The sequence below is a fragment of the Salarias fasciatus genome, chromosome 5 (assembly GCF_902148845.1).
Source record: "Salarias fasciatus chromosome 5, fSalaFa1.1, whole genome shotgun sequence".
NCBI lineage: Eukaryota > Metazoa > Chordata > Actinopteri > Blenniiformes > Blenniidae > Salarias > Salarias fasciatus.
In genome coordinates, this window is record NC_043749.1 from 28,123,444 (window position 1) to 28,195,532 (window position 72,089).

Below are 72,089 nucleotides of genomic sequence, written 5' to 3' on the forward strand. Positions count from 1 at the left end.
CTGATAAACATTAGACTTTCATATATGTTAGATTCATTACACACAACTGAAGTAGTTCAAGCCTTTTATTGTTTTAATATTGATGATTTTGGCCAAAAAGTAAAGAAAAACCAACAATCTCTATCTCAAAAAATTAGCATATTCCATCCGACCAATAAAAGAAAAGTGTTTTTAATACAAAAAAAGTCAGCCTTCAAATAATTATGCTCACTTATTCACTCAATACTTGGTTGGGAATCCTTTTGCAGACATGATGCTTCAGTGCGGCGTGGCATGGAGGCAACCAGCCTGTGGCTCTGCTGAGGGGTTCTGGAGGCCCAGGATGCTTCGATAGCGGCCTGAAGCTCATCCACAGTGGGGGGTCTGCTGACTCTCTACTTCCTCTTCACAATATCCCACAGATTCTCTCTGGGGTTCAGGTCAGGAGAGTTGGCAGGCCAATGGAGCACAGCAGTACCATGGTCAGTAAACCACTGACCAGTGGCTTTGGCTCTGTGAGCAGGTGCCAGGTCCTGCTGAAACATGAAATCTTCATCTCCATAAAGCTTTTCAGCAGATGCAGCATGAAGTGCTCCAGAATCTCCTGCTAGCTAGCTGCATTGACCCTGCCCTTGATAAAACACAGTGGACCCCCAGCAGCAGCTGACATGGCCCCCAGACCATCATGACTGTGGGGACTTGACTCTGGACTTCAGGCATTTTGGCATTTCTTTCTCCCCAGTCTTCCTCCAGACTCTGGCACCTTGATTTGTGAATGACATGAAAAATTTGTTTTCATCCTAAAAAAGTCCTTTGGACCACTGAGCAACAGTCCAGTCTGCTTCTCTGTAGTCCAGGTCAGGAGCTTCTGCTGCTGGTTCTGGTTCAGAAGTGTCTTGACCTGGGGAATGCGGCACCTGCAGCCCATTTCCTGCACACGCCTGTGCACGGTGGCTCTGGATGTTTCTCCTCCAGACTCAGTCCACTGCTTCAGGTCCCCCAACGTCTGAATCGGCCCTTCTCCACAGTCTTCCTCAGGGTCCGTCACCTCTTCTAGCTGTGCAGCGTTTTCTGCCACACTTCTTCCTTCCCACAGACTTCCCACTGAGCTGCCTTGATACCCACTCTGGGAACAGCCTGTTGGCTCAGAAATGTCTTTCTGTGTCTTCCCCTCTGGCTTGAGGGTGTCAGTGATGTCCTTCTGGACAGCAGTCAGGTCGGCAGTCTGACCCAGGATTGAGGTTTTGAGTAATGAACCAGGCTGGGAGTTTTTAAAGGCCTCAGGAATCTTTTGCAGGTGTTTAGAGTGAACTGGTTGATTCAGATGATCAGATGATGACCCTTGTTGGGGCCAAATGTCCCCACAAGGATAGCAAAACGTGGAACGACGTGCCTTGTGGGGACCTTTTTCCGGTCCTAAGTAGGAGAAACAGTGTTTTCTTGACCATGTTGTTGTTACTGAAAAAAGTAAAAGTGCAAAAACATTTCTTTAGGGTTAGACTTTGTTGTGGTGTGGGTTAGGGTTAGGGTAAGGGTCAGGGTTAGTGGCTAGACATGAATGGGAGTCAATGGACGGTCCCCACAAGGATAGAAATACAAGACTGTGTGTGTGTGTGTGTGTGTGTGTGTGTGTGTGTGTGTGTGTGTGTGTGTGTGTGTGTGTGTGTGTGTGTGTGTGTGTGTGTGTGTGTGTGAGAGCGTGCGTGTGCGTGTGTGTGCGTGCGCGTGTAGTTGCTGTGTCAGGCTTTGACTGCTAATTTCCAGTTTGGGGGGTGCTGTTTCAGTGTAAGTCTGTGGATATTTTGCTGTTTGAGTTTTCTGGTTCTGTTATGTTTTGTCTTATTTTGAGAAGCAGCAGCGTGAACGCTCAGTAAGGTTAGTGTTTTGGGTTTCTTGGTTCTTCAGTTGTTTTGTTTTGACAGCAGCTTTTGCCCACCTGGTTTGTGCCATTTTTCTTTAAGTACACAATAAATGTTTTGTTTCTTTATCCATGTTGCGTCCCTTTTCCCTACGAGCCGGGTCGTAACACTAATTCTTTGAGAAGGACCTGTACAGTGTCAATGGGACTTACAGACAACAAAAAAGGGTTTGATTTTAATGTGGTGAGGTTTGGATTACAATAAATTCATTTTTTTTTAAAGTGAAAAAGACAAAAAAAACTCTGCTGCAATGAACCTTTAATTTTAGTGCTGTAGAGTGATGACAAACGGGAAGTACCTCTCGGTTCTATGTGACCCTGAAGGCATCACTCCAGATGTGTGTGTGTGGATGAGGCTCCACCACATGTTCACTGTCTGACGGCCTCCATCGGTGAAGAACTGGAGCTGAACAACAGCTGGACTCACCGACCAGCAGCTGGATGTAGAACATTTGCCTTTCAGGCTGCAGACGAGGAAAACCACAGCTGTAGTTTCCGCTGTCGGCCACCCTGGTGTTGGTGATGAGGATGGAGGCGTTGCCCTGCTTCAGCTCTGCGGGGAAATGTGACACCCGACCTCTGAACTGCTGGTCTTGACCCGAGCGGCCGTGGCTGTACTGAGGGCCGGCGTCGTAGAGGAAGACCTCCTTGTGACGGTCCTTCTTCCAGTCGAACAGCAGCGCCTCCAGGTCGGTGTTGCTGAGAGAACAGGGTAGAACCACATCGCTGCCCTCTTTAACAGACACTCTGAAGAGCTCCGGTCCTGGAGGAGAAACACCAGAACACATCTGATCACTTCCTGCTGCTCAGAGGAGGACAGGAAGGAGCTGCAGCAGGTGGTGGAGGAGATGGAGAACATCTCTAACAGAGACTTTTACACTGAATACAGGAAAAGATAGAGATGGAGTTTAAAGGATCAAAAACAGCCTGAACATCAGCAGTTCTCTCTAACGGTCTGGAAGGAAAAACACACTTTAAAACATCAACAAACAACTTCAATTATAATAAATATGGTCTGAAAATCTTATTATGTAACCTACATTAACATATTTTAATTATTATTAAAATATTCTTGTATTTCAGGACAAATAATTTTGTTTTGAAATTGTTTGTCTTTTTATCAACCAAAGTTTCACAGTTATAAAGCTCTAAAATGTTAACTGTGGTTTCAAGCCAAAACTATACAAATATATAAGCAGTGGTCAAAATTTTCAGCAAGTTTTCAGCTGTAAGGATGGAATTATGATTTAACAGTGAACGGAAATATTACTATTTTCCACCCCGGAAAAAACAAAAGGTTTCAAGTATTTATTACAGTAATTTTATGCATGTTTCTTCTACTCAGTTGGAGAAGTTCATCAAAATATTGTAACAATTTAATGTACTATTCATTATGATAGCTAGAGATTTGTGAACACAGAAAATAGGGTGTATGTTTGAATTTTTTTTTGAACATTTTACTTTTTTTGTTTTCTGATTAAAATGTCTTTCAAGCTGATTTTAAGAGATCAAAAAATGCTCTCTTACATCTCAGTTCCTCACATATACACACGATGAAACAAGAGATTAAGAACAGGAATGATCATGAGGATGAACTGTAGCTGTTTTCCTCTTCCTCTGCAGTAGTCTCCACCACAGGTCCTCATCCTTGTTCTTGTTCCTCATCATCAGTTTGAGCTTTTTTAAAAACAGTCTCCTGCTTGGACATAGTTTCAGTTCTGGACTCAGTTTCCTCCAGACCGTCTCTCCACTGAGGAGCTCATCATCCTCCTGCTGGTTTCATCACTCCTGGTCGAGGTTTCCTCTCTGATCAGCTTGAATCCTCACTGTGGTTCAGAGACAGGTAACAGCAGTGACTCCAGGTTTGTGAGGATGTGTGGAGAAAAAGAAGCTCCAACACTTCAGTGGTGCCTCCCTGAAGCGTCACTAAATTATACTGGAATAAACATTTGATCTTTTTTTTTATTTTATTGACGCATTTTCAAAATGACTTTTACCTCTTGGATAAAAAAAGGCTTAAAAAAAGACAGTAATTAAAAACGTGGAAAAAAACCAAATTATGTTTAGAAAAAAGTATTTCTATTTGATTCTAAAATGTCAAATTGTCTGAAAAATGCTGAAAAAGAAGTTCAAACCGCTGACATCAGGTACAAGAACATCTGAAAATAGAATTAAAACTTCAAAAATGCAACAGAAGATCATCTTTGCACGTGTGTGAAAACTATAAATAAAACTCTAGAGGCTGTGTTCACCTCATTTTAAAGGTTTATCGTGTTTTGTGGTGGAAACTCAAAGAAATGTCGCTTTAGGTCCTAAAAAGTTTCAGACCTCTGGACTGTCAGTGAGTGTATGAGTGGACAGGAAAGTGTTTCCACTTTCAGACACTAGATGGCGCCATAACATAAAGAATGAAGCTGAAGCTGCTCTGGGAGATGAACCGGTACCATGCCCTGAACGCATCACCAGCTACAGTCATCCCAGTGAGAAACTGGAAAAAACTAATTTAACAGTAAATACAGTTAATATGGATAAAATGAAACCAGCTTAACAAACTGAAGTTGAAATCTGTCAGATTTATTTAAAGTTTAACAGATTTAAACAACATGAGGTTCAGAACAGTTTAACATATCAAAATGAACATTTTGAGATTTTTTCATGCTGTAAACATTATTTCTCACATCAGCTGCAAATCATTTACATTCTTCATCAGAAAAACATCAAGTCTGAGGAAATCATCTAATAAACTGCAGCTATGAGGATCTTTAACCTTTAACCTCTCCTGGAAAAGATGTAAAAACAGTTTGAAGATCAATCTGAACTCAAACAAAACATTCACACTTTTTCTTTAATATTCTGTATTTTTGGAATTTTATGTTTGGTCACAAAAATCAGCAGTGTAAACATTGTGATGATTAATATTTTAGTTTTAATAATAATGCAACATCAAGGTCTAGAAGCTCAGATATGATATCTAATGATCACACCAATGGATTAAACCTCCAGTAAAAGCACTGAGCTCTATATTATTTTGTGTTTTTATATTTTCTGATGCCTCTCTTTCACTATTTCACAGTTTGATTCATCAGGCTTTTCATGTTCATTACTCTCTCTTCTCTGTCAGTCCTGCAGACGTGAAATAAATAATAAATATGGTTATAATTTAATCCACCTGAGCATGAAAATGTCTGAAATGTGTTTAAATTACTGAACAGTCATTTGAATCTATAGTTATTCAAATTCTGTTCATCCAGTCAGATGAAATTTTGATTACATTTTTAACCTGAGTGGACAGAAACCCTTCCTCACACTCCTCCTGGATGATCAATATTGTGAGTCTCCTGGTGAAACTCTCCTGTTTAACAGTTAATTCCTGGATTATAATGACGGAAAACATGCAGGTTTCAGCTTCAGCTGGAGGATTATAGGAACAAGAAACCGAAAATAAGGAGTGATTACAGTCATTGTATGTGTATATTTTATCATTATGAAGGTTTTTTCACTCTTTAAGGCTCTTTATCACTCTGTGTGTGTGTGTGCGTGCGTGCGTGCGTGCGTGTGTGTGTGTGTGTGTGTGTGTGTGTGTGTGTGTGTGTGTGTGTGTGTCACTCAGTTAAAGCTTCTTTCAGCTGCTGATCAGGGAGCTGCAGTGAATTCAGAGAGTGGCTCACTGCTGTGTGTGAACCTGCAGGAAGAAGAAACAAGATTCACTCATTACTCCACCACCAGGGGGCGCTCAGGTATCACAGGTTGAGAAACTTAGTTTATTACATGAATTAAACATTTCTCATTTCAGGGGTCACTCACAGTTTAATTTCAGTTTAACTAGAACTGATTAATAAAACGACAGCATCAAAACCTAAAAATAACATTAATGTCTAAATGTTGCCTTTGTTTCTGGGGGGAAAAGTTTTTAAATGTTTATGTTTCATTGTCTTACATTTTTCATAAAATAAAAGTCCAAAGTGAAATCCTGCTCAGTCAGGACAGTGTGAGAATCAAAAGAGCATGTTTCCATTGTGAGCTCAGTATTTTTGCAGTTTTTAGCTTCTATTGTTTTATGAAACTCAATAAGAGAAATAATTTCCCACGGATGATAAAGTGTACCCAAAAACAAAAACCATTGAACAGTTGATCTATCATACCACAGAATCAATATGCTTGTCAATAAAATTAAGTTTTCTATATTTCCCATTTTTTGTTTAATTATAATATTGATACTCTCTGTTTCAATTGCATTTTCTTGTCTCAGACTGACAAAGATCCTCAATATGTTCTGTTTTAATTTTTTTTTTTTTTTTTTTTTTTGCTTTTATTGGTTTCATGTTCAGTTTTTCTGATTAAAACAATTATTTAATGAACAAACAAGTGAATAAAGAGACTTCAAACTTGGTTTAAATCAGGGATGAAAACACAAAATATCACATTTTAAATCAGAAGACAAAACAGATGTTTTATTGAACAACATGTGAGAATTAGAGCTGAATATATGTAAATTAAACATACTGAATCAAACTACATTAAAATTTCTCCCTTAAAATAAATGCAGTTTTTACAATATTTAAAGAACAAAGGCAGTTAATATTAGGTTGATATGTGACAAACTGATTTTCCTTCAGTTTGCCCAGGGCCCGGCCGGGCTCAGCCCGAAGGGACGACGTGGGCCTGACCTCCGGTGGGCTCACCACCCACCGAGGGAACCGTAGGGGCCGGGTGCAGTGTGGATTGGGTGGCAGCCGACGGCAGGGTGCCCGGCGACCCGATCCCCGGACACAGAGTCTGGCTCTAGGGACATGGAATGTCACCTCGTTGGCGGGGAAGGAGCCCGAGCTTGTGAGGGAGGTTGAGAGGTACCGGCTAGATATAGTCGGGCTCACCTCCACACATAGCCTGGGCTCTGGAACCCAACCTCTCGAGAAGGGCTGGACTCTCCACTTCTCTGGCGTTGCCCGCGGTGAGAGGCGGCGGGCTGGTGTGGGTTTGCTTGTAGCCCCACAGCTCAGCCGCCATGTGTTGGAGTTCACCCCAGTGAACGAGAGGGTTGCATCCCTGCGCCTTCGGGTCGGGGATAGGTGCCTCACTGTTGTCTCGGCTTACGGGCCGAACAGCAGTGCAGAGTACCCAGCCTTCTTGGAGTCCCTGGGAGGGGTGCTGGACAGTGCTCCGACTGGGGACTCCATTGTTCTACTGGGGGACTTCAACACCCACGTGGGGAGCGACAGTGAGACCTGGAAGGGGGTGATTGGATCGCACGGCCTCCCCGATCTGAACCCGAGTGGTGTTCTGTTATTGGACTTCTGTGCTAGTCACAGTTTGTCCATAACGAACACCATGTTCGAGCACAGGGGTGTCCATAAGTGCACTTGGCACCAGGACACCCTAGGTCGGAGGTCGATGATCGACTTTGTTGTCGTGTCATCTGACCTCCGGCCGCGTGTTTTGGACACTCGGGTGAAGAGAGGGGCAGAGCTGTCGACCGATCACCACCTGGTGGTGAGTTGGATTCGCTGGCGGAGGAGGAAACCGGACAGACTTGGCAGACCCAAACGTGTTGTGAGGGTCTGCTGGGAACGTCTGGCGGAACCCTCTGTCAGCATGGCTTTCAACTCCCACCTCCGGGAGAGCTTCTCTCATGTCTCGAGGGAGGCTGGGGACATTGAGTCCGAGTGGACCATGTTCTCCACCTCAATTGTCGAAGCAGCAGCTCGGAGCTGTGGTCGTAAGGTCTCCGGTGCCTGTCGTGGCGGCAACCCCCGAACCCGGTGGTGGACACCGGAAGTAAGGGCTGCCGTCAAGCTGAAGAAGGAGTCCTATCGAGCCTTGCTGGCTCATGGGACTCCAGAAGCAGCTGATGGGTACCGGCAGGCCAAGCGAACTGCAGCCCGAGCGGTTGTGGAGGCAAAAACTCGGGTCTGGGAGGAGTTCGGGGAGGCCATGGAGGAGGACTATCGGTCGGCCTCGAAGAAATTCTGGCAAACCGTCCGGCGCCTCAGGAGGGGAAAGCAGGTCTCCGCCAACACTGTTTACAGTGGAGGTGGGGAGCTGCTGACCTCAACTGGGGATATTGTTGGACGGTGGAAGGAATACTTTGAGGACCTCCTCAATCCCGTCGCCACGTCTTCCGTGGAGGAAGCAGAGGCTGAGGTCTCAGAGGTGGACTCGTCCATCACCCAAGCTGAAGTCACTGAGGTGGTTGGCAAGCTCCTCGGTGGCAAGGCACCGGGGGTGGACGAGATTCGGCCTGAGTACCTTAAGTCTCTGGATGTGCAGGGACTGTCTTGGTTGACACGTCTCTGCAACATCGCGTGGCTGTCAGGGACGGTGCCTCTGGATTGACAGACCGGGGTGGTGGTCCCCCTGTTTAAAAAGGGGGACCGGAGGGTGTGCTCCAACTATAGGGGGATTACACTCCTCAGCCTCCCCGGGAAAGTCTATTCCAGGGTACTGGAGAGGAGGATCCGACCGATAGTCGAACCTCGGATCCAGGAGGAACAATGCGGTTTTCGTCCTGGTCGTGGAACAGTGGACCAGCTCTATACCCTCCATAGGGTGCTCGAGGGTTCGGGGGAGTTTGCCCAACCAGTCCATATGTGTTTTGTGGATTTGGAGAAGGCATTCGACCATGTCCCTCGTGTGTCTTGTGGGGGGTGCTCCGGGAATACGGAGTCCGGGGCCCCTTGTTAAGGGCCGTCCGGTCTTTGTATGACCGGAGTAGGAGTCTGGTCCGCATTGCCGGCAGTAAGTCGGACCTGCTCCCAGTGCATGTTGGACTCCGGCAGGGCTGCCCTTTGTCACCGGTTCTGTTCATAATCTTCATGGACAGAATTTCTAGGTGCAGCCAGGGGTCGGAGGAGGTCCGGTTCAGGGACCACAGGATTTCATCTCTGCTTTTGCAGATGATGTTGTCCTGTTGGCTTCATCGAACCCGGACCTACAGCATGCACTGGGGCGGTTCACAGCCGAGTGTGAAGCGGCAGGGATGAGGATTAGCACCTCCAAATCCGAGGCCATGGTCCTCGACCGGAGGAAGGTGGCTTGCCCCCTCCAGGTTGGTGGAGAGACCCTAGCCCAAGTGGAGGAGTTCAAGTATCTTGGGGTCTTGTTCACGAGTGGGGGACGGATGGAGCGTGAGATTGACAGGCGGATCGGTGCAGCGGCTGCAGTGATGCAGTCATTGTATCGGTCCGTCGTGGTGAAGAAGGAGCTGAGCCGAAAGGCGAAGCTCTCGATTTACCGGTCAATCTACGTTCCCACCCTCACCTATGGTCATGAGCTTTGGGTCATGACCGAAAGGACAAGATCTCGGATACAAGCGGCCGAAATGAGCTTCCTCCGTAGGGTGGCTGGGCGCTCCCTTAGAGATAGGGTGAGGAGCTCAGTCACCAGGGAGGAGCTCGGAGTAGAGCCGCTACTCCTCCACATCGAGAGGAACCAGCTGAGGTGGCTCGGACATCTGTTTAGGATGCCTCCTGAACGCCTCCCTGGGGAGGTGTTCCGGGCATGTCCCACTGGGAGGAGACCCCGGGGAAGACCCAGGACACGCTGGACAGACTATGTCTCTCGGCTGGCCTGGGAACGCCTTGGGATCCTCCCAGAGGAGCTGGAGGAAGTGTCTGGGGACAGGGAAGTCTGGGCATCCCTGCTGAGACTGCTGCCCCCGCGACCCGGCCCCGGATAAGCGGTAGAAAATGGATGGATGGATGGATGGATGATTTTCCTTCATTTAATCTTGATTTGTTTTCGTAAATGATCTCAGGGCCTCAAAAACAGCAGAAAGAGGCCTCATGTGGGCCGAGAGCCACCAGTTGATCATGTTTGTTGTTGACGGAAATAATCCGTTGTGCTTTCAGCTCATTACTGACAAATAAAGAAAAATAAACTTACCTCTGTTACATTTGATGTAGCCTGTGTGGAGAAGAACTGCAATAACAACAAGAACAAGAACAAGAAGAGCTCCCAGAACTGCAGCAACAATCCAACCGACGGGAAACTCTGGAACTGAAGACAAAAAAGTTTATTAAACACTAAAACATCTCATCAGAAACTGTGTGAACAGAGTTTTATTAAGATGGATTAGAAATACTGCAAAGTTTTTAAAAAGTGTCTAACCCTGAATAAACAAAGAACCATAATGATATTTTACACTTTAAAATCTTTTATAAATACAATTAGATTTGTTTAAAAGTATCAAAATGTTGATAATTTCCAAATTTAAAGCTTCAAAATGTTTCAGTCGTCTCTGGATTTCTGTAAAATCCCATTCCCAGTTATTCTGATGATCTAAATGTTTCAGTTTCCTGATGTTTTCTGTGACTGACCTTAATTTAAGTCTGATGGTTTTTAGGAAACGTGGAGTTTTAATGAGGGTTAAAGAGTTTATATGTAAAGAGAATGAAGAGGAGAGATGCGAGTGTTTAATGTCTGAAACTCTCTTTGAGCTTTAAACCCATCAGGAGACGTTCTGGATTCTTCTGTGCAGGTTCTTCTCTGGAGATCTGAACTCATCTTCTGTTCCTGTTAATTTATCATAAAAACTAAGTAGTTTAATGTCTGACTGGATGAAATGATTCAATCAGTAAAACCGCAGAAAGTTTTTACTGTCATGAATAAAACAATAACAGACTTTTCATTTAAATACAGTAAAAACCAGATTCAACACAAAGAGAATGAATTAAAATAAACTCAGTAAATAACATTCAACATTAAATAGTTAAATCAGTTGTGATTATTCAGAAAAGTTTAAACAATGTTCATATCAGAGCTGAAAAATGATTAAATTCAGGTTATCTCAGGAGAGACGGTTCTGAAGACTCAGTTCTAAAACACACATTTTAAAGAAAACTGTATTTATTACGAAAAAAATTTCTGTATATTAAACTCCTCTTATTCACAGTTAACTCCACAAAGGAGGAGCAGAGCTGAATGATGAAAGGTTCTTTTTTCATTTAGATATTTATTCTGTAATCTAAATAAACTTTTAATTCCTTTTAGTTTTCTTCACAGCGACCATGAAGAACACAGAGACTGTTGAGGAACTCAGAGAAGATTTCAGCTGTTTGACAACATGAACTCACATCTTTAACATCAAATCCACCACAGGGCAAAAATATATAGAAAATATTAAAATTAATTCTTCATGTAGAAAAAATGATTTCGTAATTACGTATCTTCAACATTGATCAGAGAGACATGAAGTTAAAAAACATCAGAATTCATCTGAATTGAACCAAAAGAGCTGATCTGACTGCAGGTCTGAGATTTAGAACTTCAACTATTTACAGTCAAACAACCAAAAGTTTAGAGGATGAAAATAATTAGAAACTGAAATGTGTGAAAGAAAAAGAAGAAAAAATCTAAATCCTGGAAACTCTTTAAAGACTTTTTAAAGCTAAACTTTTCCAAAAACAGGACTTTCAGTTCTTCATTCCTGAGGAGAAATACTGACTTAATGAAAACTCTGAAATCTGAATTCCAGTGTGAATCAGTTCAGTTAGTTTCTTCACACACACACTGAACACACACACACACACACACACACACACTGAGAGCCTCGAGGGGCTGAAGCGGAGCCGTGCGCTCACCGCTGATGTGCACGTAGATGTGAGCCTGGCTGCGGTGCTGGATGTGCTCCTGCGAGGCTTCACAGCGGTAGCGGTCGCTCCGGGTCACCGTGGCCTGCAGGACGGTGTCGTAGCTTCCTCCTCGCTCCGTCACCTCAGCGTCTTCAGAGGGAACCTCGTTTCCGGCCGCGTCCTTCCAGACCACGGCGGGCCGAGGAGACGCTCCCCGGACCACGCACTGCAGCAGAGCCCAGGATTTAGTCTCCTTCAGGATGGTGACGGACGGCTCTGAAGCTGCTCCTGAGAACCAACATGGACACGACTCAAACTACACTTTTAGAGACAAGAACATGTTAGAAACTGTAAAATGGAACAAAATCTGAATTTATAGTTTAAAAACTTCTCTAAATGGGAAATATTTCAGATTAAAACCTTCATTATTAATTTGTTTTCACATTTAAAGGAAGAAAACATGAAAAATCTGAATTACAGTCAACAAGGAAATCTGTTCATAAACCAGAAGAAGAGTTTATTTTCCCAGTATGCCTCACCAGTTTGTAGTTAAGTTTTTCCATAGAAATCACAATAATAAAGAATGAGAGAAGTTTGATTAAAAAAAAGATTTTCTAAGAACTGAATATAAATGTAATAAAGACATGAAAATGATGAATTCAGTGTAACAGGGATGGCAGCTGCAAGATTTCACAGGAAGATTTTTCTACTTCTCACACAACAAAAAGCTCATTTTGAATATTTCCACTTTCTGTAAATCTCAGTACAAACATTCAGCTTCTTTCTAGTTTTCATTTGAGCAGAAAAACCTTGATGAGGCTTCAGACGACTCCGTGGCTCCGATAAAGGCTGGAAGATTTTAAATGAACTGAAGTGAATCAGAAGGAAAAGATCAACCAGAAGAAATCTGAGGCAGAACTGACTGAAAGAAACTGAGATTTTATATCTTAGTAACATTTTAAAAGGGTGCAGTGTGTTTCTACGTGTCATACAGAACATTTCACAGAAATCCTCACTGATTTAAAGAGAAAAACCCTTGATGTGGTTAAAAAGAGACATTTTTGTGTTTGAGTCAATTTTGAATTGGTTGAAATCATTTGTTTAAACATTTAATGTGTTATATTTCTTAAAAAACAAAACTTTTTTGCACCACCTTCACTGTTTTCATGAATTACAGCAGAATGAAAAAATAAATAACTGATAACTCCAGCTGTTAAATATCAGCTATTTTCAGATTAAACACATTTCAAATTTGAACTAAAATATAATCTCTGGGATGCGTTCATATCTGGAATCCAATCACAAAATTTAGATGAAATCAAAGTGAGAAATCCTCCATCTGACATGTAAAAATAAGTTTGAAACAGTGAAACAGGATTTTTCAGTCAGTGATTCAAACAGTTCATAGGAAGATCTGGAAGGTCTCAGATTAGGATTCCACTGTCATTTAAACCTTTATCTCTCAGAAAGTAGCCAGAAGAAGAATAACACATGTTTTCAATCAAATATAAAGCAGAGATTCTACATTTTACTGTTATTTTCATGTATAATGATAAAATCTATCAGGATGATAAAGTTACCAGGATATCAAGAGGTGAGTTGGAGCAGGGAGGTCAAACAGGAGAAGAAAAACATTTTCCAGCTGATAAAGATTCTGAACACACTGTGTTTCAGTGGATTATTAACAACATAAATATCATCACGTGTGTTCTAAACATGATATTCAAAGATCTTTAATATTACTGTGTTCATCAAGATAAAAACTGAGTTTCCTCCATGAACACTATGGAGCTCAGGAACCATCAACATTCTGAGAATCAATGATTCAGAAAAGATTTTTACATTTTAATTAGGTCCAGCAGAAAGTCTGTGGTCACTACCAGAGGGACAAACTGTGAGCCTGAACCTCCACCTGAAGGTCTGATGGGAATTACTGCTGATAATTTAAAGATTAGACTCTTTTTTTTTTGTCAAGTTCAAGCAACTGCACTTGGAGGATTTTTAAATTAATTTAAATTTAGTGATATAATGTTTTGGCATCTGGTTCACATCATTAGATATTCTTTAAAGTGAAACAGTTTTTATTTGTCGAACTAATCAGACTTAGAAAATTTCAGAGCTTACTGAGAATAAAACATTAAATGTGGAACAGTTCATTTCTTATTGGATTTTTGAGAAGTATTATTCTGTTAAAGTATTTTCTGAAAATTCTTCTTATACTTTGTGCTATTATCATCAGAGTCAGTGTCTTTTTTTCTTAAATGAAACCTTTCTGGAAATGTTTATAAGATAGAAACTGTTCAAAGATAATATGTTAGTATTCTCTTTCTTCAAAACCAGCAGTTATTGTTGTTTTCCTGACAGATGAAAAGCAGCTCCAGATTGCTATAATGACTTTATAAAGCTGCTGCTCTGTCACTGTGTGTGGATCTGCTCTCCTTTATTAACTCTCCACAGCTAACTAGCTATCTGAATGTTCAGACTGTTCATCACAGTGGGATTTGCAGCTCAACATCTTTAAGATGGTACCATGGAAAGTGTTTGCACAGCACTGAAGTCCTTTAACTCCCACATTAAACAGGTCTGCAGGACCTCCTTCTTTCACCTGTGTAATATTTCTAAAGTTAGGAACATGTTGACTGAAAATGATGATGAGAAATTAATCCATGCCTTTGTTCCCTCCAGAGTAGACTACTGTAATTCCCTGTTATCAGGGGGCCAACAACGGGCTAAAAAGTCTTCAATTGTTCAAAATGCTGCAGCAAGAGTTCTCACAAGAACTGGCAGGCGAGATCATATCACCCCAATATTAGCTTCTCTTCACTGGCTTCTAGAATAGAATTTAAAATCCTCCTCTTAACCTATAAAGCCCTGAACAACCAGGAACCATCATATCTTAAACAGCTATTAGTCCCATACTGTCCCAGGAGAACGCTTCGTTCTCAGAGTGCTGGTCTGCTGGAGGTTCCTAGGTTCTCTAAAAGTGGAACAGGAGGTAGAGCCTTTAGCTATCAGGCTCCTGTTATGTGGAACCAGCTCCCAGTGTCTGTAAGGGAAGCTGACACAGTCTCTGCTTTCAAGGTTAGGCTGAAGACCTTTCTATTTAGTAAAGCTTACAGTTAGAGCCTGGAGCATCAGGCCTCCTTGGACCGTTTTCTTGGTGAAGCTGCTGTATGTTAAGACTGCTGGTCATTAACCATTGTCTCGCTCCCAGTCTATAAACTCCCTCCCTCCTGTAGTCGTCCCCCCAAGACCCAAGGTTCTTCATCTGAGGCCTCCTGTCCTGATCTACCTGCAGCGAGTGGAGCAACACTGAGTTGATTCAGGGAATCAATCTGTCTGTCCTCTCCTTTTCTCTCTTTCTATCCCCTCACCCCAGACAGAACAGCAGAAAGCCGCCACCTCTGAGCCTGATTTTGCAGGTTTCTTCCTTTTAAAAGGGAGTTTTTCCTTTCCACAGCTGCTTATGCTTGCTCATGTGGATCTCTTGGGTTTTCTCTGTAAGAGAGCCTACAAATGACTGTGTTGCATTTGGTGTGATATAAATAAAGCTGATGTCAATTGAATTTAATTGCAATGGATCAGAAGATAAAGGCAGGAATGAAGAGGATCATGTTAACAGAAATCCTCAACAGGTAGAATCTCACCACTCAAATGTTCGTATGTCTCAGTGTAAACCTGGTGGTTGAATTCCTCCTGTGTGGCGACACAGCGATAGCGGCCGGTCTTTGTTACTGTGGTTTGAAGGATGATGTAGAAGCGACCGTCTCTTTCTGTGATTTCTGGATCTTTAGAAGGAAGAAGGTTTCCATCTGCATCCTGCCAGACGACTGAAGGTTGAGGAAACGCTCCTCTGACGGCACACTGGAGCAAAGCCCAGTCCTTAGTCTGGTCAAGTGTAACAACAGAAGGTTCTGGAGCTGCACCTGGAATCACAGAAGAAAGAAGTGATCTTCATTTAGGCACCAACAGAACAAAATAATTAATCAATTTACATGAAAGAAAATTCTAATTCTAACTTATAACAGCTCACTTGTGGCATCCTAATGTGTCTGTAAATATTTCGGCAATAAAAAATGATTAGCATTATCATTATTATTTTCATTATCATTGCACTTCTCCACCCTGAGGATTGGGGAGCAGAGCTCACTCTGGACAGGGAGCCAGAAAACCACAGGTCCATCCAACAGAGAGAGTTGTTCAAAACCACAAACAAATAAGGCCTCAAGCCTGCAACATTCTCAGCGTAAGGCGTTCTTTTCCCTTTTCCTTGATTCTCTCTTTTGATTGTAAAACAACACCAGAAGGTCATTATTGTTAAAAAAAAGTAATGTTTACAGATTGTTTTATTCACTAATAGTATCAATTACATTATGGAGCAATCTGCTTTATCTTCCCTGCATGAAGAAGTTAGAAGAAGTGGGCAATTACAGCAATTTTGAGCTAAATTAATCTCAGTAATATCAAAAACACAATCACAGTCAATATGAAAAACTACTGAAATTTCTTGGTTACAGCAAAAATATATATTTCTATTTGAGATTATGCTTCATAATCGATCCAAATCTGGGACATAATAATGACCAAAAGTCATACTGGATCATCTGTAGCACCTCAGTCCGGACTCACCTGGGATTTTCTCCTCTCTTCTGTCTTTTAACCTTCTAAAACTCGGAGGTTGGATGCGACCTGAACCGAGCAGTGAAGCTGAAACACTGATCTCAGATCTGTTTACTGAGAGGCTGAAAGCTTCAGCAGATTCTTCTCATAGCTCATTTGAAAGCTGAAAAGTTTGTCTTTTCAACAGATTCACGGATTTAAAGTCGGAGATTTGGGCAATAAAGTGGCAGCGTTTTACTTCAGACGAGAAAATACTTTGCAGCTAACAAGATAACTCTTCACATCTTCGATTGAAAGAATTTATGAATCGAAATATTAATATTTATGAGCAGTTCGTGGCTCATTTGAAAGAGGAAAAGTCCGACAGTCAGACTAAGCTGTGTCACATTATATAAACATTAAATTACCGTGATTATAACTCAGTTCTTCTTCAACCGTGGAGATTTTTTGTCGTCTTAAAACTTTCAAACTTTGAAGTGTAGATCCATTTAAAGAGTGACAAAAGTTTGGACCAATGACGTTCAAGTTATCAGCCAATCAGTGAACGACCCCAAACTTACTGAACCAATCAGCATCCTTCTACTATTCAGAAGGCGGGACTTAACAGACCTTTTAGTCCAACAGCCAATCAGAAGAGAGAATCTTCATGGAAGCAACAAGTGAGTTTTATTGACAGGTGGTTTCATCCAATCAGAAGTGAGCATCATGAAACCTGCAGGCTGAGTTTCTGTGAAGTTCCTTCATGAAAATAAAGAAGGTTAAATGAGATAAACTACAGAGGGATGCAGACACAACAGAAAAAAACTAATTTTATTGGAAAAATAAATATAATTGAATCATTAGAAATACCTAAATAAGTATGCAAATATTTGGAACAAACTTTAACAGAAAAGTTGGACATTCAGAATTGTTTTCATGAAAATTATCAGGATTTATTGTGATAAATGCTTAAGTTTGAAGAAGTTTTTCAAAGTTTTCCAGTGATGTGATGGAGATACTTTGTACTGATGTTTCTGAAATATCTCTAAGCTGCTTCCTTTTACACATCAAACATTTAGCACAGAAACTGATCATAACTCAAAGAGAAATCCTACAAATTGAGAAAAATAGCTCATGTTTTGGCTGTTTTATTATATTCAAAATCCACTATAAAAACAATATAACAACTAACTTCATATTGTTTTCTGTTTAAACCCCACAGCAGATGTTATCTTTCAGTTCCATGAAAAATAGAAATATATTAGATCACATTTGATTGTGTTATTTTATCATAAATGTGTTTAATATTTATGTGTTCTCTATGACCGTGATAAAATAAACAGTTTAAAATAAGCAGGTGTGAAACAACAGAGCACATCAAGAAAATGAACTTGAAGAGGTTAAAATTGGATCTAGAAGACAAAAAGAAAACACATTTAGCAGAGTTACTGTAATATTTTCAACTTGATATACAGTCAAGATAAAAGTAGAGACATAAGAGAAAATTTATTAAAATTAAGGTAAGGTACTTTATTGGTCATTATACAGTGAATGTACAACGAAATTTTGTTCTCTGCATTTAACCCATCCATCGATGCCACTGAAGCATTCCGTATGGAGCAGTGGGCAGCTGCGGGGAGCGCCCGGGGACCCATCTCCAGATGTGGAGTCAGGCTAATGGTCAGAATCACCTGACTGGAGGATTGACCTATGGTGCATGTTATCAGTTGACGGGGGAAACCGGAGATCCCGGAGGAAACCCATCCAGACACGGGGAGGAACATGCAAACTCCACACAGAAAGGCCCTCACGGTCCAGGGATTGAACCTGGGACCTTCTTGCTGTGAGGCAAGAGCGCTAACCACTCAACCACCATGCTTTAAACATAAAGCCACAGTAATGCAATGTAGCAGCATTAGATGGATTAATGATTGTGTATAGCTTTTATATAAAGTGTTGAATAATTAAATGGACATGTTAGTTGACAACACAGCTACAAAAAGATTTGGAATAAATTCTGAGGAGAGTCAGATTTAAAAAAAACAATCAAATTTTTTTTAAAGTGAAAAATAACTCAGCTGCAACGAACCTGCTTTAATCTAATGCTGCAGAGTGACGACAACACTCTCATTACACTCACAGTAACTCTCAGTCCAGTGTGACCTGAACGCATAACTCCAGATGTATGTGTGTGTGTGTGTGTGTGTGTGTGTGTGTGTGTGTGTGTGTGTGTGTGTGTGTGTGTGTGTGTGTGTGTGTGTGTGTGTGTGGATGACTCTCTTCCACATGTTCACCGACTGTCTGACAGCCTCCATCAGTGGAGAAACTGAGCTGAACAACAGCTGGACTCACCGACCAGCAGCTGGATGTAGAATATTTGCCTTTCAGGCTGCAGACGAGGAAAACCACAGCTGTAGTTTCCGCTGTCGGCCACCCTGGTGTTGGTGATGAGGATGGAGGCGTTACCGTGCTTCAGCTCTGTGGGGAAATGTGACACCCGACCTCTGAACTGCTGGTCTTGACCCGAGCGGCCGTGGCTGTACTGAGGGCCGGCGTCGTAGAGGAAGACCTCCTTGTGACGGTCCTTCTTCCAGTCGAACAGCAGCGCCTCCAGGTCAGTGTTGCTGAGAGAACAGGGTAGAACCACATCGCTGCCCTCTTTAACAGACACTCTGAAGAGCTCCGGTCCTGGAGGAGAAACACCAGAACACATCTGTTCACTTCCTGCTGCTCAGAGGAGGACAGGAAGCAGCTGCAGCAGGTGGTGGAGGAGATGGAGAACATCTCTAACAGAGACTTTTACACTTAATACAGGAAAAGATAGAGATGGAGTTTTAAGGATCAAAAACAGCCTCAACATCAGCTGTTCTGACCGATGATCCTGTTAGGAGAAACACTTTAAAACATCATCAAACAGCTTCAATTAAGTTAAGCTGTGTATAACACCAAAACAAATATGGCATCAAGACATTTGAACTGAAGAAATAGGGTACACGTGATTCATTTTTAACATTTCATTTTTTTTCATGATTGGTTTTATCTTATTAAAATGTATTTTAGGAGATCATAAAATGTTATACTACACCTCAGTTCCTCACATATACACACAATGAAACAACAGAATAAGAACAGGAATGAGAATGAGGATGAACTGTAACTGTTTTCCTCTTCCTCTGCAGTGTTACAATGACTCGACATTCTGCAGTGTGTGTGTGTGTGTGTGTGTGTGTGTGTGTGTGTGTGTGTGTGTGTGTGTGGTGTGTGTGTGTGTGTGTGTGTGTGTGTGTGGTGTGTGTGTGTGTGTTTTCTTACCTCTGTCAGCTGCAGAGCTTGTTCCAGACCATGTCAGCGGCAGCAGAAGCAGAAGAAGCTTCATGGTTGTTCAGATTCTCCATCAGCTTCTCATCTGTTTCATCACTGACAGAGCAGAAGCTTCGTCCCGCCTCCTGCTCCGCTCTGCTCTGCTCTGATTGGCTTCTGCTGCTGTCTGTCACTACTGGACTTTCTTGAAGAAGAAACAGAAAATGGATTCAGACCTGCCCGAGTGATGCTATGACATTAATTATGTAATCATTCTAATAATAATATCTACATGTGGCGATCAAATGGTTTTTTCCCTTTGAGTCTTTTTAATGCCATTATTTCCATGAATTGGTTAAATAATCTTTAAATCACGCTATAAATTATAAAGTTGTGTATATATACTATTGTGACCTTTCATGATTAAATATTGTTGCCTTAAAACTGATACATTGTTGCAAACTCCTCAGCCAGGACAGTTATAAACAACGTCATCATCTAATTTGCATAGCTGATCATTTGCATACCTAGGTCAAATTAGATGATGACGTCATTTTAAACCCATACATTGTTGCCAAATCCTCAGCCAGGAAAGTTCGAAATGACGTCATCATCCAGAAAGAAGGAACCCTGTTGGTGTAAAGCAGGGGTGAAAGTAAGATAAGATTCTTGCAGGAACTGTGCAACTCAAAAAAATGTTTTAGTTTGTGCGCAAAGCCTGCAGACATCGTACAAGACAGATATTGATAAATCCTGCTCTTCTTTGACATCCTTGAAAGCATAATGCTTTTTTGATTGTTTGAATGTTGTTTAGAATGTTTAAATATAATACATATTGTGACGGCGGCAGTGACCTCTTCACGATGGAGACAATCGACAAGGACTGCTACTCTTCAGCTCATTCAAAGCTTTTATTGTTGTAACAACTAATATACACTGGGAACATGTCACTCAGACCATACAATGCTGGCACAGAGGCCAGATCACTCTCACACCGACCCTTCTCACTGTTGGTCCAACATAAGTAAATGAAACTTAACAAGAAAAACACCGGAAAAAACGGCATCAACTCATAGAAAAAACAATAACTTAACACACATTCAACAAAACGAAGTACATTTTAAACACATTTCAACACAAAATACATCTTGAAAACGGCCCCGAACAATCCCCTCCCATGATGCCTTGCGGCACCAAACAGTATGGCGGCCCCCAGTGGCGCCTGCCGCCGCAACAATATATATATAATATATGCCGCCGCAACAATATATATATAATATATGATTATTATATGTTGTTTTAGTTAGATGGTTTTTTAAATTTTTCTTTGCATTTTTGACCTGTCCTGGTTGTCTCTTGAGACGGGGACGGGGGAGTGTCCTTACATCACCTAGGCAACAAGCCATCCAATGAAAAGAACGCATTGAGTTTACCTCACTTCCACCTGTGCTTGTTTGCGGAAGGAGTGATGCTGCTCGCATGACAGAGAGATGGAGAATATTTTACGACGCGTGAACCCTCACAATTTGTTACTTGTGGATTTATGTTTTGTTTATTTTGCAAAAATGACGACCCTGTTGTCTGCAAAAACCACACAACAGTGGACATTGGATTAACGTTACGCTACAACGAGTGACTGCCGCTACAAGCTGCAACCTGTCACGGTAAGCGAGGACTCCACTGCTGGTCAGGCACATTAACCTTGTTCAACACGTCACAGAAGATGTAGTCTGGAGATGAGTTTTATGTATTTATCAATTTTACACTTATTTCGGTAAAATTTGCTTGAAAAAAGAAAGGGCTCGCTTTATATGCATGAGTGAAAGTTGCTTTTCAGAGGCGTTCCGGGGCGTTCCAGTAGAAGAGGCCAGGATATTTCTTACCGGCACGGCGTTCCGGTGCGTTCCAGCTTACTTTCACCTATGAAGTGAGTCACGTGCTGCTGTCTGTCACGACCAGACTGCCTTGAAAAAGAAACCGAAAACAGCATGCTCCCTCCTGCTGAGTGTTACTACATTAATTATGTAATAATGCCCCTAATTTAACAATTCATTGATAATCATGTGTATCGATAAAGTTTTTTGTTTTTGAGCTTTTCATGTATATTACCATGAGTTGGTTAAATATCTCTAAATGACAATATTCTGGTCTCTAGAAGAGATGCAAGCCGCCAATATCAAGACAAGGAAACTCCTCAAAAAATGCACGGAGGGTTCCACAATCAGGTAAGGTAAGGTAAGGTACTTTATTTGTCATTATACAGTGAATGTACAACGAAACTCTTCCTCTGCATTTAACCCATCCTTCGATGCCATTGAAGCATTCCATAAGGATAAGTCCAGCACCCTGAGGCTGGGCACGAAGTGGAGTGAGGGAGGCGCTGGTGAGTATCAAAGCCACCATCCAGGAGGAAACATCACCCCTCCAAGAATACATCCAGAAAATGGCCCCAATGACAACCTGCTCAGTGAAAGAGAGATTAAAAAAAGAAAATCATCACAATGATACACAATCATACACCGCTGTTGAGTCCTTTACACACCCATATATAACTCCACCACAGGTCTTCATCCTTGTTCCTCATCATTAATTTGAGAAAACACAGTCTCCTGCTTGGACATAGTTTCAGTTCTGGACTCAGTTTCCTCCAGACCGTCTCCCCACTGAGGAGCTCATCCTCCTCATGCTGGTGGTTTCATCACTCCTGGTTGAGGTTTCCTCTCTGATCAGCTTGAATCCTCACTGTGGTTCAGAGACAGGTAACAGCAGTGACTCCAGGTTTGTGAGGATGTGTGGAGAAAAAGAAGCTCCAACACTTCAGTGGTGCCTCCTGAAGCTTCACTAAATTACGTATACTGGAATAAACATTTAATCTGTTTCTTATTTTATTGACACGCCAGAGATGATCTATTCTGTTCTTCTAAAATTTCAAATTGCCTGAAAAATGCTGGAAAAGAAGGTGACATCATGTACAAGAAAATCTGAAAATGGAATTAAAACTTCATAAATTAAACTGAAGATCATCTTTGCATGTGTTTGAAAACTATAAATAAAACTCTAGAAGCTGTGTTCACCTCATTTTAAAGGTTTATCGTGTTTTGTGGTTCAAGGTGAATTTGTTTTGGTGGAAACTCAGAATGTCTGTTTGCTCTTTAAAAGTTTCAGACCTTGACTGTCAGTGAGTGTGAGCGTGGACAGAAAAGTGTTTATACTTTCAGACACTAGATGGCGCCACAACATAAAGAATGAAGCTGAAGCTGCTCTGGGAGATGGACAAGTAGACCATAATGCACCTGAACGCATCATCAGCTACTGTCATCCCAGTGAGAAAATGGAAAACACATTTAACAGTAAATACAGTTAATATGGATAAAATGAAACCAGATTAACAACCTGCTGTTGAAATCTGTCAGGTTTATTTCAAGTTTAACAGATTTAAACAACATGAGGTTCAGAACAGTTTAACATATCAAAGTGAACATTTTGAGATTTTTCACTGTAAACATTATTTCTCACATCAGCTGCAAATCATTTACATTCTTCATCAGAAAAAACATCAAGTCTGAGAAAATCATCTAATAAACTGCAGCTATGAGGATCTTTAACCTTTAAACTTTCCTGGAAAAGATGTAAAAACAGTTTGAAGATCAATATGAACTCAATTAAACTAAAAAACAACACTCACACTTTTTCTTTATATTCTGTATTTTTTTTTTATTTTATTATTAGTCACAAAAATCAGCAGTGTAAACATGTAATGTTTCAATTGATATTTTGGCTTTAATAATAATGCAACATGAAGGTTGAGAAGCTCAGATGTTATTTCTAATGATCATTTAAATGGATTGAATCTTCAGTAAAAACACTGGGATCTTCATTATTGTGTTTTTAAAAAATGTGTTATGCCTCTCCTCCTCCTCACTTCCTGTTCAGTTTGATTCATCACATCTCTCATGATCTTTTCTGTCTCTCCTCTGTCCGTCCTGCAAAGATGATATAAATAATAAATATGGTTATAATTTAATCCACCTGAGCATGAAAATGTCTGAACTGTCTCTAAATTACTGAACAATCTGTGATATTGTTGTTGTTTGAATCTGTAATTATTCAGTTTCTGGTCATCAAGTCAGATGAAACCTTGATTAAATTCTAACCTGAGTGGACAGAAACTGTTCCTCACACTCCTCCTGGATGATCAATATGAGTCTCCTGGTGAAACTCTCCTGTTTCAGAGTTAAATCCTGGATTATAATGACTGATAACATGCAGGTTTGAGCTTCAGCTGGAGGATTACAGGAACAAGAAACAGAAAATAAGGAGTGATTACAGTCACCTTATATTTTATCATTCTGAAGGGTTTTTCACTCTTTAAGGCTTTTTATCAGTGTGCGCGTGTGCGTGTGCGTGTGCGTGTGTGTGTGTGTGTGTGTGTGTGTGTGTGTGTGTGTGTGTGTGTGTGTGTGTGTGTCACTCAGTTAAAGCTTCTTTCAGCTGCTGATCAGGGAGCTGCAGTGAATTCAGAGAGTGGCTCACCGCTGAGTGTGAACCTGCAGGGAGAAGAAATAAGGTTTTACAGTTTGAGAAACTGCTGTAGAAAAGGAAATAAACAGCTTTTATGTCAGGAGTCACACACAGTTTAATTAAAGTTTAACTAGAACAGATCAATAAAATGACAGGATCATCACCGATAAATAACATCAATGTACAAAAATTATTTTTTTTCAGAGGGAAATTTGTTTTTAAATATTCACATTTCATGCTCTTCTTACAACATTAGTCAGAAAATAAAAGCACAAACTGACATACTGCAGTGTCATTTAAGTGTGTGAATCCAGACTGATGTTGGAAAAGCCTGTAGCTACTCACTGTTTGTGCAGTTTTAAGTTCTGGTTGCTTTTTAAGTCAATAAATGCATCAAGTTTTGTTTTGTTTTACTAAATTTAAATGTTATTAAATCAGGATTATTCAACTCTGAAGTCAATATGCAAGATAATTACTAATGCCACTCTGTGATTAAAAATTGTTAATTGAAATTTTGATATTATCTGTTGTAATTTCTGTTTTTGGATCAGGCATCCTCCGACTTCAGGTCTTTAGTGTGTCTTTTTTCCATTTCTTGTATTTTTTGGAGGGTTACATGTTTAGTATTTAATCTTTAAACATTTTCTTATGAACAGAAATTAAATAAAGACACTTTAAACATGATTTCTATCATGGATGAAAACCAAAAACATCACACTTCTACTACAAGTCAAAACTGAGATGTTTTCTTCAACAACGTGAGAATTGCAGCTGAATGGATGGAAATTAAACATTAGGAAAAAAAAGTGTTTTAGAATTTCAACCAAAATATCAATTTACTTTTTAAAACACTCAAAAACAACTGCAGCTGACATTTGGTTCATATTGACTGATAAACTGATATTTTTCAATTAATCCTAAACAGCAAAAACAGCAGCAAGAGGCCTCATGTGGGCCGAGAACCACCAGTTGATCATGTCTGTTACAGATGGAAATAATCGGTTGTGATTTCTGCTTATTGCTCAAATAACAGTGAAAAAAACATACCTTTCTTAAACCTGTATCCTTTGTGAAGAAGAACAATGTGTAGAACAACACCACCAACAACAAGAGCTCCCAGAACTGCAGCAGTAACAGTTAATCCGATGGGAAACTCTAGAAATGAAGACAAAAGGTTAATTTAACACTAAAATGACAAATCAGAAACTGTGTGAACAGAGTTTTATTAAGATGGTTTAAAAAAGCTGCAGAATAACTGTTCCATTGCCTGATCATTAATAAAGACAGAAATATCATAATATTTTGTATTTGTGTCTCATTAAAGAACTTTAGAGAACTCTTTATTCAGAAAACAAGATTTGTTTAAAAGTATTAAAATGTTGATAATTTCCTCTTTTAAAGCTTTAAAATGTTTCAGTCTCTGATTTCTGTCAAATCTTGTTCCCAGTTATTCTGATCATCTAAATGTTTCAGTTTCCTGATGTTTTCTGTGACTGACGTTAATTTAACTTTGATGGTTTTTATGAAACGTGGAGTTTTAATGAGGGTTAAAGAGTTTATATGTAAAGAGAATGAAGAGGAGAGATGTGAGAGTTTAATGTCTGAAACTCTCTTTGAGCTTTAAACACATCAGGAGACGTTCTGGATTCTTCTCTGCAGGTTCTTCTCGGGAGATCTGAACTCAGATCTGTTCGTGTTAATTTATCATAAAAACTAAGTAGATTCATGTCTGACTGGATTAAAACGATTCAATCAGAAGAACTGCATAAAGTCTTTACTGTCATGAATGAAACAGAAAAACAGACTTTTTCATTTAAATACAGTAAATATCAGATCTAACACAAAGAAAATGAATTAAATAAACTTATTAAATAACATTAAACATGATTAAATAGTTCAAATCAGCTCTGATGAAGTTAAAATGTTGATATCAGAGCTGAAAAATGATTCAATTCAGGATCTTTCAGGAGAGTCGGTTCTTCAGACTTGGTTGAAAAGAGTCAACTCGTTTCTGAAGCTTTTCCTCACATTCTGAAGAAAACTTTATTATGAAAGAATTTCTGTATATTGAACTCCTCTTATTCACAGTTAACTCCACAAAGGAGGAGCAGAGCTGAATGATGAAAGCTTCTTTTTTCATTTAGATATTTATCCTGTAATTTAAATAAACTTTTCATTTCTTTTAGTTTCCTTCACAGCGACCATGAAGAACACAGAGACTGTTGAGGAACTCAGAGAAGATTTCAGCTGTTTGACAACATGAACTCACATCTTTAACATCAGATCCACCACAGTGCTAAAATATGTAGAAAACACTGAAATTATCTCTTCATGTAGAAAAATGATTTCTAGTTAAATGCATAAATATCTTCAACATGGATCAGAGAGACATGAAGTTAATATTCAGTTAAAAACATCAGAATTCATCTGAATTGAACCAAAAGAGCCGAACTGACTGCAGGTCTGAGATTTAAAACTTCAACTATTTACAGTCAAACAACCACAAGTTTAGAGGATCAGACTAATTAGAAACTGAAATGTGTGAAAGAAAAAGAAAAAATCTGCATCCTGGAAACTCTTTAAAGACTTTTTAAAGCTAAACTTTTCCAAAAACACGACTCACTTCTTTATTCATGAGCAGAAATACTGATTTAATAAAAAGTCCAAAATCTGATTTGTAGTGTGAATCAGAACAGGTAGTTTCTTCACACACACACACAAAACACACACACACACACACACACACACACACACACACACACACACACACACACACACACACACACACACACACACACACACACACTGCCGTGCGCTCACCGCTGATGTGCACGTAGATGTGAGCCTGGCTGCGGTGCTGCTCCTGCGAGGCTTCACAGCGGTAGCGGTCGCTCCGGGTCACCGTGGCCTGCAGGACGGTGTCGTAGCTTCCTCCTCGCTCCGTCACCTCAGCGTCTTCAGAGGGAACCTCGTTTCCGGCCGCGTCCTTCCAGACCACGGCGGGCCGAGGAGACGCTCCAAGAACTTCACATTGCAGCAGAGCCCAGGATTTAGTCTCCTTCAGGATGGTTACTGAAGGTTTTGAAGCTGCTCCTGAGAACCAGCAGGGACACAACGCAATAAACTTCACTTTTAGAGACAAGAACATGTTAGAAACTGTAAAATGGACCAAAATGTGGATTTATAGGTTAAAAACTTCTCTATATGTGAAACATTTCAGATTAAAAGCTTCTTTATTAGATTATTTTTACATTTAAAGGAAGAAAACATGAAAAATCTGAATTACAGTCAAGAGTGAAATCTGTTCATAAACCAAAAGAAGAGTTTATTTTCCCAGCATGCCTCACTGGTTTGTAGCTACTCTTTTCCCATAGAAATCACAATAATAAAGAATGAGAGAAGTTTGATTAAAAGTCTTTCTAAGACCTGAATATAAATGTGATCAAGACATGAAAATTATGAAATCAATGTAACAGAGAAGGAAGCTGCAAGATGTAATACGACAATTTTTCTACTTTTCTCACATCAAAAAGCTCATTTTGATTATTTTCACTGTCTGTAAATCTCAGTACAAACATTCAGCCTCTTTCTAGTTTTCATTTGAGCAGAAAAACCTCGATGAGGCTTCAGACGCCTCCGTGGCTCCGATAAAGGCTGGAAGATTTTAAATGAACTGAAGTGAATCAGAAGGAAAAGATCAACGAGAAGAAGAGATCTGAGAGAGAACTGACTGAAAGAAACCCTGATTTTATTTCTTAGTAACATTTTAAAAGGCTGCAGTGTGTTTTACTCAATGTCTCCACATGTTAGACAGAAAATTACACAGAACTTAATCAGAAAAAACTATTGACATAAAAAAAATTGTGTTTGAGTCACTTCTTTGAGTTGCAATCTTTTTTTTTTTTAATTTTAATGTGGAATATTTCTTAAATATACAACAATTCTTGCACCACCTTCATTCTTTTCATGAGTTACAGCAGATTACAAAGGTTTGTGTCAGAAGACCTGGAAGGTCTGAGATTAGGATTCCACTGTCATTTAAACCTTTTTCTGTCAGAAATTAGCCAGAAGAAGAAGAATAACAAATGCTTGTAATCAAATACAAAGTAGATATGTGACAATTTTTTGTTATTTTTGTGTTTTATGTTAAATTAAATCAGGATGATAAAGTTATCAGGATATTAGGAGGTGAGCTGGAGCAGGGAGGTCAAACAAGAGAATAAAAACATTTTCCAGCTCATGAAGACTCTGAACAGTGTTTCAGTGGATAAATAATAAATAAAAATATGAATATCATCACATGTGTGTTTTAAACATATTAATCACAGATTTTTAATATTGCAGCTAATCTCAGTATAAAAACTAACTTTTCTCCATGAACACTAGATGGCGCTCAGGAACCATCAACAGTCGGAGAATCAATGATTCAGAAAAGATTTTTAAATCTTTAAAACTCCTTCAAGTCCAGCAAAGTCCATGGTGACTGGCAGAGGGAGAAACTGGGAGCCTGAACATCCACCTGGAGGTCTGATGGGAATAACAGCTGATAATTTAAAGATTGGACTTGTCAAGACAGTCTGTCTGTCAGGAGTTGAAGCAAAAGAGTGACACAAAGTTTTAGATTCATTGAAACAAACATTGGTTCAGAGAAGAAAATATTCTTTAAAGTGAGACAGCTCTGATTTTTTTTACCCTTTCAGAACTTATGGTGAAAAAGTATTAAATGTGGAGAAATTCATTTGTTGATGAATTTTTAAGGTTTTATCGCGTCAGAATATTTCCTGTTTTAATCATTTTTACACTTTGTGCTGTCATCATCTGAGTCAGTGTTGTTTTTATCTTTAATAGAACCAGTTTGGAAATATGTAATATTATAAAAACTGTTCAAAGAGAGTGTATGTCAGTATTCTCTGTTTTTAATATTTCATGAAAACCAGCAGTTATTGTTGTTTTCCTGACAGTTGAAGAGGAGCTGCAGATTGTTATAATGACTTTATAAAGCTGTTCTGTGGCGTCACGGTGGGATCTGCAGGCCGATGTGTTTAAGGCGGCACCATGTGAAAGGTTTGAGCAGCACTGCAGTGGGTCACAGGTGAAAAACAGGAATGAAAATGATAACATCCACAAACATCCTCATTCAGACCAGGATCAAACTCACCACTCAAATGCAGGTACGTCTCAGCATGTGTCTGGTGGTTGAATTCCTCCTGTGTGGCGACACAGCGATAGCGGCCGGTCTTTGTTACTGTGGTTTGAAGGATGATGTAGAAACGACCGTCTCTTTCTGTGACTTCTGGATCTCTAGAAGGAAGAACGTTTCCATCTGCATCCTGCCAGACGACTGAAGGTTGAGGAAACGCTCCCTGAATTTCACACTGCAGCAGAGCCCAGTCTTTAGTCTCATCAACAGTAGAAACAGACGGCTTTGGAGACACGCCTGTGAACACAAAAACACACATTACACTGAAAAAAAAACAAACAACTGTTGACCATGTACTGCCGAAGAAGAATCCATCATTGAAGGGTGACTTCTTGATTCATGTCATATTTTCTCTACGATCAGCTTTTAAACTTGACAAACAGCATCACCAGGATCCTGATGAGAGAGCTAATATGAAACTTCTCCTCCATCCTCCACTCCACACACTGGCTTCCTGTTTCTGCATGGATGGAGTTCAGGTCTTCCTCCTCCTCACTGACAGAGCTACTCATCCAAAACACCTGCACTAGATCACTGTCCCTGCTCAGAGAGAAACCTCACAGCATGGAGCATCAGATGTTCTGCTGCTGGTAAATGTCCATCACCATCTGAGAACCTGAAACACTGTGGAGAGCTTGGAATAAGTCCAACTTTTTTTATGAGTTACTTCATGTATATTCATCTTCATTTTAGATTTATATTCTCTTTAGAATGCCATGACATAACGGTAGTTATATTTACTTCAGTTAAGTTATTGTTGACCTCTGACACACAACAAAATGAAAATTCACTCAATTCAATTATAAAAAAAATATGACAGCCTCCGGATTCAACAAAGCTACATTTACTTCAATGTGTTTTACGAGCTTTATATAGAACTTTAAAGAGAGTCAGTTAGTCCACCTTTCATTGATAAAAAGATATTCGATTAGCACGTTGGATCAGAATAAAATTTCACTGCCAATATTAAGAACAGTTATATCCACTATATCTTGTCGTATAATGCATTTACATTCTAACCACTATGTTGTGATCACTCATATATCCATTGTATTAATCAAACGCTAACTCATTATGTATGATTCACTTATATACAATTTATACATATTTAATGAACATGTATTAATTCAACTGTTGACTATATTATTATTATTATTGTATGTATCCTATAATTGTCTCATGATTTTAAGGCCTCCAGTATAGCAGATTGTAACTGAAAAGCTCTCTGTGCATCCTGAAGCAGTTCGAGGCCGGTCAGGGTCAAAGCAAGGAGTAGTACATAGTTTCGACTCTCCTTTAGCTGACTCCCTATTTTTCTCCTGAGAAAAAACCTGATTATCTCTTCGAAAGTACGTGTGACCTTTATGAAACAATGGCTGTCTGTTGGTTTACGAGAAAAACAACTCTGTGACAGTCAGAGTGTTATCAAAATGTAACTATTAATCATGCAAATCTAACAGTATAACTTCCCAAGCAAAGGAGAGCTCGATGCCATTTTCTGCTGGAGACTCTGATGCTGTCAGAGCTCACTGACATGGTCCAGGACTCCTGTTTTTCTTTTATTGCTAGCATTTAGGTTATCTCCCTGTCTGATCAACTTTCTACTGAATTAAAGATCCTGTGCAAGAGACTTCAACGTTTCGAGCATTTTTAATTACTCTTTTCTTCAAGTTTTTGCTCAAGTCTCAACAATCTACACAAAGCTCTCAAATACAGAACATTTGTTTCATCCTGTTGAAGATAACTGTCTCCACCTCCAGCTGATCAGATCAGTCCGGACTCACCTGGGATTTTCTCCTCTCTTCTGTCTTTTAACCTTCTAAAACTCGGAGGTTGGATGCGACCTGAACCGAGCAGTGAAGCTGAAACACTGATCTCAGATCTGTTTACTGAGAGACTGAAAGCTTCAGCAGATTCATCTTATGGCTCGTTTGAAAGCTGAAAAGTTTGACTTTTCATCAGATTCACGGATTTAAAGTCGGAGATTTGGGCAATAAAGTGCCAACGTTTTACTTCAGACGAGAAAATACTTTGCAGCTAACAAGATAACTCTTCACATCTTCGATTGAAAGAATTTATGAATCGAAATATTAATATTTATGAACAGTTCGTGGCTCATTTGAAAGAGGAAAAGTCCGACAGTCAGACTAACCTGTGTCACATTATATAGACATTAAATTACCGTGATTATAACTCAGTTCTTCTTCATCCGTGGAGATTTTCTGTCGTCTTTAAACTTTCAAACTTTGAAGTTTAGATCCATTTGAAGAGTTACAAAAGTTTGGGCCAATGACGTTCAAGCTATCAGCTAATCAGTGAACGCCCCCAAACTTACTGAACCAATCAGCATCCCTCTACTATTCAGAAGGCCGGACTTAACAGACCTTTCAGTTTAACAGCCAATCAGAAGAAAGAATCTGCACAGAAGCAACAAGTGAATTTTACTGACAGGTGGTTTCATCCAATCAGAAGTGAGCATCCTGAACCGTGCAGGCTGAGTTTCTGTTAAGTTCCTTCATGAAAATAAATGAAGGTTAAAGGAGATAAACTACAGAGGGATGCAAACACAGAAGAAAAAGTGATTTTATCTGGAAAAACAGATATAATTGAATTATGAGAAATGTCTAAATAATTATATAAATATTTGGAACAAACTTTAACATAAAAGTTGGACATTCAGAATTGTTTTCATGAAAATTGTCAGGATTTATTGTGATAAATACTTAAGTTTGAGGAAGTTTTATAAAGTTTTCCAGTGATGTGATGGACATACTTTGTAATGATGTTTCTGAAATATCTCTGAGATGCTTCCCTTAATTTATCACAAATTTAGCACAGAAACTGAACACAACTTAAAGAGAAAATCCTGCAAAATTGAGAAAAATAGCTCATGTTTTGGCCGTTTTATTATATTCAAAAGCCACTACTAAAGGAATATAACAACAAAGTTCATATTGTTTTCTGTTTCAACCCCACGTCAGCTTTTATCCTTCAGATTGATGAAAAATAGAAATACATTAGATCACAATTGGTTGTGTTATCTTATCATAAATGTGTTGAATATATATGCGTTCTCTATGATTGTGACAAAATAAACATTTTAAAATGAGCAGGTATGAAACAACAGAGGAGCACATCAAGAAAATAAACTTGAAGAGGTTAAAATTGGATCTAAAAGACAAAAAGAAAACACATTGAGTAGAGTCACTGTAATATTTACATCTTGATATACAGTCAAAACAGGTAAAAATAGAGACATTAAGAGAAAATTTATTAAAATTAAACATAAAGCCACAGTACTGCAATGTAGAGCATTAGATGGATTAACGATGTCTTTATATAAAGTGTTGAATGGATATGTTACTTGACAACACAGCTACAAAAAGATTTAGAACAGAATCTGAGGAGTGTCAGACTAAAAAAAAATCAAATCTTGAAAGTGAAATAGGCAAAAAAAAAAAAAAAAATTCAGCTGCAATGAACCTGCTTTAATTTAGTGCTGCAGATTGATGAGAAATGGAAAGCAACTCTCGGTTCTATGTGACCCTGTCAGCATCACTCCAGATGTGTGTGTGTGTGTGTGTGTGTGTGTGTGTGTGTGTGTGTGTGTGTGTGTGTGCGTGTATGCTCTTCCACATGTTCACTGACTGTCTGGCGCCTCCATCAGTGAAGAAGCAGAGCTGAACAACAGCTGGACTCACCGACCAACAGCTGGATGTAGAATATTTGCCTTTCAGGCTGCAGACGAGGAAAACCACAGCTGTAGTTTCCGCTGTCGGCCACCCTGGTGTTGGTGATGAGGATGGAGGCGTTGCCCTGCTTCAGCTCTGTGGGGAAATGTGACACCCGACCTCTGAACTGCTGGTCTTGACCCGAGCGGCCGTGGCTGTACTGAGGGCCGGCGTCGTAGAGGAAGACCTCCTTGTGACGGTCCTTCTTCCAGTCGAACAGCAGCGCCTCCAGGTCGGTGTTGCTGAGAGAACAGGGTAGAACCACATCGCTGCCCTCTTTAACAGACACTCTGAAGAGCTCCGGTCCTGGAGGAGAAACACCAGAACACATCTGTTCACTTCCTGCTGCTCAGAGGAGGACAGGAAGCAGCTGCAGCAGGTGGTGGAGGAGATGGAGAACATCTCTAACCGAGACTTTTACACTGAATACAGGAAAAGATCAAGATGGAGTTTAAAGGATCCAAAACAGCCTGAACATCAGCTGTTCTGACTGATGGTGCTGGAAGGAGAAACACTTAAAAACATCATCAAACAGCTTCAATTAAGTTAAGCTGTGTATAACACCAAAACAAATATGGCATAAAGACATTTGAACTGAAGAAATAGGGTACACTTGTGATTAATTTTTAACATTTCATTTTTTTCATGATTGGTTTTATCTTATTAAAATGTATTTTCAGAGATCATAAAATGTTCTTTTACATCTCAGTTTCTCACATATACACACGATGAAACAACAGATTAGGAACAGGAATGAGAATGTGAACTGTAACATTTCCTTTTCCTCTGCAGTGTTACAATGACTCAACATTCTGCAGTGTGTGTGTGTGTGTGTGTGTGTGTGTGTGTGTGTGTGTGTGTGTGTGTGTGTGTGTGTGTGTGTGTGTGTGTGTGTGTGTGTGTGTGTTCTTACCTCCGTCAGCTGCAGAGCTTGTTCCAGACCATGTCAGAGGCAGCAGAAGCAGAAGAAGCTTCATGGTTGTTCAAATTCAGCTTCTCATCTCTGTTTCATCACTGACAGAGCAGAAGCTTCGTCCCACCTCCTGCTTCGATCTGCTCTGCTCTGATTGGCTGCTGCTGCTGTCCATCACTGCCGGACTGTCTTAAAGAAGAAACAGAAAACAGCAGATTCAGACCTGCTGAGTGTAGCTATGACATTAATTATGTAATAATAATAATAATAATAATAGCTACATGTGGCGATCAAATGTTTTTTTGTCTTTGAGTTTTTAATTGCCATTATTTCCATGAATTGGTTCTATAAATCAGGTTATAAATGGTGAAGTGATGCATATATTTTATTGTGACTGTAAGTGGATGTTATTTGATCACATTAGTTCCTTTGTTTAGAGCTGTTGTTTTACTTTTTGTCCTCTGGAGGGCGCTCGCACACAACTGATTGTTCTTCACACAAGCGGAAGTGGTCTGTTTTTTCGGTTTCGGTTTCTTTTTGTACATACGTTTGAGAGCTACAAGCAGCAATGGAGCCCGCAGCCACGGACTTTGGTTAAAGAAGACTATTTTGCAGCCCTGGGAAAGCGGAGCGAGGTCTGTGCTTGTGCGACAATGCAATTTAATCTGTAGTTTTATTCATGTGATTCAAATGTATTTTGGTTTTGTTTGTTTATGCACTTGTAGTTTTCACGGTGGTTTCAACTGAACCTTGCTGGACATGGCGGTGTACAATGACGATACTACATGTACAGTAAAGAACATCTTCCACCCGTTCGAAAAATCTCCGTCATCTTTCTTCTGGGGACTGCTACAGTGAAAACTTGACCGTTGAAGACACACGACGGTTCATGTCCAGGCAAGATCTCTCAGCCGAGAGCAATGGTCAGAAGAGACTGCACGTGTCGTCGCCATCTCATCGCCGGAGGACATTTCAAGTTCTGGTTTGACTACATTTAAAACCAAGTGCAATGCTACGAGACTGTTTCTAATAGCTTAAGTGATTTTCATGCAAACTCTTAAAACTGTTTGGGTCAGTTTGTTAATATTACCTGTGTGAGTCTCTGCAGCTTATTGGCAGTATTGAAGTTTACGACACTTTGTCATATGTGTGATTGCTTTATGAGGTTTTGGAAAAAAGTGTAAATGTCTGAGCTGAGCATTGTGTCCTACAAAAGGCAGAAATAAGGCACAGGTTTAGGAAAAGTAAAGCCAGACTTTATACTTACGGCATCATACACAATAAGATAAAAAAATGTCAATTCCTGCTGAAGAAGTAGAACAGACACAGCAAGCAGAGCAGCCACAGGTTAGATCCAGCAGCCGTGAAAGAAGCCTAACACAGAAAGGTAAAGAAATGCATGATCAAGAGATAAAGAAACACGAAAGGACGTTCACTAAATCATATGAGTCTTGGAGAGAATCAGCAAGAGAAATCAGAACAGGTCTGAAACAGGTCCTCACATTTGAAGAGCTTAAAGAAGCTAGCCACAATATTCGGGCTAAATGTGATGTAGTCAAGTTAAACTACGAGCCCCTCCGACGCAACCAGGCTATGACACAGGAAATAGTTAAGAGAATGGACGCGTGCAATACCATCACAATTGAAATATGTGAGCTCATTCAAAAACGACATGACACTTTGGAGGAACCATTTAATGATCGTCTTGAAAAGGAAAGAGTCAGAATGGTGTTGAGTAAAAATGATTTTGGCTCAGTATTTGGGAACACCGTAACTGAGACGGTCAGTTCAGTCAATCGTGCAGATGCAGAAGCTCAACTTGCTGTTGTGGTGGAACAGGCTTGTGTCACCAAAGAAATACTCGTGCAGGAAGCAAAAGTCAGTAAAATGGAGAGTGATTGGAAAATCAAGGAATCTGAAGTACTCGCCGTGTTCAAAAGGGAGGAGCTTGAAACAAAGGTGAAAATAGAGGAGGAGAAAAACAAGTTACAACAACTGAAGGCAGATAGCGAAGTAAAAGTGGCAGCTGCTCGAGTCAAAGCTTACAGTGCCCAAGATGTGTCTGAAAGAACTTCGCTGTCATCACACCATTCAGATGAACCAGCAAATATTAACAATGATGCTCCATTCTCCCTGAATCCTCAGGCCCCTTCATTCCAACCTCTTCCACCCCAGCAAGAGCTCAGCATAGCTCAAGCCCTGGCAAGTTCTCTGACACTAAATCGCCTCCCACTACCTGAGCCTGCGATTTTTAGTGGTGATCCACTGAAGTTTATGGACTGGAAAGTGTCATTCATGGCATTAATCGGAAACAAACCACTACCTGTATGCGAGAAAATGTTGTACCTAAAATCTTATCTTGCAGGAGAGGCAAAGAAGGCAGTGGAAGGTTACTTCTATCGAAACACTGAGATGGCATATCGAGGTATTTGGAATGTGTTGGAGGAAAGATACGGCAGTCCATTCATGATTCAAAGAGCCTTCAGAGCAAAGCTTATGAAATGGCCCAAAATAAGCGCTAATGATCCTCTCGCATTACGAGAGTTTGCAGATTTCCTGCAGAGTTGTGCTGAGGCTGTTCCTCAAGTCAAGGGTCTAGAGATTCTAAATGATTGTGAAGAAAATCATAAGCTGTTAAAGAAACTGCCTGAGTGGATCGTACAAAGATGGAGTCGTATTGTTGTGGATGAGATGGACAAAAATCGAGAATATCCCAGCTTTGCTCATTTTACACGCTTCATGCAAAAGGAAGCCAAAGTGGCATGTAATCCTGTTGCCTCACCATTCTTAATTAATGAAAAGGCTTCAGAAGAGAGATATGTTAAGCGAGCTAAAGCACTCACCACAACTGCTCAGACCAAATCAAGCATCTCAACCCCTGCTGTGACGCCAAAACCTAAGTCACCTTGTTTATTTTGTCGTGAGGACACACATGGCATAGTGAAATGTTCTGTGTTCGCAGCAAAGACCATGGATGAAAAGACAACATTTATTCGTGAAAATCACCTGTGCTTCGGATGTCTAAGAAAAGGCCACTTTACAAAGGAATGTAAAGCACGCCACTCCTGTGGCAAGTGTAGCCGACGCCATCCTACTTGTCTGCACATTGAGGAACCAAAGGAATCAAAACAAAAGGATGCTGAGAACGTCTCAGGAGAAAGTGCTAACAAAGAAGTACACAAAGTTATGTCTCATGTGCTAACAAGAAAAACATCTGCCACATCCAGCATAGTACCAGTCTTTGTCTCAGCTGCCTCAAACCCCCAAAAGGAAATCCTCACTTATGCCTTACTTGACACCCAGAGTGACTCATCTTTCATTTTAGGTGATTTGGCCACTGAACTTAATGTTGAGTCAAAACCAGTGCAGTTAAAGTTAAGTACCATGACCTCTGTCAAAACTGTTGTAGCGAGTAAACTTGCCTGTAACTTACAAGTACGTGGGTTTGATTCTGACGCTCACATCCAAATACATCAGGCCTACTCTCGAGACTTTATTCCAGTGGACAAGTCCCATATTCCCACGAAGGAAACTGCACTTCAGTGGCCCCACCTCAAACCACTTGCTAACAAAATGAAGCCACTTCAGGACTGTGATGTGGGATTGTTAATCGGTTATGACTGCCCATCAGCCTTAGCTCCCCTAGAGGTAGTTACTGGAAATGTAAATGAGCCGTTTGCTCAAAGAACTATACTGGGCTGGAGTGTCATTGGCTCAGCAAATCCCCATTTGACAGAGAAGGCAATCAGAGTTATGTGCATCGCATCACAGTGAAAGAAGTGCCCACACCATCAGCAGTGGATGTGCTCAAAGTCCTGGAGTCAGACTTTAATGAGAGGAACTATGAGGACAAGTACGTGTCTCAAGATGATGTCCGCTTCATACAGCTTCTGAGTGACACAATCGTACAAAGGCCAGATGGGCACTACGAAATGCCCCTCCCTTTCAAAGACAATGTCCCACCAGACCTCCCAAACAACAAGAGACTCGCCACTGTCCGTTTGCAGCACCTCCAAAAAAGGTTAAAGGCTGACAAACAGTATCATGAACACTACACAGCCTTCATGAGAGACATTATTGACAGTGGTGATGCAGAGTTAGCTCCCCCAGTATCTGACAGTGAAACTGTGTGGTACATCCCACACCATGGGGTGTACCACCCGAAGAAGCCCGCCAAGTTACGAGTTGTCTTTGATTGCTCTGCTAAGTTTCAAGGCATCTCACTGAACGATACACTCCTCACAGGTCCTGACATGACTAACTCGTTGGTGGGAGTGCTCTGTCGCTTTAGAAGAGAAGCTGTAGCTGTGATCTGTGACATCCAGAAAATGTTTCATCAGTTCTTTGTCACACCTGAGATGCGTAACTACTTAAGATTCCTATGGTGGGAAAACGGTCAGCTTGACACTGAATCAAAGGAATACAGAATGGCTGTCCACTTGTTTGGTGCTGGCTCCTCGCCCGGTTGTGCGAATTTCGGTCTTAAGTATCTAGCCCAACAACACAGATCTGATTTCCCCAAAGCCGCAGCTTTCATCGAAAATGACTTCTACGTCGATGATGGGCTAACAAGTGTCCCTTCTGTCACCGAAGCCAAAGAGCTCATTACAGAAGCCCAAGAACTGTGTAAAGAAGCAGGCTTGCGACTGCACAAGTTCAACTCAAACCACAGTGAAGCTCTGTCCCATCTTGAACCCTCAGAAAGAGCAGATACCACGAAGCCTCTCAAACTCAAACCAGATGTGACAACAGATGGCCATGTGCTTGGTATCCAGTGGTCTATTGAAAATGACACTTTCAGTTTCAATACCAGCACCAAAGAGCAAACCCCTACTCGCCGAAGCATACTGTCTGTGATCTCATCCCTGTTTGACCCACTTGGGTTTGTAGCTCCCTTTGTTCTGCGTGGTAAAAGTATTCTGCAGGAGCTATGTCGCAGAGGCATTGGCTGGGATGATCCTATTCCTGAGAGCTTGAGCTCACGGTGGGAGGAGTGGAAAGACGGTTTGCACATTCTGAAGACAATCACAGTGCCCAGATATTATCACCCTCCTGATTTTGACAACATTGTGAGAGTAGAGCTACATCACTTTAGCGACGCTAGTAATGTTGGCTATGGTGCTTGTTCCTACCTTAGGTACAAAAACAACAAAGATGAAGTGCACTGTAGTTTAGTGATTGCTAAAGCTAGGGTCGCACCCACAAAGATCACTAGCATTCCACGCTTGGAACTCTCAGCAGCAGTCACTTCAGCTAAGTTAAGTGTCATGCTCAAGACAGAACTTGAAATGCACATTGATGAAGAGCATTTTTGGACAGACTCCCAAGTGGTCCTTGCATACATTAACAATGAAGCGCGAAGGTTCCACGTATTTGTCGCAAACCGTGTCCAATTGATCAGACAAACTACCAACGCAAAACAGTGGCATTATGTGGATTCAGCACAAAACCCTGCTGATCATGCCTCTCGAGGTCTTGGCGCATCAGAGCTGACAACCACTAACTGGTTAGCTGGTCCAAAGTTCCTGTGGGAGCCCGAAATCCCAGTTACAACAAACACCACAGCTGAACTGTTAGTTGGAGATCCAGAGGTCAAAGCTATCAAAGTGCTTAAAACACAGGTGATGAGGCAAAATGATCTGTTAGATCGTTTCTCAAGGTTTTCGAGCTGGTCATTGCTTCTGAAAGTACTTGCGAGAATAAAGAGACTTGGATCAAGGCAAACTCAACACGCTGATCATGTTACAGTCAAAGAAAGAAAAGAAGCTGCTGACACTGTAATATGTCTGTTGCAGCAGCAAGCCTTCCCTCAAGAGTTAGAAAGGTTGAAGGTGGGAGAAAACCTTCCGAGTTCAAGCCCCCTGTTTTCACTAGATCCCGTGTTGGACCAGGGACTCATCCGTGTCGGAGGCAGGTTGAAGAAATCTACTCTTGGTCTCGAAGTCAAACATCCCATTGTGCTTCCCAAAGATCATCACATAACGAGATTGATCATCTCACACTGCCACTCCAAAATCTGTCATCAAGGCAGAAGCCAAACATTGATGGAACTAAGAGCTAATGGATTTTGGGTGATTGCCGGAAGCAATGAAGTGTCAAAGCTGATAACCAGATGTGTCCAGTGTCGAAAGCTAAGACGCCCCACTGAACAACAACGGATGGCAGAGCTTCCAAAAGAGAGAGTTGAAATCTCAGAGCCCTTTGTGTACTGTGGAATGGATTGCTTTGGGCCATTTATGACCAAACAAGGCCGGAAAGAGCACAAAAGATATGGATTACTCTTCACCTGTCTGTCATCTCGAGCAGTACACATAGAAATGCTGGAAGATTTGTCCACAGACTCATTCATCAACGCCTTGAGATGTTTTATCAGTATAAGAGGAGCTGTAAGTAGGCTTTACTGTGATCAAGGCACAAACTTTGTAGGGGCAAAAAACGAGCTAAGAACGGCCTCCAGCCAATGTGATGCAGGTGCTCTGCAATCATTCTTAGCTGACAGACAATGTGAATTTGTGTTCAATGCCCCATCCGCCAGTCACGCTGGAGGCGTTTGGGAGCGCCAGATCCGAACCATCCGCAACGTTCTCAATGCTACTATTGTCCATTGTTCAGGCAGATTGGATGATTCTTCTCTAAGGACACTTTTCTATGAGGCGATGTCAATAATCAATGGGCGACCACTAAGTGTCAATACAATCAATGATCCAAATTCACTCGAACCGCTCACTCCAAACCACCTCATACTCATGAAATCAAAAGTCGCTTTATATGGAAGTAAATCTGTGCCATCTGATTTTGAATTAGAATTTTTAGACCTGAATTATTTTTGCATCGAAATCTGACTTTGAATTTTAAAAGCGTTTGAATTTCCAGCACTGATTTCTTTTAACTGTGTAAAAAAATTCATTGCAAAAAAATTCAATGTCTAAAAAAATTCAGTGCAAAAAAATTCAATGTCTAAAAAAATTCAGTGCAAAAAAATTCGACTTCTCGAAAAATTCGGTGTAAAAAAATTCGACGTCTCAAATTCAGTGTCCAAAATTCGGAGTCAGAAATTCGGAGGCAACATCCGGGTAACTACGTCCCTACGGAAGCCCTAAAAGGACAAGATTGATCTTTTTTTTTTTCGGCGAACCAAAAATCACAGGCTTTCGCCAGACAGCGACGCTCCGCTGCCCCGGACCGCAGGCAGAGGTGAGTTTGTGCTGTTAATGAGTTATTTTGTGCTGTTGCCCTTTCCTGAATAACTTATATGATGCACGCAAATCAAAACTATCTGTCCAGAATCTGCACAGTGCAGTAGCCATATTTCGCCTCCTAATACACGGACCTGTGTGTTCTCTTGCTGCTGTCTGTGTTTTAGAGCAGGACGAGCTGCAGCCTTCCAAAGAACGGCAACAACCTCACCAAATTCACCAGGTAGCTTTATGTACTTATGTAATATTCAAATACTGCTGTTTCCGTGCTTGCCATCCTGACAACCTTACACTCTGGTGTTTTTGCAGTTACATACATACAGCCGTATGGCCATAACCTTATGCTCATTACAAAAAAAGATATACAGTATAAGTCACTGTTTCAAATGATTCTATGTTGACAGAATCATCAGTCACAGGCAATGTTAACTTACAAGAGCAAGGTGACTGAAACCTGCTTGAGAAACTTTAGATGTGTTTGGAAGTCTGAAACATCCAAATAAAATAAAATACATTCACTAATGTTTTGTCTGAATTCATAGTGAAACAAAAAAGGCAGACTCTTTGCTTGTTTTTTTTTTCTTTTCAAAATTAAGTTAAAATGAATCAATTATGACACAGTCAATGAGAAATGGGGGCTTGAAATGAGCCACAGTGAAATTTAAGGTCTTCCTGAATTGAAAAAATGTTCTGCTTGATGCTGACTGCAAGAAGGTTCTGCTTTGTTAGTTTTAACAGCCGATATTCTATTGATGAAACAACCAAGACTGCTTCCTGATTGTAAATTGTATTAATATAGCATTGTAGGGCTTGTTCAGTGGTGTTTTCTATTATAATTTCAGTTTTTGTTTTTACTGTGGCAGGTGGACGGAGATGCTGGTGGGACGAAGGATGAGGAAACCCTGTCAAAGTCTCCTCCTCATCCTGGAGCTGTGTGGAGGCCGGCTTTACACCTTCTGCTGTGTTTTCTCTTATTCACTTTCATGCAGTGTTATTTTCGACAAACTCTTGTCAGTTCCTGAATGATTTTATTGCAGAATATCATTGTCAACAAAGATTCTATTTTTGTATTAAACTGTTTCAAACTCAAGTCAGTCTTTTATATTTCCCAGTCTAATTATATTGATTCATATCTCTGATTTCAAGAATACTGGTTTCTGCTGCTCTTAAAGCATTGAAGAGACCAGAGAGACTGTTTTACCTACCTGCACAGAGCCCAGCCTTACCTCACAGTGAAGCTGTGTGTTTTACAACCAGGAGCTCCAAGTCTGCAACAAAGACCGGCAAAGAGGCCGGGATGCAGGGCTCAACGCTGTTTATTTAGAAAATGTAAAAAAAAAACCTTCACAGATTGTCAGTTATCAGTGTGTGCATGGATGTGGTTGTGTGTTAAACTATAACAAAAAGCTGTGCGACTGAGCCCACATGGGTGGTGTGCACGAGGGCATCAGCCATCCGTTGATGTGTGTGCCTTAGAGAGATGAGGAGGAATTTAAGTCCAGATGTACTCTACAGAGAGTGAACCAGTATGCAGCCACTGACTATAGAGGTTGTCACAAATATTTGAGTCCATTCAGCCTCCATTTGAGGGTATAAATATCAGAACAATTCAATAATCCTTTCTGGACAGTTTTATCTTTATAAAGAGATACTCTTCGTAAAAACTGACTCAAATCAGTCAAAACAAGAGATTCCATTCACACAAATTTATGGATCTTAACTGAAATTTAGCCGTGGTGTAGATTTGGCTGCACCATAAACTGAAATACCTGGTTTTAGGTTTCAAGTTAACCATTTGTTCCGTCACTGTTGTCACACAGGTGTAAGATTCAGATAAACCAGCTGACATCAACCTTTATTAGGCTCTGTCTGACATCTTTGAGGTGAAAATCAAAATATCTACAAAAATGATTTACATTCAGGCATTTATCTGAGACTGTCCTATAAAAATTAACATTACCTGATGATGGTTTGACCTTTCCAAAAAAGCTTAGCACACATGGATCTTGAATGTTTCTTCAGTATTAAAGAATGCCACAGCTGAGCACAGCAGTGTAAGTTAAGCATATACAATGGAATAATGGATTTTTTCTTTTAGAAACTGTGGATATTTGTGAAGCATAGTTGGACTTAGAGGACATGCAAACATCCCACATTAAAATTAAACACATTTATTTGTTCCAAGGCATCCATGGAATAATTCATACAAACACCGTAAAAAGAGACAATCAGAAAACAGGTGTGTATAAAACACTGGAAATGGAAGTGTGCTCAACACAGTAGGCTACATTTTTTAACAATAGCTGTTGTGAGAACAGTTTTGGTAGGTGGGGGTTAATCTGACTCTGACAGCCGTGCTCTCATTAAAACCTCAGCTGTCTGTACAGTCTGGTTACCAGCAGCCTTATGACCTGCCTCAAGATTCACTTTGTTCATGACCACAAGGCAGAGCTGGTGAAGATCTGGATCACAGACAAAGTCAGGTTTCCAAAGACAGATGTCCTCCAAGACAATGTTCCCTCTGTCCACTGGCTGGAGGTCGTCCTGTGCTTGGTGAAGTTCTGGTACATGATACAGAGGAAAGGTTTTCCATGGAACACATCGTGTCCTGGCTGGATCCCGGTGTTCCACATTCTCATCACGACATCCAGCTCCTTCTGTAAAATAAAAAAGACACAAGACATCGGTCAATAAACATGAATGTGTGAGTAAATGAAAGTGAGTTAGTGAGCATGTGAGTGAGTGAGTTAATGCAATTAGATGACACCTTTATGACATTAACAAAGCAGAACTGGACATGACATTCAAACTATTACTATTTTCTTTCTTATCATTATCAGTGTTCTGTGCATGTTGTGTGTACATGTATGTGCATATATGTGTCTTTTGGTGCAGGTCTACCAGGTGTGAATGGGTGTGTTTGTGTTTTGAGCTATGTTCTTATGCTATGGTTTTTTTTTTTTTTTCTAACCTTTCATTATGAAACATTAAAATCAAAAGTATCGGGGGGGAAAAAACAAAAGAAAGCAGAACTGAAGGAAACCTTTGTCAACCATGTCTCCACTGAAGTTTAACACTGATTAGAACTCCTGGAACAAGTTTCTCCAGTAGTTTGCTTGCTGTCTTTGATATAGTCACCATCAGCTTTTAAATCACTGCTCAACTATTTTTCTCGCATGTCCCACGTCTGTCTGCATGTATCAAACAGCATGGAAACAGTAGTATTTACATAAAGCTACCTGGTGAATGTGGTGAGGTTGTTGCCGTTCTTTGGAAGGCTGCAGCTCGTCCTGCTCTAAAACACAGACAGCAGCAAGAGAACACACAGGTCCGTGTATTAGGAGGCAAAATATGGCTACTGTACTGCGCAGATTCTGGACAGATAGTTTTGATTTGCGTGCATCATATAAGTTATTCAGGAAAGGGCAACAGCACAAAATAACTCATTAACAGCACAAACTCACCTCTGCCTGCGGTCCGGGGCAGCGGAGCGTCGCTGTCTGGCGAAAGCCTGTGATTTTTGGTTCGCCGAAAAAAAAAAAGATTAATCTTGTCCTTTTAGGGCTTCCGTAGGGACGTAGTTACCCGGATGTTGCCTGCGAATTTCTTACTCCGAATTTTGGACACTGAATTTGAGACGTCGAATTTTTTTACACCGAATTTTTCGAGACGTCGAATTTTTTTGCACTGAATTTTTTTAGACATTGAATTTTTTTGCACTGAATTTTTTTAGACATTGAATTTTTTTGCAATGAATTTTTTTACACAGTTAAAAGAAATCAGTGCTGGAAATTCAAACGCTTTTAAAATTCAAAGTCAGATTTCGATGCAAAAATAATTCAGGTCTAAAAATTCTAATTCAAAATCAGATGGCACAGATTTACTTCCATAGCTTTACCCCCTCCAGGGACGTTCGTAAAGGAGGACTTATATGCACGGAAAAGGTGGCGTAGAGTCCAATATCTCACGGAACAGTTTTGGAGCAGGTGGAGAAGAGAATACCTTTTGAACATCTCCACAAGACAAAAATGGCATGTACCACGTCGAAACCTGAAAGTCAATGACGTAGTCATACTCAAAGAAGAGATGCTTCCTCGAAGCCAGTGGCAACTCGGCAGAGTAACAGAAGCATCAGAAGATGATGATGGTTTAGTCCGCAGAGTTAAAGTTGTGTTAAGAGATCGGAGTGAACCAAAGAAACAAGGCACGCTGCATAAGGCACATATAGTTGAGCGGCCAATCCAAAAATTAGTTGTGCTCCTCGAAGCTCACTAAACTCTAAGTCACAGTGCCGTCTGCGTGCTCAAGTCAGACATGTGTTTGAGTTTACTATGTTTTGTTTAACATACATTTGTGACTGGAATCATGTATTTGTTTGTGTTATCATACATGATTGGTGGGAGTGTAAGTGGATGTTATTTGATCACATTCGTTCCTTTGTTTAGAGCTGTTGTTTTACTTTTTGTCCTCTGGAGGGCGCTCGCACACAACTGATTGTTCTTCACACAAGCGGAAGTGGTCTGTTTTTTCGGTTTCGGTTTCTTTTTGTACATACGTTTGAGAGCTACAAGCAGCAATGGAGCCCGCAGCCACGGACTTTGGTTAAAGAAGACTATTTTGCAGCCCTGGGAAAGCGGAGCGAGGTCTGTGCTTGTGCGACAATGCAATTTAATCTGTAGTTTTATTCATGTGATTCAAATGTATTTTGGTTTTGTTTGTTTATGCACTTGTAGTTTTCACGGTGGTTTCAACTGAACCTTGCTGGACATGGCGGTGTACAATGACGATACTACATGTACAGCAAAGAACATCTTCCACCCGTTCGAAAAATCTCCGTCATCTTTCTTCTGGGGACTGCTACAGTGACCTTTATCATGATCAAATAATATTACTTTAAAACTGGTACATTGTTGCAAACTCCTCAGCCAGGAAAGTATAAACAACGTCATCATCTAATTTGCATATCTAGGTCAAATCAGATGATGACGTCATTTAGAATTGATACAGTTGTTGCCAACTCTTCAGCGAGGAAAGTTCTACAAATTTGAGTGGTGCCTTGTCTTATATTATCACACAGCAACATTTTAAAAAAAATTGTTGCATTTCCTGTTATTTATTCTGTCAAGTGTCCATTTCTTTAATTAATCGTATATTAAGTTTTGTACATGCATCCTAAAGTTCCTTTCAGAGGGGATCCGAATTGTTTGACACATTTAAACAATTTTTGTTTACTAAGGCAATAGTTAATTTGTCTAGTAATTAGTTACTTTTAAAATATTTCTCTTCTCGTATGTGCCCCCCCCCCCCTCCCCCCGCCTGTAGTCCTTCCCTCCTACTGTTATCCCCACCCTGTTCCTTTAAGAGAAAGACTTCTGTGCTATATCTGTGTTAATCTAAATTAAACAGCAATCCAACTTAAACTGCCAAAATCCTTTTGGTTTTTCTGAGTCAGTAATATGATTTTAAAGTGAAAATTAACTGTCACATGCTATTTTCTATCAAATTTTCATGTCCTATCAGAAAATAAAGAAAAAAAACTGTCCAAAATGAGTCCTAAATTTTGATATTTGTCCTATTTTATTCAAACTATTGAACAAAAGGCAGAAGTGACGGTACAGTCTTTGAATCCGTCCTCAGAGTTTCTCCCACAGCAGTAGGTGGAACGTGATTTCTTCCTGTGCTCCATTTTCACAGCTCCAGCTCAGACTGATCTCTTCTTCACTTCCAGCTTCTCCTGATTTCAGACTGAATGAATCCTGATCAGAATAAATGAATCCTCTGATCACACCTGACATGGATACTTTGAAAATGAAGTGTCTGATATGAAGTGAAATAATTAAACAAACAGCTAAAATGATTTTTTAAAAAATCATTTTAGCCTTTAATACAGTGAAAGAGAGGTAAATCCAGAGAAGCTGTAAAACTGTGGAGATATTTAATGAAAACTGTCCTGCTGTCAACCTGACTGCCAGAACATTAAATATGATATATTGAATAGTAGGATATTATCTCAGTGATAACCTTTTAACCAGCTGATACACATATTCCAGTGTTTGACCAGAGAGGACAGCACACACACATTCCTGCTGTTATTCAAGTAAAAACCATCACAGTGAATCAGGCTGAAGCCGACATGAGGATGAGGAAGGAGAGGAAGACGTCCTGCCGTGATGTGAGCTCAGGATCCATCAGTGTCTTCAGCAGACGCGTCACTAGCGTAACGCAAGGCACGCAGTTGCATGGGGACACATGAAGTCGAGGGGCACTCCCAGGTAGGGCCCCGAGTTGAAAGGGGCCCCGAGGGACGGCTGATATCAGTCAATTTCAATGACAAATTAAAGGCGCTACACTAGACGCTGCAATGACAGTGTGTCGAAAATCCCCCGCATGGGGCCCTTTCCGAGTACTCACCAGTTAGTTGCTGGTAGGAGGGCCCCGGGAGACGGCGGATATCAGCGACACAACTTGAAATCCCCCGGATAATTTACACTGACACGTCGGGTCATGAACTTTGGGTCATGACCGAAAGGACAAGATCCCGGATACACGCGGCCGAAATGAGCTTCCTCCGTAGGGTGGCTGGGCGCTCCCTTAGAGATAGGGTGAGGAGCTCAGTCACCAGGGAGGAGCTCGGAGTAGAGCCGCTACTCCTCCACATCGAGAGGAACCAGCTGAGGTGGCTCGGACATCTGTTTAGGATGCCTCCTGAACGCCTCCCTAGGGAGGTGTTCCGGGCATGTCCCACTGGGAGGAGACCCCGGGGAAGACTCAGGACACGCTGGAGAGACAATGTCTCTCGGCTGGCCTGGGAACGCCTTGGGATCCTCCCAGAGGAGCTGGAGGAAGTGTCTGGGGACAGGGAAGTCTGGGCATCCCTGCTGAGACTGCTGCCCCCGCGACCCGGCCCCGGATAAGCGGTAGAAAATGGATGGATGGATGGATGGATGGATGGACGTCGGGAACCTACCTAATGGGGCCATAACTGCATTCGCACTTCATGCCACTGTAGTGTTCTGATAAATAATACAGTCTATCGCGAGACTAGAGTAGTGACCTTCGCGAGATGAGAAGAGGCAATCCGGAAGCATGTAGGAGCTGAGTAAAAATGTGTTGAATAAAGACCATCAAAAATGGATATTCCGTTTCCGTGGGTGATTCCTAACACACCACAGCCACTAGGTGTGCTGTTTGCATGTTCAACCTTATTTTACACAGACACCACAGAAGAAGAAGGGCCTCTGAAGTGCAGGCTGTCTCTGCATTGTGAGAAAAAGCCGACAGGACGTGGGGATATGTTCAATGATGCCATGCAGCGTTTTTTCAGTAAAAAAGAAGAACTGAAAGATCGTTTCCGCACATTTTATTTACTTCGTAGCAGTTAAGCTGTATCACAAGTAGTTCCTGTACTCAAGAGACCAAGATTCTCCCTGGCAGACCCTGGCTCAGCCTCATGCCGCCCGAACCCTGATAGACAAATTTGCAGAGAGAAAAGTCAGGAAGGTGCAGCTGTAGGTGAGCAGAGAAAAGCAGAGCTGCTGTGTATTTAAAGGGCAACTTCGGTTTTTTGACATCTGGACCTTGTTTTTAGGTGTGTGCATGCTCATATACTCACTCAGACAAACATCGTGCAGCTCGGAGTCCTTCAGAAGTTATTTAGCTCCAACCGATGTAGCCGCATTAGCGTGGGCCATGGCAATGGCGCTTCAGCGCGGGACATAATCTCTGCAAAGTAGCTCATTTCAGCTGTATTTTTTCCTCCATCGGCGCTGGGTTGCCTTTCGGTCGGAAGGGGGGCCTCCGACGGTGTTCCGCGGCCTGGCTCGGATCGCGCATCCGCCAGGTGGCGGAGATCTGGATTCTCCCGCTGAGAAGAGAGCTCCAGCTGCGGCGTGGCGGGCCGGCGTGCGTCCCGCGGCCGGCGTGGACCGCGCATCCGCCGGGGGAGCGGAGATACGCTTCCTCCCGCTGAGGAGAGAGCTCCAGCCGCGGCGCAGCAGGCCGTCGCGCGTCTCGCGGCCGGCCCAGAGCGCGCATCCGCCGGGGAGCGGAGATACGCTTCCTCCCGGCGAGGAGAGACATCCAGCGGCCCAGCGGCCGCGCGCGAGCTGTGCGTTTTCGCCGGTGTCCGGAGCCTCCGTGGAGCAGCTGAGGGCCATTTTCCAACTCGGCCCCTGGAAGTCAGACGCCGAGGCACCGTGACACCCGAGGCCGACTCAAAGTGCCTCTGTGCTGGGGAGAAGAGTGCCGCAACGTTCCCATCTGAGCTAATTGTGGCTAAGTTAGCGAAAACTGTCAGCTGACCCACCTGAAGACGGTAGACGAGCTGACTTTATGATAACACTGGCGATGGATGAAGAAATACAGCTGAAATGAGCGACTTTGCAGAGATTATGTCCCGCGCTGAAGCTCCATTGCCGTGGCCCCCGCTAAGTGCGGCTACATCGTTTGGATCTAAATAACTTCTGAAGGACTCCGAGCTGCACGATGTTTGTCTGAGTGAGTATATGAGCATGCACACACCTAGAAATAAGGTCCAGATGTCAAAAAAACGAAGTTGCCCTTTAAATGATCAAGAGCTGTTCAAGAGCTGTTGTTCTGGTGCACCATGACCACATTGTGTTAGGAAGCTGAGCTGTAATGCTCATCCTCTTTTCTTTTTTCTTCTCTTTTTTTCCCACACAAGTCCATTTCTAATGACTGACAGATATTTGACTTTTATGGGTGTTTTTTTTTTACCTTCATCTGAGACTGTTTTTTTTTTCTTTTTGTCTGAAAAATGTGTAATTTCTGCCATTGGGGCCACATATAAGAATTCTGCATGAGGGCCCAGTGCTAGGTAAATACGCCACTGGTCCTGGTCCAGTCCTCACTGATCTGAGCTTCACTTCTTTCTGAGGTAGCTGAACTTTCAACACTTCTCTTTATTGATCAACTTCAAAAGTCAGAGTGTTGTGTTACCAAATCCCTTAAACAGCTTCTGACTCCACGAACACCAACATTAAAAAAAATAAATCTTCCAGCAGTTTAATTTGAATTTGAATGTATTTATTTATTTTTCGAACCTGTATAATGTATGTAGCTATTTTGTACATGCACAAGAAAAAAATGATAAAATACAAAAAAAACAAAAAAAACAAAAGTTAATGCAAATCAAGACAACAAAGAGAAAAACAACATAGTTTGAAAAAAGGAGTAGGAGGAAGTAAAGACTTTTTTTTAAAGATTCCTACCCCTTTTTAAGTTTTGAAATCATACTTCAAAGAACATCCTATAATATGACCTAACATAATATGCATATACCATGCAGATATCCTTATAAATACACAATATATGCCCCCGCATACCACATAGTCATCCCCATAAATATATACTATACAATAACATAATTGCAATATAACTACAGTATAACAACCATATATCAATTTACATCACATAACACAAAACACCTTTTTATTTTTTTTTTCCAATCATCCACAGTTACTGGCTTCCTCTTCCATATACTTATGAAATATTTCTTTGTAACTTTTTTTAAACAGATTTATGTTGCTACTTTGTTTTATTTCTGTCTCCAGACTTTTCCACAGAGCCACCCCACAGCTTGACATGCACATACTTTTGAGAGTAGTTCGAACCTTTGGTTTTTTATAGTTCAGGTCTCCTCTTAGATTATAACCACCCTCCCTTTCTGCAAACATCCCCTGTATATTATTCGGCAGTAGATTATTTTTTGCTTTGTACATTACTTGTGCTGTTTTGAATTTGACCAGATCCATGAATTTCAACAAGTGTGATTTTATGAATAGTGGGTTAGTGTGGTCTGTGTATCCTGCATTGTTTATTATCCTAATTGCTCTTTTCTGTATCGTGCATATAGGCTGTAGAGTGGTTCTGTAGCTGTTTCCCCAGACCTCAACAGACAAGATATCATTACGGGTCGGGTCGGAGGCTCAGGAGCAGACGACACGGGAGAACAGATGGCGGGTGAAAAAAAAAACTGATTTATTCGGAGAACTAAGGGTGAGTCCAGAAGCTGAGTCGGACCAAGCTGGGTCCGAGGTGGCCCTCGGCAAAGTTCCAGTTCAAGCTTTGGATCCGAGTCCGGAGGTACTTGAGCAGGCGGCGGCAGGAGCAGCAGGAAGCTGTGAGGTGAGCGGCAGGCAGAGCGGATCCCAGACTGTGAGCAGAGGGAAAAAAACAGAGTGAGTTCACAGTTCACGAGAGCAGGTCGAAGCAGGGCACGTCTAACACACTGTAGCAGAGGTTAAGATCCAGCGCTGATTCCAGCCAAGGACGCCATTTAATAGGGACCGGGAAAGCAGCTGAACTTCATCAGGCTGATGAGCTGGAACCACGCCTCCGAAAACCCCGCTCCAGCACCGCCCACCTGGAAATCAAACAAACAGCCTCCCTACGAGGAGGCCGGGGGGCTGGCCATGACAGATATGGTAAAAAAAAAAAGTGCGCAATATAAGGTGTGCACTGAGATCTGCCCCTGAGCATGAGCATCCCTGGCAGGGGCGGATCTAGGATTCTAGGAGATCAGGGGCTTAGCCCTGAGGGTGCAGATGCCAATTTATTTTTTCTGGCATTTTTTATGCCACGCACACTACACATCTTTATTTTATTTTATGTATTTTTTTTTAACATCAACTTACCACCGATTCAAAGCTGAGAAAGGCACGAAGAACACTTAAAAATCAGACCCTTTAAAGGGGAACGGTCGTTTTTACAATCTGGATGACATCATCGCTTCAGAGCTCCCAGAGAGTTGCTCAAGCTAGCCGCTTTACAGACTTCCCAATAGCGCTAAGTGATGCTGAGTTAATAAATTTACATGTATCTACCACACCACAACAAACATAAGAGAAAAGAGCGTCTGTAATGGCTGCATGTCGGTGCCCCGCCCGCTGCCGTTATATGGATATGGGAGCATCTAATTATCTCCGAACCAACTGCAAATCACACGAAAGTCAAACGGGTGAGTAAATGTTGTTGTGACGAATGTGAAATAAGGTCCAGATTGTAAAAACGACCATTCCCCTTTAATGACGCAAATGTCTTACCACCAGCAGCCTTGAAGAACATTGTTTTATGCCTCATGTCAACAGAAAGAAGACAATATAAAATACAAAAGTTATACAGACTAATCATAAACTAAAGAAATAAAAGACCTTATTTCCTTACGGCAGGCTACCTGTGATCCTGGCTGGCACCTCCTTTACTGCTCTGTTCTTCAATCCTGTCCTCAAGTCCTGTCTTCAATCCTCCTGTCTCTTCTCTCTGGCTTTCTCTGCACATTTTTTATGATTTCCTGTTCATTTTCCCCCTCACTCTTTCACTCCTTCCTCTCTTCTGTCTGTTACTTTTTAAATGCAATATTTCAGAGCTGTTCTCATGTCTTGTCATGCCTTTTTTGAATGTTCATTGTGGGTCATCTCCTGTCTTTTCCTCTTCACTCACACATGAACTAAAATAAATAAAAATATTTAGAAATAAAACCTATGAAACATACTGATATATTGAGCTTAAATGTTTGAAATGTTTCTTGATGAGATTAGAAAATTCTCCCTCTTCTTTAAATAAATGAACTGTTTTAAACTCCCTTGGATTAGCTGAAAAATACATCATTAACTGTTGATTGAACCACTCAAAAGTGTACATATTAGCTAAAATTAGGACAAGCTTAAACATCTGCAGTAGTAATATACAGTATAATAATCCAAAAACATCCTATACAATGGCAAAGCACTGACCGGGAGCACTTTCCTGCACAATGAATACTTTAATCATTTTGCTAGTAATACTTTTCATTCATATTTCATAAAGTTTTTTTTTGTCTTATCCTGGAATGTAACATTGATCTGGCTGTCTTTCATTTTCAGTGCGGTTGTGTTGGTGTTGGTATTAACGGATTACTGACAGCCAGCCAGCAAAATCAGTCAGAGTTTCACAAACCGGAAACATCAATCCGTGTAGCAGCTGCTGCTGCTGCTGCTGCTGCTGGTGGTGGTGGTGGTGCTGGTGGTGGTGGTGCTGGTGGCGACGTCCGCTTTTTGAAAAAGCTTCCGAGTTTACTCTGGTTAGCAGTAGAGTCAAGGAGCAGTGACTGGCGCGCATAGACGTGAAGCTTCTTCTTCTGGACAGGCGGCAGTCAGGGGTACTTCGATCCGCGATCCGGGGCTCCTGACAAAACATCCGGGGCTTGAGCCCAAGTAGCCACCCCCTAGATCCGCCTATGCTCATGCTGCAAGACCACAGCGCATATTATGTGATTTTTGTCAGCATCCGTTTTCACTCCCAAATGCAGCTGAAGTTCCCTCCATGAATCAAACGCATATCCAATATTTATTCGGGTGCCTGCGGCTTCGGTCTTTTTTTTTTTTTTTTTTTTTTTGACTCACGAGATAACGCTGATAAAGTCCTTTTTTTCTTTGTGGTGTTTTTTTTTTGGGCTTTGACTGGATGCAGATATTGTTACAAGTGTGGGTGCATGAATAACAGACAGAGTCGGGCTGTGTCTCATAAGTCGCTGTATTCACCAGTTGAGTACACTGCAGACTGAACAGAGCAGGAGCAAGCAGAATGCACTAACACATCTGTGCCCCCAGAGGGAGCTATTGGCTGCAACTTATTACCTACAACATCTCCCTTCCTTTAGCAGAACACAATACCAACCAATTCAGTGTCATTAGTCATTAGAACAAAATACAGAAAAATACCCATAAGAATACTGCAATGAAAATAGTGCATCTCAAAGACACATCAACACAAAGCCTCTGTCGAACCTAGCAACAACTAGTATTACTGGAGCAAAATACAAATGGATAATCTGTGGACATAAACACTTTTCTGTTTCGCCCTTTTTTTTTTCTTTTTTTTTCATGACAAAGTTATAAAAGTCCAGTCCATCAGCCCAGGCTTGGTTTATGACCGAGAGGTCCAGCCTGTCTGGAGGCTTAATAAGCCTCCCACTGTGGGAGAAGACCCCGCTCTGCAGCTCACGGAATGGTGTGGTAACAGCCTGTGAGGAAGACGGCAGTGACCTCAGGGCCGACGACCTCGGAGACCTGGCTGGGCTGCAAACGACTCCCTCCATGCTTCCCCTGCTTACATGGTCCCCTTCAGCTGCAGTTGGGCCCACAGGCTGCTCTGGAGACTGTTCTGCGAGGACTGACGACTGTGCGGCCGCAGCCTCTGCTGGGCGGAGATCGATCCTGTTGCGACGATATGTAGCACCTTCCATACTGACAAGATAGAATCACAGTCCCACTTGCTGCATGCAAACACCTCTCTTCCACCGGCCCGTCCTGTCACTTGGGAGGGGTTTCATCCTGACGTGCTGGCCGACGCTCAGCTCCGGTAGATCTCTTGCAGATCTGTCATAAATCAGCTTCGCCGCTCGATGCTTCACTCTCAGCTTATCGGTGACCCCAGTGACGACATGAGGCAGTAGCAGCTGGTCAACCACGGGGAGGAGAGTCCTCAACCTCTGTGATATGACCCGTTGTGCTGGGCTACAGCGCATGCCCTCGGTGGGCGTGTTCCTCCAGTGAAGAAAAGCCTTCCAGGGGTCCTCATCGGCGCGGTCAGCTTTCCTGCACAAACCTTTCACAATTTTCACTGCAGACTCTGCTTTGCCATTAGATTTAGGGTGTCTTGGGGAGGACATGACATGTTCGAAGCCCCAGTCCATTGCGAATGCCTTAAACTCTCTGCAGTCAAACTGACCTCCACAGTCAGAGATGACACGGTCAGGGATACCATATCGTGCAAACTGAGCCTTGCACCTTCCTGCAGACAGATCTGGGAGTAGATCAATCTCCCAGAAGTTCTGCCTCGCATAGCTGAACAGGTCCATGCTCACCAGCTGCCAGGGACGTGTGGGGAGGGGATGTGACATCATGGTCTCTTTTTGTTGTTCGTGTGCGTACTCGTTGCACACTGAGCACTGCTGTACGAAGTCCTTAATTTCCCCCTGCATGTTGGGCCAGAAGAGAGTATCCCGGGCCTGTCTGTAGCAGGCCTCACCGCCCACGTGGTTGTAATGTATCCTCCTCAGCATCTCGGGACGCACTGTTTTAGGAATGATCACACGCTGGCTCCTGAAAAGCACATCGTCCTGTGCGTAAATTTCATCTCTGATTCCCCAATATTCTCTGATGGTGATGGGGCAGTCCTCTTTGTGTTCTGGCCATCCCCCCAGCACAACCGCCTTGAGTGTTTGAAGACAGCTGTCCTCCTCTGTGTATTTCCGAATCTGTGCCAGGCATTGGCTGGTGACGTTTAGATAGTCTGCTTGCTGAATGGCCGTTGTGTCATACTGTTCCTGCTGCATGCTGCAGACCATTTCACGTCTGTAATGGGTGTCTGTTTCCTGTGGCGGGGTGGTGGCCCTGCTGAGCATGTCACTTATGTACATTTCCGGGCCTGGCTTGTACACCACTGTGAGGCAGTAGTTCTGAAGTGTAAGGAGCATGCTCTGCAGACGCTTTGGTGCACTGAGAAGGGGCTTGTTGAAGATCGACACCAGTGGATGGTGGTCGGTCTCTACAGTTACATCGCCCCTCCCATAGAGGTAGTAATGGAAGTGTTGGCAAGCAAACACGATGCTCAAGCATCCTTTTCAATCTGCGCATAGTTCTGCTCTGTCTGGTTTAGTGCACGGGAGGCAAATGCAATTGGCTGTCCATCCTGAAGCAGACAGCAGCCCAAACCAGTCTGACTGGAGTCACTTTGTACGGTGACTGGCTTGGTGACATCATAATAGCGTAGTACTGGTACCGCGGTGGCCGGCGTCTTGATCTTCTTCATAGCATCCTCGTGCTTGGGCAGCCAGTGCCATGGAACCTCTTTGTCCAGCAACCTTCTCAGTGGTTCACACACCTCTGACAAACGGGGCATGAACCTTGATAAGTAGTTAACAAAGCCAACACATTGTTGAACACCCTTTGCATCTGTTGGGTTCGGCATGTCCAGGACTGCCCTGACCTTCTCGGGGTCAGCTTTGAGACCCTCCGCTGACAGTGTGTGGCCATGGAAGCGAACGTCCATCACACGGAACTGTAGCTTCTTTATGCTCAGCCTCAGTTTCACCTCCCTGAATCTGTCCATCAGAGCAATCAGGTTCGAGTCATGGTCACGTACAGCCTCCTCATCTGTGTCCCCACAGCCAACTATGAGGATGTCATCAGCGATGGGCTCGATCCCGTTTAAACCTGCCAGCAGCTCATGTTGTTTTCTCTGGTACAGCTCTGGAGCAACTGACACGCCGAAAGGGAGCTTCAACCATCGTTTTCTGCCCCACGGCGTCCAGAATGTGGTCATCAGGCTGCTCTCCTCATCAAGGCGGCACTGCAGGAACGCATCACGTGCATCTACCAGAGTAAAGATGCGTGCCCTTGGCAGTTTATACAACACATCATCCAAAGTGGGCATGATGTAATGGGACCGCTTCAGGGCTCGGTTGAGGGGCTTGGGGTCAATGCAAAGCCTCAGCTTGTCCGACTTCTTCACAATGACCAGATTGCTAATCCAGTCTGTGGGCTGTGTGACTGAGGTTAAGTGTCCATCCTTTTCATATTGGTCCAGCTGTGCTTTAACGGCTGTCTTGAGAGCCACTGGGACATTTCTTGGTGCACATTGGACTGGCGCCACATTGCTATCCAACTCAAAGTGAACATCGCCTGGTAACGACTCAATTTGGCTGGTGAACACTTCAGTGTAAGTGTTTATGAGACAATCTCTCGTCAGCTCGCCTGTACTGCAATGATCCACTTTTTTCAGCTCTTCGGGAATGGTGAAACGCATCAGACCAAGCCTCTCACATGTCTCTCCTGAAAGCAGGGGCTTCTGGTTGGTGCGCACAATCTCAAACTCTAGTCTGTGTTTCCTGCCTCTGATAACACATTAAGTGTTGTACACGCCCAGCGAGTTCATCCACTCACTGTTGTAAAGCCTTAGTCTGGTGAAACTTTTCTGAAGTGGCGCCCCAGGTGCCAGTCTCATCTTGTCTTTTATGCTCATCACATTGCAGGTGGCTCCAGAGTCAAGTTGGCACCTCTGGACCCCTCTGTGCAGGGGCAGGTTCACAAACCACTTTTTTCCTTGAGTTTTAACAGCCCCAACGCTTTCAGCAGAATACACATCTTTCTCATCTTGATCACTCTCCTCAAAATCCCCTAGCAGTGGGTCATCCACAGTGTTCAGCTGACGTTTTTGCTGGCGGCTTTTCATGCAAACTTTAGCAAAGTGATTAGCAGTACCACATGAATGACATGACTTTCCATAAGCAGGGCATTGATCTTGCCCCCGTCGGTGCAAAGTGACACAGTATCTGCATTCACCTGTTGCTCTTTGTGGCTGTGTGGACGCATTGGTGGATGCAGGCCTGCTCTTAGATCCCCGTCCTGGTTGCTGCCCATAAGCTGCATTGATGTTTTTATCTGGCACAGTGCTGCTAACTGACATAGATTTCAACTTATTGTCCAGCACCTCCGCTGCACGGCCAATGTCAATAGCCCCCTCCAACCTAAGGTCCTTTTCTCTTAGCATGCGTCGTCTAGCACCCTCATCACTTGTCCCAAGAACAAGCTTGTCCCTTATAAGCTCATCTCTTATCGCTCCATAGTCACATCTGGCAGCTTTCTCTCTCAGTCTTGTGACAAAGAAAAGATTCACCATCCTCTTGTTTGAGTTTGCCAAAAACATACCTTTCAAAAATCACGTTTCTGGTAGGTGTGAAGTATTGCCTCAGTTTGTCCAGTATCACAGCCGCATCATTCTGCTCCTCCGCTGTGAGTCCGAGGTTGTGCTTGTAGACGTGATGGCAGTCCTTCCCCATTAGCCTCCTGAGCGTTGCCGCCTGCACCGGTTTCTCTGCTTTTTGGATCCCGGTCGCAAGCACATAATCCTCAAACTCTGATCGGAAGCTAGCCCAGTTGCTGTGGAGGTCTCCAGTCATCTTCATGGGCTCCGGTGGCGGAATGTTGGAAGCCATCGTTTCCACAAGATGCTAAAGCTAGCAGGCTATCTAAAACATCTAACTCAGCCTAGAAGAACTAATAGTGGAGCACTGTGCCAGCGACGGGCACCAAAGGACTCACTCTGGGTTCCAGTACCACTTCTGACACCATGTTACAAGTGTGGGTGCATGAATAACAGACAGAGTCGGGCTGTGTCTCATAAGTCGCTGTATTCACCAGTTGAGTACACTGCAGACTGAACAGAGCAGGAGCAAGCAGAATGCACTAACACATCTGTGCCCCCAGAGGGAGCTATTGGCTGCAACTTACTACCTACAACAGATATCCGATTGTAGGAAGGGGGTGGGGGGGGGGTGATCGTGCTTCGATTCACAGACTGCGAGCAAATATATAATATACCGGGAGAGCGGACAAATGAAACTACAAATAGAACTACAAATTAACTTTCTTCTGTTGATTCTTGGTTTGTCAGCAAGTGAGCAGTGGCGTATTTGTGCACGCGCAATTCATTTGAAGTGTGGAGGGAGTGGTCAGGGCCGGCGCCGGCTTCTCAGATGCCCCAGGCAAGGCCGACACGAGCGCCCTGTGTGTCACCGAAAGTTGTCGAGCGGGGCGGGCGAGTGAGCGAGCGAGCGAGCGAAGCCAAGCAGTGCGCTGCTCAATAGGGCCGTCACAGCGGCTCACCCTCACGGCCTCAGGCGCGCCCTATGGCTCGGCGCCCTGGGCAAGTGCCCCGGTTGCCCAGCCTAATCGCCGGCCCTGGGAGCGGTGTGGGTCTCCTCTCTGCTCTGACTGCAGCAGGGAGCGCTGCGTGACACTGGCCGCCTGTGAGTGCTTTGGGACGGGGGAGGGGCTCACGCAGCACCCGCTGCTTGCTGAGGACAGCGGAGACGTCCTGCCACGTCTCCAGAGCACCAGAAAAAGTGCTAAATTTGTCGCTAGTTACTTTTGACAAAAAAAAGTCGCCAAGAGGCTTTGGAAAGTCGCCAGATTTAGCGAGAAAGTCACCAAGTTGGCAACACTGCCCGCCCCTGGTCCTAGCAGTGTTTGAGTCTGTGTCCACGGCGGCCATGTTCTTCCTGTTCGGCAACGTGCATACAGCGTCAATTTACGTCACATCCCCACGATTGCGCAGGAAATTTGGACCCCGAACAGCAACAAATTTTTTGGCACACAGCCTGTATAAGGCAACAGACAGATACGCGGATTGGCCTGTTATTTTAGGTTTTTAATGCTTCACGACCCATTAGCATTGAATAAACTGGAAATGCATGTGTAGTTTTTCACAAATCTTCCCTTAAGTCCCTTTAATGTCCAGAATATGTTTAGTTTTCCACAGTACTGATGTGCATTTAGCCAGTTTTGCTCGTATGTAACTCACATGAGGTTTCCAGCAGATTTTGTTGTCCAATATCACACCAAGAAATTTAATTTCACTTACTCTCTCTATTTTGTTATCATCTATTATGAGTTCTACATTACAATCCATTTTGTGTCTCCCAAACAGCATGATCTTTGTTTTACTTAGATTTAATGATAATTTTGTTTTTATCAAACCAAAGTTTTAATTTATTCAATTCTGTTGTGATGGTCTCCAAAATCTGCTGCAAATTCTCACCGGAACAAAAGATATTTGTGTCGTCCGCAAACAGAATAAATTTCAATAATTTAGATACACTACATATGTCATTAATATACAATATGAATAATTTTGGTCCTAATACTGACCCCTGCGGTACCCCACATGTAATATTCATAAGTTTTGATTTATAATTCCCCATCTGCACAAACTGTTGCCTGCTGCTTAAGTAACTTGATAGCTAACTCAACCCGACTCCCCTAATACCGTAGTTATCTAATTTCTTTATTAATATATTATGATCTATGGTATCAAATGCTTTCTTTAAATCCAAAAATAGTCCTATTGCTACTTTTTTATTATTCATACAGTCTGTGATTTCCTCTACTAATTTCATTAGTGCCAGAGATGTTGATCGGCTCGTTCTGAACCCATACTGACTGTCCGTAATAAGGTTGTGCTTTTCAATGAATTTATCCAATCTGTCTGTAAATAGCTTTTCCAGTATTTTGGTGAATTGGGGGAGTAATGAAACAGGCCTGTAGTTTGTGAACTGATGTTGATCTCTGGATTTAAACAGTGGTATTACTGTAGCTATTTTCATTTTGTCTGGGAATGTACCTGATTCAAAAGACAAGTTGCAGATGTAGGTGAGTGGTTTTGCAATTCCTTCAATAACTGACTTTACTGTGGACATGTCTATATCATTCCAGTCTTTAGAGGTTTTGTTTTTACAGTTTCTTATATTCTCTACAATTTCTCTTTCATCAACTGCACCCAAAAATATTGTATTTAGATTCCTGTACTCCATGTCTTCTAAATCCCCCCTTTCTGTCGTCACTGGTTTCTTTATTTTCTCCGCTAAATCCGGTCCCACATTTACAAAGAATCTGTTAAAGCCATTCACCACATCCTCCATATTGTTAATGGTCTTGTTATTTTCAATATAGTAATATATAGTAATTTATAGTTTGAGATCTACTTCTCACAATGCCATTTAGAACATTCCATATTGTTTCTATTTCTCTCCAATAATTTATTATAATATTCTTTCTTACTTGTCCTCATAATATTAATTTATTTTTGTATTTTTTATACTTTTCCTCTGCCTCTGTAGTTCGAAGCTTTAAGAATTGCCTGTTTAATGTGTTTTTCTTTTTATAGGCATTTTGCAGCCCCTTTGTGACCCACGGACGATTTGTTTGTTTTTGTATAATACTGTATTTCTTAATAGGACAATATTTATCATATAATGTATTGAATATACTTAGAAATTTGTCATATGCTTTATTAATATCTTTCTCTTTATAAACCACATTCCAGTCCTGTATCATTAATTCATTTTTTAGAGCCATCATGGCCTCTTCTGTTTTCACCCTTATGTATTTGTAATTTTTGGTATTCTTCTTCCTACTATAGTTACAGTAATATACACTAAAAATAGGCAGGGGGTCACTGAAGTCAGTTAACAATAGTCCGCTCTCAGTATTATTTTCCAAGATGTTGGTGAATATATTATCAATTAAAGTGGCACAGTGAGAAGTGATCCTGCTAGCTCTGGTGATAGTAGGATACAAACCCATACTAAACACTGAGTTGATGAAGTCATCTGTCATTTTATGTTTCTTTGGATTTAAGAGGTCGATGTTAAAATCACCACAAATGTACATGACCTTCTGTGTTGATTTTATGAACATATTTTCCATCCACTCTTTGAAGACTTCGATGCTTGATCCAGGAGATCTATATATACAGCTCACCATTAAATTTTTCATTTTTTCATGACATATTTCTACTGTAATGCACTCAAGTTCACAAGAAAACAAAGAAACTATCACTGATTGATTCTCTGTCATAAAAAATACAAAAATCTTTATTTATATTTAGAAAAAAGGTTAAAATGACAGAAAACCAGCTTGAACTGTTGAGAAAAAAACCTTAAAAAAGTCTCATCAACGGTCCAATTCTTGCAAATCTGGAGACACAAAGTAGACTTTCACTGAACATGATGAAATCCAGACGTGGAGGACTGGAGGTAAAACAACGGAATATATATATGTGGTGTGTGTGTGTGTGTGCGCGTGTGTGTGTGTGTGTGTGTGTGTGTGTGTGTGTGTGTGTGTGTGTGTGTGTGTGTGTGTGTGTGTGTGTTTGTTTGTGTTCTTGTACATACCCAAAAGTAAGGACCAAAATTCGTATTTCACCAACAGAGTGAGGACATTTTTGTCGGTCCTCACTTTTCAAAAGGCCTTTTCGGCCTTTTTGAGGGTTAAGACTTAGTTTTTGATTTAGGGTTACATTAGGTTAGCTTTAGGGCATAGGTTAGGGTTAGGCATTTATTTTTGATGGTTAGGGTAAGAGGCTAGGAAATGCATTATGTCAATGAGCTTTCCTCACAACGATATAAGTACAAATGTGTGTGTGTGTGTGTGTGTGTGTGTGTGTGTGTGTGTGTGTGTGTGTGTGTGTGTGTGTGTGTGTGTGTGTCACAGTTTAACCTTCTTTCAGCTGCTGATCATGACACTGTGGTGAATTAATTGGTTGACACTGGTGTGTGTGAACCTGCAGGAAGAGACAAGAAACAAGATGTTACACACTCTCAGTACAACACACACACACACACACACACACACACACACACACACACACACACACACACACACACACACACACACACACACACACACACACACACACACACACACACACACACACACACACACACACACACACACACAGGAGACCCTCCAGCAGGAGGTTCAGGTCCTGATGAGACTCTTTCCTCCTCATGTCATGATTCAGTCACAGACATCGTCTGAGTCCCTCTTCAGTCCTCCTCCTCTTGGCTCTAAGTTTTATAAAGAGTCGTTCTGTTCATGATCTGAACTCAGAGAAGCTTCAAAGGGCCGTTTGGACTCCCTCACTTCCTCTGGCGTCTTGTTTTGGCTCATTGGTGTGTTTGTTCACTTTTGTTCCTTAAATGTAAATTTAATTGAAATCGATTATATCGCCCAATGAAGATTTTGTCGACAGGAGGGAGCCACAGGTTGAGAAACATTTAAATTCTCCTTCTTCATTTTCAGTTTTTTTATCATGAAGCAAATCTTTATTTGCTTTGACTATGTTTACCTTTAAAATGTGCAAAAATGCTGGAATATATTTAGTGTATTTTCATGTGAACTGTGACATTGACACTGTAACATGATAAACTTTATGCAAATAATAAAACTTTTGTTTTATTTTACAGCAGGATTTGTTTGATTTTGATCTCCTAAAATAACATAAAACTACATTTTTTAGGCAAAGAGTGATTAAAAAAGTTGAATGAATAAAACATTCTCTGAATTTCAAAACAACTGAAGGTCCTAAATTTATGCCTTTTATTTTTTCATGAATTCCTTCAGGCTGTTTTGACTTCATGTTTGGTTTCTTATTTCAAATCCTTTTTCTGACCAAAATGTAAATAAAAACATTTGAAACTTGATAAAGATCATTAATGCACAAACAACACACTTTCTATCAGAAGACACAACTGAGACGTTTTATTTAAAGACACAGGAGAATTAGAGCTGAATGGATGGAATTTAAAACTATTGAATCAGATTGAATGTTTTATAGTTTCCACCTCAGGATATTTACAATACAGAGTTAAAAGAATAAAGGTCATTAACATTTGGTTCAAATGGGACAATATGATTTTCCTTCAATTCATCCTAATTTTTAAAAATGATCTCAGGTCCCCAAAACATGACAAAGAGGCCTCATGTGGGCTGAGAGCCACCAGTTGACCATGTTGAACACAGATGGAAATAATGTGTTGTGCTGTCAGCTTATTAATAATAGACAAATTTAACAAAATAAACTTACGTCTATTACATCTGAGGCGTCCTGTGAGGAGAAGAATAATGAAAAGAACAACAACAGCTCCCAGAACTGCAGCAACAATCCATCCGATGGGAGGAGAGTCTGAAACTGAAGACAAAAAGTTCATGTAACTGTAAAATGTAAAGTGTAAATGTAAAAGTTTTATTCAGGAGGGTTAAAAAAGCTGCAAATTAAGAATAATTCAAGATAAAGAGACTCTGGAATCATATTTTACATTTGTGTATTATTAAAGTGTTTTATATAACTCTTATATTTTACCTGCAGTAAGACTGAATGAAAAAAATAAAGGACATCAGTCCCTGTGAAGCCTCCACAGATGAAATGATATGCATGTTTTCCAGCTGAAACGTCTGCAGGGAATCGAACCAGTGACCCTGAGCTGTGCTCACCACTGAACCACAGTGACAGAAGGCCTCAGACTCAGAGAGCAGAAGGTGGACATGAAGGTCCAGGGAGTGAAGATGATGCTGGATCTTCCTCAGTCTGGTTCCAGAGACCTGTGTGGATGACCTCTGACCTCTCAGGATGAATCAGATGACCTGGACTCACTCACACTGTGTCAGTCTGTTCCACTCACTGATCTGCTCTCATTCAGTCACATTTCCTCCAACCTTCAGTCTCCATCAGGAGAAACTTCTCCTCAGATCACATCCTGCTCTCCACTCATCAAACATTTACACTCAACTCACTCAAAACTCTTCAGCTTGAAAATGTTGGACTGGAGAAATGATTTCTCCTCCATTTGTCTGGAATTCTATTCAGACTCTGGACTGATGGAGATTTTCCACATGCAGACACTCAGAGAGAGATTCTGCTCTTCTTCTCTCAGATCACTGGATCTTTCAGGATCTGTCACTTCTTCAGTCTGACTGAGTGTTTTTCTGCTCAGAGCTTCATGTTAGAAATGAGCTGCTGAAGCTGAGCTGTGATTGGACGCTCAGACTGGAGACGTTCACTGGAAACTCCACAAGATGGACTCAGAGAGACATTTCTCTGCTTCGTGACAGTTTTTGAATGTTTTATCATTAACGGTCTAATCCTGTCATGAGATAAAATGAGTTAAACACTGAACTCACCACCAAAAAACACTTTGATTTTAGCAGAAACTCGATGGTTGATGTCCTCCTGAGTCACTTCACAGTGATAGAAACCTTCTTTGGTCACAGTGGTTTGGAGGACGATGTCGTAGCTTCCTCCTCTTTCTGTCACTTCAGGTTCTTCAGACTTGATGATGTTTCCAGAATCATCTTTCCAGAGAACTGAAGGTTTAGGAGAAGCTCCTTTGACTAAACACTGCAGCAGAGCCCAGTCCTTTGTCTCATCGAGAATTGTGAGAGAAGGTTCTGAAGCTGCTCCTGTAAAAAAAACAAGATGAAACATGCAAGTTAATTCTGGTTTGTTTCTAAACTCTTCTCAACATAGAGTTTATCTAATATTCAGGGAAACACAAGATCTGATAATAATAGTGCAACATAACTCCAGTTAGTTCATCTGAAGAGTGTTTCATTAAAAATCTTTCTAATTTCTCCAAACTCCACATTTAGTAACAAACTTCCACTGTGAAGACTTTTGAAAACATGAGCAGATTTACACTGAAGAACTTTAAACTCCACAAACATTTCTGTTCACTTTCTTTAGAAAAATCTAAAATCTTCCTCCTGATGGAACTTTTCTCATCAGTTGTTGGTGAATTTTAGTGTTTGAGTCAATTCAAACTCCACCAATCAGGAAGGATTGTCTAAAAGATGAAACATGGTCCTGCAGGGTTTCATCCTGAATCCTCATCAGAGACGTGTTGTGTTGAACGGCTTCCTATTGATCCCAGTTTGAACCTTCTGCTCCAGTTGAGTCCAGAAAGAAGGAGAAACATGAGAAAGAGCTTTGATGAGAGAGAAGCAGCAGCTTTCACTGCAACACAAACACACTGGAGACCTGACTCCCTGACACTCACACTGAAGGACAGCTGGAGGGAAGACAACATCTGGATCTGATACAGTGACCACTGACTGACTGATCAACATCTGGATCTGATACAGTGACCACTGACTGACTGATCAACATCTGGATCTGATACAGTGACCACTGACTGACTGATCAACATCTGAGTGAAACAGAAATCATCTCATTGGTTCTGATTCTTCTTTTAATCTCACATCAGTGAGTTGATAAAAAGTGGAGTTTAATTTGAGGGATTATTGAATCTCAGCTCTCTGAACTGTGAACTGCTTCACTCACTAACATGTCCTGAGAGCTGGATTCACATCAGAGGGAGAATTCATTTCCCTGAAGAGGAAACATGAAAAAAGAGAGGTCTATTCATATTCGTTACCGAACAGTGCTAATTTCAATTCTCCAAAAAGTCAAAAAACTTAAAAAAAAAAAAAAAAAACCCTCAAAGGCATTGAAAAATCAGTCATCAATATCTTTGAGTTAAAAAGTCTCTTTCCAGGTATTTCAATGATCACTGAAGGCTGATTGTCACACAGCAGCTGGAAAAGTTGTTTTCAGAGCAGGAAGCTGGAAATGTTGGAGGAGCTGAAGGTTGGGAGCTTCTGGATTCACACTGTAAACAAACAGTGAACGAAACTGTCTGAAAACTGACTCACCTGGACCAGGAACATAAGTATCAGCAGAGACTTCATTGTGGATTTCCTCCTGTGTCGCTACGCAGCGGTAGAATCCACTCGTGCTTGCAGTAGCTTGGAGGAAAACATCAAAGCTCAAATCTTTCTGTGTGAACGTTGGTTCAGCAGGAAGAACGTTTCCAGAACTGTCCCTCCACTCCACTCTGGGTTTAGGAAAAGCTCCCCGAACGACACACTGCAGCAGGAGTCCGTCGCTGGTTTTGTTGAATGACAGGGTGGGTTCTTGAGCTGCTCCTGGAAACACAGCACAAATTTTCCTTGAAAAAATAAATACATGAAGGTTTGACATTAAATAATTGAAACAATGCTGGGCTCTTTCCCTCTTCATTTTGCTTCACAATCAGAACGGAAGACTTTTTGATATCAAAAGAAAGTACAGAATGCCAAGTAGTCAAAGAACATCTTACTGCTAAGTAAAAGCTCATCACACAGAAACTTCAGAAAATACTGTAAATGATGGCTCAAGTTGGACAAAGTGAAATCTTAAGATGAGGGAGCTTCTTGATCCTGACTTTGAAAACACTTGAAAATGTGCTCATAAAATTAAGTTTTTGTTATTTCTGATGATGAAAGATAAAGATAAGAACTCACATTCATATGAAGGCATTAGTCTATTGTTCATTCAGTTCAAACTCCTTTTAGTTTTAATGCTTTACAGAAACCAATTCCTCATAACGAGCCAGATAGGTAAAATATAATGACTCTTAAAGGATCCAAACTCCGAGGTATGAGTTCATGAATTTGATCAAAGCCATTTTACAAAGCCTGAATAAGCTGACAGTTTAAAACAATGTCAACAGGTTTTAATTTTTAATGCAGTGACACCTCCACCGTAAGTCATCCAGGCATCATTTGTAGATTTGCACAAACATGAATCTGCACAACAATGTCAATGTTTCTTGGCTTCAAGACTAAAACTGAATCATTTGGTTCTTCTCGGGATTTGGATTGATATGATTGTTTTGGAAACTCTCTTTCATATGCATGCTTCGGAATGAAGCTGCTCAGCAGAACATCTATAATGACACTGGAACATCTGGAGGCCTGAACAGATCCCGAAGGGGCCGCGAGCCACATGTCGGACACCAAACAGTTGATATGACATTATCGAATATTGAGAAACAGTTTTTCTGTTCTCATCAAGTAGATTTTATCTCATTAAATAGAAGAAAAACTTCCAGAGAATCTCAGATTTAGTGGAGTAAACCTCCATCAGAATAATCCAGATTCTGGGATGTTTCCTGCTAGTTTTTATTCTCTCAGCAGCTTCTAAAGTTCAGGACAATAACTGTGTGACTCCAGGTGAGATGTCAGGCTGAGTAAAGTGTTTCAAAGCAGGACTCACCTGGGATGTTTCTGGGTTTTAAGATATACTCTGAAAGGAAAAAGAAAGCACATGTTAGACTTTTCATGAACCTGACATTCAGCTCAAACTGAGGGGAAAGAAACACAGAAGAGTTAAACACTTTATTCCACATTCAACATGAAGACGGTGACATTTCAGCAGCATCTTCATGTATTTCCAGAGGAGACTGGTTCAGGTGAGGAACAGATGGCTTCAGTCAGGAGACACATCTACAGTGGGATCTTTGTTTCAACTCTTTTATTTTTCTTCAAGACTTGTTAACTCTCTGCTCACAGTTACAGTTTGAAACATTCACCTGGAAAAGTCTCACTGTCTTTAATCAACCAGGCTGCAATGAATGAAACAGACTTTACTGTCTCCAAGAAGAGAGAGAACCTCTGTATGGACAGTGGACTTCTTTCTTCTTCTGCCGTCTGCATTATTACATCCATCAGTGGTTTTAAAGAGACAAAGAAGCTGAAAACTCATCATTCAGCCTCAAGTGTTGCATTCTGTGGTCCTTCAGCACTGCAGCAGCATGTTCCTCTGACCGGCCAGGGTGCTGAGATCCACTGGAGCAACACAACATGTGCTGACAGGGAACAGAAGGAAGAAGACTGAGAGAGACTGAAGAAGCTGCTGTGAAGGGAACACAGAGCAACCAGCCAGGGAACACTGGACTGATGCAAGGGAACACACTGCTGCTGTCATGAAATGATAAATGCTTACAAAGAAAGACACAACTAAGTGAAAAGGTTTTTAAAAAGACAGAACATCAATTACCGGTAATCTGTGTAATTACCGTAACTGAAGTAACTGAACTGAAATGTAACTGAAGCTGTCGCAAAAGAACAAAACAGTTGCAAAAGAAACAAAACAAAATGCTGCATAAGAACAAAAACAGATGCAAGGGAACAAAATTATAAAACACTGTTTTCAGAGAATATAAAGAGAATAAATCACAGTAATAAATAAATAAATAACAGTAGTAACACAAATTGTTGCAAAGGAATAATATTTTCCTTAGCACAACACAGAATTGTGACCGAAAAAAGCTGTTTTGAGGGAACAAAATTATGGTTGCAAGGAAACATGTTGCAAAGGAATACAAGAATGTTGACAGGAATCATCACTGGTAATTCCAGGGAACTGCAGAAGGGATGTAAAGAAAATGTTGCAGAAACAACAACTATTGCAAGGGAACAAAGAATTTGCAATGGAGAAATATGTGTATGAGGAATCAGGAAGCTGGATGGAGGCTGAAAGTCCTGCGAGACCAGGAAAGGTTTTCCTGAGGTTCCTCCTGAGCTCTCACGGGTCGATGCAGATGATGGAGGAAATACAAAGGCTCTGAAGCTGAACTCAACAGTTTGGGGAAGAGAGAGTAAACTGCTGCGAGGGAACAGAAAACTACTACAAATGGCTCCTCATGACCTTCAGTCAGGTCTCACAGGTCCTGACGATGTCCTGTCCAGAGGACAGAACCAACACATCAGGAACTGTGGGGAACTGATCTGTCAGAAACCAAAGTTTAGCGGTCGGTACCACTGAGTGGTACCGTAAACGTACCCAGCCTAGTCAGGGGAATTTAAAGGAGCTCACTCAAACTGTTCTTTGTTGGAACTTTGATAAGTGAGGCCAGAAACTGTTTGAAGGAGGAAACATGGAGTTTCTCCTGGATGTGTTTCTCTTCCTGACCTGAGTCCATCTGAGACACTTGAACCAGTCACTTCTGGAAATACAAAGCTGTCTGTCACCGTCTGAATGAGGACACTCACCAACAATCAGCTCATACTGGACTCGTCTTTTGGGCTCATGAAAGGGAAAATAGCAGGTGTAATTCCCGCTATCTGTCACCTGGGTTTTTCTGATCACTATGGAGGCGTTACCGACTGCCAGCTGCTCGGGGAAATGAAACACCCGATCTTTAAAGTGAGCATCCTGACCCGGAAGGCCGTCTATGTAGGAGCTGCCTCTGTTGTAGAAAAACACCTCACGCCTGCTGCTGCTGTCTGTCTTCCAGTCAAACACGTCTTCTGCAATATTTCTACCATCCAGAGCACAAGATAAAAGCGCATCTTGGTCTTCTTTGACGATCTTCCTGATGACCTCTGACCCTGAAAGAGAAAAAAGGAAGAGGGAGAAGGTGTGAGTTTCTGAGAATCCTGAAAAGCTGCTGTTCGAAATATGTGACACATCTTTTTTTCTGTGATTGTAAAAGTCCTGGAGGTCAGTGGAATAGCTGAAAATGAAGTTCTGCTTCCTCCAAACAGCTCTTTTCTAAATGAATTCTCAGTGTCATGAATGGTGTCAGTCAGAGAACAGCTCAGGGAGAACATGGAAACTCCAAACAGAAAGCCTGAAACCAGACAAATCACTGTTAAAACGTTCAGCCTCGTTTCTCCCCGGGTCTAAACTCATGTTTGACCCGTTGCAGTTGTTGGAGACCTGCAGAGTTTGGACTTCACTCTCTTCAGCTGCTGCAGAAACAACTTTTACAACCTGTTTAACAGTCGACTGGATTGAGGCCTCGACACTATGGGGGTTGATTGAATCAGAATTGTCTTTATTGTCATCGCAACAAGTTACCGAAGTTACAAGTGCAACGAAATTGCATGGGTTTTTAAGACGAACAGGCAGCCAATTACGGCGCTCCGTCTTGAAAAGGAAACAGAGTTAAGAAACTCAGACAGAATTTAGGGGAGGGGGGGGGGGGGTGGTGGTAAAAAAAAGATACATCAATTCAGATCACGGTTCTGAAGGGAGTCGTGATTAGAAGTGAGAGACCAAAATAAAAAAGCCAACCTGCGCACATACACAGCAAAAAAAAACACGAGACAAGTTGCTATCAGACTAACGGATCAGCAGTCGCGTTTGTCGGTGGGGGGGCCTGATGACTGCAGGTAGTTGGCATCGAGGACCTTTCCGGCAGCTTCCGATCTTCTCTGAGGTCAGAGGTCACATTACATGATCACAGTCACATTTGCATGATCACGCTCATCTTTAATCACTCTTCATATTCTGCATGTGGACTCAGTCACTGTGTTGTCTTGTGGGATATTAGAATAATGGTTTTCTGTATTAGGTCCCTCCTGCTGCTCTGGTTTGTAATTTGATACCTGGATCCTCAGTTTGCACATCCCAGCAGCCAGACCGTCATTACGCTGGTTTGATGGTTGACAGGACAGGTTAAAAAACAAACACTCCCACTTCAGCGTAAAGAGGAAACGCTGCCAGCAACCTCGCCCCGCCTGTTGGTGCTTGTTCCACTTCTTTCTCTGGAAAAGTTAATAGCTGAGAGGAAAGAAGACAAATGAACTTTTAGGCGCCCGTGTGGCTGCTGAACAGGTGATCTGTCTCCACCTAAGATGTGGGAAGAAAAACCACTCCAGCAGGTAGAACCACAAAACAGAAAAACAGAAGTTGGTCCTGAGTGAAGGAGGAAACTGAACTCAGTGAGACTGCTTCTCTTTTTAATGTGGTTTCATGTAAACCTGGATTCAGGGAGGTCCTGGTGTCACATTGTTTAAGAAATATCTGAACCATATCAGTGATCTGCTGGAGGAACATATTAGATCCTGTTTTTCCCTGATTCAGGGTCTGGATCTGATCCCAGCTGACTGTGTGTGAAGCCAAGTTAGAGCTCTATGAATTAACATGTGTCCAAACCATGAGAATAATCTGTATTAATCTGCTTATCAAGGTGTTTCATCCATTAGTTTGTTGGATTCAGACTCAGGAAGCTGCATTCAGTCGCTGACATCAGAAGTCTTTTATTATCCTCAACAACTCAAGTGTGCAGTTAAATTCCTCAACAACTCAGAATAATAAACTCTGACCCAATCAAAGCTGGAAGTCACACAATCATTAACAGCCTCATGGAAGTTAACCTCTGTTAAATTGTCTTTACTGCTTTAAAACCATCATTTGATGCAATAAAAATGAACTGATTCTCATCAGGGGTCATTTCATATCAGAGAATCCAAATGGGTCAAGACAAACAGGAAACGTGATTTTACTCTGAAAGAGCAACAGAAATGTGTGAGAGCTTCAAGGAAGTGCACATTTCATAAAGTCCTTTAAAACTATTGCTTTAAACCAGAATCCTGACATGTAATCCACATTTTATCCGCTTGGTTTATTTACTATTTGTAACACTTTCTGACATGAGTCATAAATCTGAATATTCAGGTGAGAAATGACCTGATTGGTGTTTTTCTCTCTTCAGTCCTCGTTGTGCCAAGCTGATGTGCTGCAGTCTGGATTCTAAAGTCAATCTGTTCATGTCAAGTCAAAGAGCTGCAGACTGAAAGAGGACGCAGCATTTAGTGAGCGCACAGCAGCACACAGGAGGGAAGGGACTGATGCAGGATGAAGCCTTCATGTTAAACTGTGGCTCCTCTCATCAGCTGCCAGTAAACTGAGGAGAATCCAGTGGAGCTGAGACACAGAGGCTTTTCTTACCGGGTCTGATGGCTGAACCGCAGCTCCGGAGCAGATGAGCAGACCGAGGCAGAGAGCTGGCAGCAGGTCCATGGCTGCAGCAGTCTGAGGATCCTCTGCTCTGTTAAAGGGAGAGCAGTCCTGGACACTCCCTGCTGCTGCTCCAGACTCACGATCCTCTGCTCTGTTATAAGGAGAAGCAGTCTGATTCCAACACCCGCTTTTTATCCACAAAGTCCTGCAATCATATTTCTTGTTCTTGTTTTTAGTTTGTAAAATCAATC

At 41.7% G+C, this 72,089-nt stretch overlaps 3 protein-coding genes across 3 annotated transcripts in view; all 3 read right to left on the reverse strand.

The window, feature by feature from the left end:
* Positions 1-5,463: 5,463 nt before the first annotated feature.
* LOC115388470 (butyrophilin subfamily 2 member A1-like) lies at positions 5,464-19,441 on the reverse strand. The gene is made up of 6 exons (XM_030091633.1): positions 19,378-19,441; positions 18,418-18,753; positions 15,114-15,392; positions 11,476-11,754; positions 9,779-9,886; positions 5,464-5,579 (listed from the first exon to the last, which is right to left on the reverse strand). The coding sequence occupies exons 1-6, from the start codon at positions 19,439-19,441 to the stop codon at positions 5,500-5,502; spliced, it is 1,146 nt and encodes a 381-aa protein (XP_029947493.1). The 3' UTR covers positions 5,464-5,499.
* A 4,365-nt stretch (positions 19,442-23,806) lies between these two features.
* LOC115388471 (V-set domain-containing T-cell activation inhibitor 1-like) lies at positions 23,807-33,820 on the reverse strand. The gene is made up of 6 exons (XM_030091634.1): positions 33,731-33,820; positions 32,788-33,123; positions 29,045-29,323; positions 26,707-26,979; positions 24,934-25,041; positions 23,807-23,912 (listed from the first exon to the last, which is right to left on the reverse strand). Exons 1-6 carry the CDS (start codon positions 33,792-33,794, stop codon positions 23,833-23,835), a joined length of 1,140 nt encoding a protein of 379 aa, XP_029947494.1. The 5' UTR covers positions 33,795-33,820; the 3' UTR covers positions 23,807-23,832.
* A 28,087-nt stretch (positions 33,821-61,907) lies between these two features.
* Positions 61,908-72,089, reverse strand: part of LOC115388472 (butyrophilin subfamily 3 member A3-like) — a 12,683-nt gene continuing 2,501 nt past the window's right edge. The window contains exons 2-8 of the mRNA XM_030091635.1: positions 71,829-71,989; positions 69,141-69,480; positions 67,363-67,392; positions 65,979-66,251; positions 64,449-64,727; positions 63,355-63,459; positions 61,908-62,049 (exon numbers count right to left, since the gene is read on the reverse strand). Coding sequence (XP_029947495.1) covers positions 62,021-62,049; positions 63,355-63,459; positions 64,449-64,727; positions 65,979-66,251; positions 67,363-67,392; positions 69,141-69,480; positions 71,829-71,989 — 1,217 coding nt within the window. The 3' untranslated portion in view covers positions 61,908-62,020. The remainder of the gene's footprint in view (positions 62,050-63,354; positions 63,460-64,448; positions 64,728-65,978; positions 66,252-67,362; positions 67,393-69,140; positions 69,481-71,828; positions 71,990-72,089) is intronic.

Coding starts and splice junctions, on each gene's coding strand:
- LOC115388471 (XM_030091634.1), bottom strand. CDS start 33,794: ATGAAGCTTCTTCTGCTTCTGCTGCCTCTGACATGGTCTGGAACAAGC. Junction 26,980..29,044: donor GACGTACCTGCATTTGAGTG/GTGAGTTTGATC, acceptor GCTGGTTCTCAG/GAGCAGCTTCAAAACCTTCA. Junction 23,913..24,933: donor AGGATACAGGTTTAAGAAAG/GTATGTTTTTTT, acceptor TTCTCCCTGCAG/GTTCACACTCAGCGGTGAGC.
- LOC115388470 (XM_030091633.1), bottom strand. CDS start 19,441: ATGAAGCTTCTTCTGCTTCTGCTGCCGCTGACATGGTCTGGAACAAGC. Junction 18,754..19,377: donor AAGCTCTGCAGCTGACAGAG/GTAAGAAAACAC, acceptor TTTCTCCTCCAG/GACCGGAGCTCTTCAGAGTG. Junction 9,887..11,475: donor CATCTACGTGCACATCAGCG/GTGAGCGCACGG, acceptor CTTCAGTTCCAG/AGTTTCCCGTCGGTTGGATT.